Below are 72,089 nucleotides of genomic sequence, written 5' to 3'. Positions count from 1 at the left end.
TAAAGGAATAGAGCCAGATATGGAAAAAGTAAACACCATACTCAAAATGCCCCGACCCACTGACAAAAAAGGAGTGCTACGCATCATGGGGATGATAAACTTCATTGGAAAGTTCATTCCTAACTTGTCAGCCAAGACAGCCTGTCTGCGAGACCTGCTACATAAAACAAATGAGTTCGCATGGACAGAAAGACATGGAATTCCCAGGATTGCCGTTAGCGACAATGGTCCTTGCTTCAACTGTAAGGAGTGGCAACAGTTTGCAGCACATTATGACTTTCAGCACATCACATCCAGTCCTTTGTATGCTCAGTCAAATGGCAAGGCAGAGAAAGGTGTTCAAGTTCTCAAGCAGCTACTGAAGAAAGCGACAGAAAGCAAGTCTGATCCTTATCTCGCCCTGCTGAGCTACCGAGCCTCACCTTTAGACTGTGGTTCTTCACCTGCTGAACTACTAATGGGTCGCAAGTTGCGCACCACGCTACCCTGCTGTGCAAAAGAACAGCAAAGTGAGGAACTGAGACAGAGACTTCAACTGTTAAAGCTGAAACAGAAATCATACTATGACAAGTCATCCAAAACTCTAAAACCATTGACAAAGGATGATGTTGTCAGGATTGAGGATCCAGATGCATGGAACAGGAAAGCTACAGTTCTTGAGGAAGTAGGACCAAGGTCATACACTGTGAGAACTGAGGAAGGACAGATTCTCAGGAGGAACCGCCGTTCCCTCCTAAAAACACAAGAGACTATTCAAGACCAGATTGATGACAATGCTGCAACTGCATCTTGTCATTCACCGCCAGAACAATCTCATGAAGACCCATCAGACTTACCCGTGTTGAGAAGATCCACACGTGAAGTAAAAGAGCCTGATAGACTTAATCTTTGAGTACAATGTAAAGCTTTGAAAATGTGTTGACTGTTTTGAAAATGTTTATGTTTATAGAGCACTAACAAAAGTGTTACTGATATTATCTTTATTGTTTTCCTGAAAGTTGATTGATATTGATTTTGTTAAACCTCAAAGAAAGGAGGATGTAGTGATCAATAACATGTCATTCTGTGGTGGACACTAGGTGGAGCAGTAGAGCTGTATATAGCTGTATGTATAAGACTACACTACCCAGCTATATATTATATTAAGACTACATTACCCATGAGGCTAGGCTACCCACAAGGCAGCAGTCAAGATGGAAGCCTCTACAAGATGCTGTACAAGTCCACATGTGCTCAATAAAAGTAGCTAGCAAAAGCTAGCTGTGTTCATAATAAGAATGTCTATTTATTAATGAACATAACACTGCCAGGTCACTAGCTCCATTATTTTTAAGTCTAAGACTCGGCAGTGTGAAAACTGGCATGAATGCAGGAAAATCGTGATTGCCATTGATTTTAATGGGGGGGAGGGCTATGATAATTACCTTCTAACTTATCAGCGAGGGTAATGGCAGAGCAACGCAAAAGTCCAAGGAAACTATGGACTGACATAATAGCGTAAATCACTTACTCCATAATTTCCTCGTTCTTTTGCATCGTTCAAGAGTTCCTACGACATAAATGCGTCATTACAATGGTACACGGCCCCAGGAAAATATGGACCATTATATTTCCTTGGAGTTTCTATCATTGCGCCATGAAGTTGTGGCGGCAGAAAGTCTGAGGAAATTCAGAGCCTATATTTCGTTAAAGAGGAATTTTCTTAATCACTGGGGGAGGACAATGGCTGGAACACCTGCGTGACAATTTTATCACAATGACTCATTTGGTGCGAATTGGAATATCATATCACAGCACCTGGCAAACAATGATGAGCTTTGTCAAGCACTTTTCACAAAGTCCTTAATTGGCAGGCTGCTGGTGGTAACATTACAGTATTCATGATTCTATTACCAACAATGCAATATGCACTAAACTGCTGGTATTTTATGTATACCACTTCCTGCAGAACAATTTTAGTACAAAATTATCATTTTATAATGTAATTTACTAAAGGTATTCAGTCAATGCAAAGTTATCAACAAGGCTGGTCATATATTAAGATGTATCTCAAGGGGTATTTGACTGTAAAGTCAAAACAAATTATTTTACCATATCAGTGGTGAGATCACACAGGAATAATATATGTCATTTTAGGAACCTTACCTTGAAAGGTATTTTTATTGCTTTGGAAATTACTCAGAGAATAGTGACAAGGATAATATGGGCATTTAAAATTCCAAATTATGAAGAGAAACTTAAAGAATTCCGCTTTTAATTCAATTGAGGAAAGAGTAAATAGAATTGCATGGAATCTACAGCATAGAAACAGGCCATTCAACCCATGGTGTTTATACTCTGCGCGAGCCTCCTCCCACTCTAATTACCTCTTCCCACCCATCCCTGTATTCCTCTATTCCCTTCTCCCTGATGTATGCACCAAGCCTCCCTTAAATGCATCAATGTTTTATGTTTTGATGTGACAGTGAGTTCACCACCCTCTTTTTAAAGAATTTTCTCCTAAATTCTTTATTTAATCTGGTAGTGGCTATCTTATATTTATGGGGGGGGGAGGGGGTATAATACAGATTTTCAAAATGTTGAAGAGATTTGTTTGAAAAAGCCTAGGTGAATTGTATGCAACTTTGGCTATATTCACATTCAAAAAGCCACAGTGCAACACACTATCAAGGTTAAAAAGAGCAAAAGAAAAGATAAGATAAATCAAGAACTGATGTTGAAGCAATGCCAAGCCTGTTGTGGAAGAGGGAAGACTGGGCGAAGTAAGGAGTTCCACAGTTTAAAGCTCCTAGGAAACATTGTTAGATTAGCAGATTGTGCAATAAGTTTTGAATTCAGCACAGGAGTCAGGAATGAAGATGAATGTGTAGAATGGAATATTCAGAGCTTAGTAAAACAAGAGAACAATGTTCAGTGGACCATAGTCATATTGATAAATTACACAAAAGAGTGAATTATTGCAAAGGGAAAATAGAAAGAGATAGGAGGCTATAGGTGAGAAAGGATCATCTCTCATTTGACAGGCTTGCTTTGTTTCTTTTTCAGGATTGTAAGGGAGGTTCTATAAGAGAATCCCCAGATATTGGAGCTGTATTCACTTTATTAAATTAGGCTTTGCTGAGCATTAGCCTGGCACAAAAGAGAAAACTGAGAAAAGGGTAGACAGGCAGACAAAAAGGATTAGGTAATGGAGCTCAAGCAGAGTCGGTGTTCTGGAAAGGCAAATCAAAGCGCATTCTTCAACCTAACCTTTAAACAAAAGTGTTGGATTAACATCTGATTAGGAACTGGATTGGGGACTAAAAGTATAAGTACAGATAGAAATTATTGTATGCAGTTTGTAACATGATAGTCCAAACTTTCTGATTGGTATTATTTTAATGCTGAAATTACCAATTTATTTTAAACAGTTAATGTGAGTTCAAATCGTACAATGGCAAGTTGTGAAATTGAATTCAATAAATCTGGTAATTTATAGGCTGGCACTGGATAAAATGACCATGAAAGCTGCTGGATTGTCATTTTTTTAAAAACAGCTGGTTCGCTAATATCTTTCAGGGAAGGGAACGTGCCACCCCTGGCCGGTCAGGCTTACATGTGACTCCAGTACCATGCTATGCCCTCAAGGCAACTAGGGATGGGCAATAAATACTGTCTTTCCATGTTGCCTATATCCCAATAACAAATATTTTTTTTAAATTGAAAAATCTAGGCTGATGCTTCCTGAACCACTGGCAGCATGATAGTGTCACTGCCAAGACATATAAAGTAGAATGTAATGTTAGCTACGTATCTGAATTTTTGCTGGATCTATTTGATGGGGCGGCGTGGAAAGATGGCACAGAGAAAAACATGCAGAGCCTTCTCTCTGGAGATTACATGAGTGGATTAATATGCTCTATAGCCTTTTCTTCCTCTGTGCCTTCTGTTCTTTTGATGCCATTTGCACACATTCAGTTGTCGACAAAATAGAAGGCCTGCCATTGTAATAAGTGGTGCTGTGTACTGAATTATTTCCTGGCATTTGTTCTAAATTTACCCTTCACAATCCTACCCTCTTGTCTTGCTGCCTTGACATATCTGGGTTTACTTTCTCTGTCCTGTTAAATATCTTATTAATATAGTTTGCCACTGGAAAAGACCATCTCACATAGTACATATCCACTTCCAAGTCAGCAACCACACAGAAGAATCAGCTGTGCATGCTATTACCCAAGAATCAGGGAATGCTATCTCAGTATTAGCAAAATCAAATTTGTTTGTTTTGGTGGCGGTGTTTTCTATAGGTTTACTGATTATTGTCTTCATCTTGTAAGGATGTGTAACATATAATTACACAATAAGAGGTACAGGTAAATGAAATCCAATCAGTACATATCACCTATTAATGATCCTAGGTTCACTATTGAGAAACACTTATAATTGCTGATCAAGGTTCATCCTGATGAACTGTGGTCCATATCCACATCTACTGACCCTAGCCTTTGGCATATTAGTCCAGGGTTAATGAAAGTATTAATATGGTCAACAGATCTGTTCATGCAAGGTCAGTGAGAAAGAAGGCCTGAGACTAGCACCAACCCACACAATGAGGATTAGTAAAAAGGGTAAAATAAAAACTGGAAAGGTTACAAACATTGAAAACAAGTAGTGTGAAAAATTGTAAGACTTATTAACCACTGCAGAGCTGGATTATGTTTCCAGGAAAGCCCACTGTGAGAACCATAGTTTATTAAAAAAAACTTCACCTCAGCCTCAGTCCGCGAGAGTCGGCGGGAGTCGCGAGCGGGAGGCTTTAATAGGCGGCTCCGAGTCCAGGTAGGCCTCAGTCCACGAGAGTCGGCGGGAGGCGCGAGCGGGAGGCTTTAAAAGGCGGCTCCGAGTCCAGGTGGGCCTCAGTCTGTGAGAGTCGGCGGGAGGCGCGAGCGGGAGGCTTTAAAAGGCGGCTCCAAGTCCAGGTAGGCCTCAGTCCGCGAGAGTCGGCGGGAGGCGCGAGCGGGAGGCTTCAAAAGGCGGCTCCGAGGCCAGGTAGGCCTCAGTCTGTGAGAGTCTCCGAAGTCCGAGGGAAGGAGAGAAGTAAAAAGTAATCCAAGTGTGACGTCACCAGAAAGCGGGTAAGTGATTGGTTGGTAAGTATTTACTCTTTCTCCTTCTTTACAAAATTTAAATTCTGTGGTTTATAGTTTCTCGGGTCTCTGTGGTGTAGCGGGGACTGCTGGCAGGCAAGCACCCTTGAGTATATCATTTAATTGGTGGTATTGATTTAATTTTAATTAATTAAAGGGTAAGTCATGTCAGGACAGCCCAGCCCTGTGTTATGCTCCTCTTGCTCTATGTGGCAATTAAGGGATGCGGCCTGTGTCCCTGACAACCATGTGTGCCAGAAATGTATCCAGCTGCAGCTAATAGTAGACCGCATTGCGGCGCTGGAGCTGCGGATGGATGAGTTTTGGAGCATTCGCGATGCTGAGAGGGTCGTGGATAACACATTTAGTGAGTTGGTCACACAACAGGTAAGGGCTGCACAGGCAGAAGGGAAATGGGTGACCATCAGGCAGAGCAGTAGAAATAGGTAGGTAGTGCAGGGGACCCCTGTGGCCATCCCCCTCTCAAACAGGTATACCGATTTGGATACTGTTGAGGGGGATGACTTACCAGGGGAAGGCAGCAGCAGCCAACTTCCTGGCATGAGGGGTGCTTCTGCTGCTCAGGAAGGGAGGAAAAAAAGTGGGAGAGCAATAGTGATAGGGAATTCTATCGTAAGGGGAACAGATAAGCGTTTCTGTGGCCATAGACATGACTCCAGGATGGTTTGTTGCCTCCCTGGTGCCAGGGTCAAGGATGTCACTGAACGGCTGCAGGGCATTCTGAAGGGGGAGGGTTAACAGTCTGAGGTCGTGGTTCACATTTGGACCAATGACATGGGTAGGAAGAGGGATGAGGTCCTGCAGCAAGAATTTAGGGAGCTAGGTAGCAGATTAAAGAGCAGGAGCTCAAAGATTGTAATCTCTGGATTACTCCTGGTGCCACGTGCTAGTGAGTATAGGAATAGGAGGATAGAGCAGATGAATGCGTGGCTAAAGAGTTGGTGCAGGAGGGAGGGCTTTAGTTTCCTGGATCACTGGGTCTGCTTCTGGGGAAGGTGGGACTTGTACAAGTCGGACGGGTTGCACCTGAACCAGAACAGGACAAATATCCTTGCGGGGAGGTTTGCTAGCACTGTTGGGGGGGGTTTAAACTAACTTGGCAGGGGGATGGGATACAGAGTGGAGCTATAATAGGGGGTGATGTACAGCCAAATATAGAGGAAAAAACAAGTCAGCTTGGAAGGCAGAGCAAATATGTAACGGCACAAGGGAGTAGGGCAAGGCTGAATGGCATTTATTTTAATGCAAGGAGTCTTGCGAATAAGGTGGATGAACTGAAGTTGTTGATGAACACATGGGAGTATGATATTGTTGCTATCACGGAGACATGGTTGAGGGAGGGGCAAGACTGGCAGCTCAATATTCCGGGGTATAGAATCTTCAGGCGAGACAGAGAGGGGGGGTAAAAGAGGAGGGGGTGTCGCAATATTAATTAAGGAGTCAATTACTGCTGTAAGGAGGGATGATATATTAACAGGTTCCTCTAATGAGGCCATATGGGTTGAACTTAAAAACAAAAAGGGGGCAAGCACTTTGCTGGGAGTGTACTATAGGCCCCCAAACAGTCAGGGGGAGATAGAGGAACAGATATGTAGGCAAATCTCAGAGAAGTGTGCAAATAATAGGGTAATAATAGTGGGGGATTTCAACTTCCCCAATATTAACTGGGATAGTCAGAGTGTGAAAGACTTAGAGGGTGCAGAATTCTTAAAGTGCATCCAGGAGAGCTTTTTAAACCAGCATGTAGAAAGTCCTACAAGAGAGGGGGCGGTACTGGACCTAATTCTGGGGAATGTGGCCGGGCAAGTGGCAGAAGTGTTAGTAGGTGAGCACTTTGGTGACAGTGACCATAATTCGGTGAGAGTTAAGGTAGTCATGGAAAAGGACAAGGATGGACTGGAAATAAAGGTTCTAAATTGGGGGAAGGCCGATTTTAATATGGTAAGGCAGGATCTGGCCAATGTGGACTGGGATCAGCTACTTGTAGGAAAATCCACATCGGAGCAATGGGAGTCTTTCAGAAAGGAAATTGAGAGAGTACAATGGCAACATGTTCCCGCAAAGGTCAAGGGTGGGACCAACAAGCCCAGGGAACCTTGGATGTCAAGGGATATACGAGAATGGATTTGGAAAAAAAAGGGGGGCTTTTGGCAGATACAAAGGACTAAAGACAGAGGAAGCCCTAGAGGAGTATAAAAAGTGCAGGGGGATACTTAAAAAAGAAATTAGGAGAGCGAGGGGGGGCCATGAAATAACACTGGCGAGCAAAATAAAGGAAAATCCTAAGGTGTTTTATAAGTATATTAAGGGCAAGAGGATAATTAGGGAAAGAGTAGAGCCCATTAGGGACCAAAGTGGCAAGCTGTGTGTAGAGCCAGAAGATGTAGGTGAGGTTTTAAATGAATTTTTTGCATCTGTGTTCACTATGGAGAAGGACGATGTGGACATAGAAATCGGGCAGGGGGACTGTGATATACTTGAACATATTAGCATCGAGAGGGAGGAGGTACTAGCGGTTTTAGCAGGCTTAAAAGTGGATAAATCCCCAGGCCCGGACGAGATGTATCCCAGGCTGCTATGTGAGGCAAAGGAGGAGATTGCAGGGGCTCTGACACAAATTTTCAGAACCTCTCTGGCCACAGGGGATGTGCCAGAGGACTGGAGAACAGCTAACGTAGTACCATTATTCAAGAAGGGTAGTAGGGATAAACCAGGGAATTACAGGCCAGTGAGCCTAACATCAGTGGTAGGGAAATTATTGGAAAAAATTCTGAGGGACAGAATTAGTCTCCACTTGGAGGGGCAAGGATTAATTAGGGATAGCCAGCATGGCTTTGTCAAGGGAAGATCATGTCTGACCAATTTGATTGAATTTTTCGAGGGGTTGACTAGGTGTGTGGATGAGGGTAGTGCAGTGGATGTGGTTTACGTGGATTTCAGTAAGGCTTTTGATAAAGTCCCGCATAGGAGACTGGTCAGGAAGGTAAGAGCCCATGGGATCCAGGGTGCCTTGGCACATTGGATCCAAAACTGGCTTAGTGGCAGAAGGCAGAGGGTGATGGTCGAAGGTTGTTTTTGTGACTGGAAGCCTGTGTCCAGTGGGGTACCGCAGGGATTGGTGCTGGGTCCCTTGCTGTTTGTGGTCTACATTAATGATTTGGATGTGAATGTAAAAGGTATGATCAGTACGTTCGCAGATGACACGAAAATTGGTGGGGTGGTAAATAGCGATGAGGGAAGCCTCAGGCTACAGGACGATATAGATGGGCGGAACAGTGGCAAATGGAATTTAACCCTGAAAAGTGTGAGGTGATGCATTTTGGAGGGACTAACAAGGCAAGGGAATACACAATGAATGGTAAGACCCTAGGAAAGACAGGATCAGAGGGACCTTGGTGTGCATGTACATAGATCCCTGAAGGCAGCAGAACAGGTGGTTAAAAAGGCATATGGGATACTTGCCTTCATTAGCCGAGGCATAGAATATAAGAGCAGGGAGGTTATGATGGAGCTGTACAAAACGCTGGTAAGGCCACAGCTGGAGTACTGTGTGCAGTTCTGGTCGCCACACTATAGGAAGGATGTGATTGCTTTGGAGAGGGTGCAGAGGAGATTTACCAGGATGTTACCTGGGCTGGAGCGCTCCAGCAATGAAGAAAGACTGGACAGGCTGGGGTTGTTTTCCTTGGAGCAGAGAAGGCTGAGGGGGGGCCTGATTGAGGTGTACAAAATTATGAGGGGCATAGATAGATTAGATAGAAAGGAACTTTTCCCCTTAGTAGAGGGGTCAATAACCAGGGGGCATAGTTTCAAGATAAGGAGTAGGAGGTTTAGAGGGGATTTGAGGAAAAACGTTTTCACCCAGAGGGTGGTTGAAATCTGGAACTCACTACCTGAAAGGGTGGTAGAGGCAGGAACACTCACAACATTCAAGAAGCATTTGGATGAGCACTTGAAATGCCATAGCATACAAGGCTACGGACCAAATGCTGGAAAATGGGATTAGATTAGACAGGGCTTGATGGCCGGCGTGGACGCGATGGGCCGAAGGGCCTCTTTCTGTGCTGTATAACTCTATGACTATATACAAAAGAAGTAGGTAACCTTTTTTGCTACTGTACCCGCTATAGTGACTTAAGTCATATAGTGTTAGCAAGTGGGCTCTTTGATGCTTTTGAGAAGGAGATGCAATACTGAGTTACCATCATGAGCACTTGGTGATAAACTGCTCCAGGGAAAATGCCTCCTCACGGAACTTCCACCAGAATGATTAAGAGAAGTATCATTTTTTAAATTGTTGATAACTTAATGTTGGGTAGAATGTCACTGTCAAGAATATATAAAGTATATATATATATAAATAGACCATTGAGTGACTTCAGATTTCTGACTATCATCGAATTATATAGAATTTACAACATAGAAGCAGGCCATTCTGCTCAACTGCTCTATGCTTGTGTTTATGTTCCACATGGGCCACCCTACTTCATCGAACCCTATCAGCATAACCTATTCCTTTCTCCCTCATGTACTTATGTAAATGCATCTGTGTTATTCGCCACAACTACTCCATGTGGTAGCAAATTCCACATTCTAACCACTCTCTGAGTAAAGAAATTTCTCCTGAATTCCTTATTGGATTTATTCATGACTATCTTATATTTAAGGCCTTTATTGTGGCGGGGGCAGGGGTAATCCAAATCTAGGGGGCACAAGTGGCGTATTTTCCATACACCATGAGCTACTCAACTAAGTTTCCATACTATATTTGAATTTAACATTTTTAGTGCAATTTTTATATATATATGTTAAATATTTAGCACACTGATTCCATCTAGTGGCCATTGCGTGTGCAATGTAAACTCTTGCATAATATTGCATATGATGACATTAACAAAAATCTATTTAAAGTGGTGCACTACCACTGAAACACTTCAAGTACACAACATATAAAAAGAAACCCCTCAAATCTAACAGCATAATCCATTGGTAGAAACAGGTTAATGCGATGCCCATTTTCACAAAGGGTGACAAAACACACAGGCAACTATAGACCCATTAATCTTACCTTTATCCTGTGTAAAATAATGAAATCAATTATCATAGGGCTATAGAATTTACACCACAGAAGGAGGTCATTCAGTCTATCTTGTCTATGCCAGCTCTTTACCAGAGCAATCTAAAACTAATCCCACCGCACTCTTACTCTTTATAACCTTGTATCTTTCTCTGCTTCAGATATTTATCCATTTTTTCCTTAGAAGAAATAATGATCTCTGCCTCAGTCACTCCCTGCGGCAAAGTATTTCATGCTCCAACAACCCTCTGTGCAAAGACATTTCTAATCTCTCTCCTCGCTCTCAGTGGAAATTTGAAATTGATGACCCCTGGTCATTGCCTCTCCAACTAAAGGAAATAGTCTTTCTCTATTCAGATATCCAATCCCTTCTTAATTTTAAAAAGCTCTATTAAATCTCAATTTAACCTTCTAAGCTCCAGTGGAAATAGTCCCAATATCTCAAGTCTCTCTTCATAACTATAGTTGCCATTCTTGGCACCATCCTGGTGAATCTACACTGTATGTGCTCTATGTCTTTAATGTCCTGTATGTAATAGGGTGCCCAAAACTGCATGTAGTACTCTAATTTTGACCTAACCATTCCCCTATACAAATTCATCATCACCTCTTTAGTCTTGAATCTATGCCCCTATTTATGAAATCTAAAATGCTATTGGTATTCTTTTATGACCTTATCTACCTGCACTCATTTTCAGCAAATTTTACATAGAAACATAGAAGATAGGAGCAGGAGTAGGCCATTCGGCCCCTCGAGCCTGCTCCGCCATTCAATGAGATCATGGCTGATCATCCAAATTCAGTACCCTGTCCCTGCTTTCTCCCCATATCCCTTGATCCCTTTAGCCTTAAGAAATATATCTAACTCCTTCTTGAATATATTTAATGAATTGGCCTCAACTGCCTTCTGTGGTAGAGAATTCCACAGGGGTATTTGGGTAAAGCTGTGCGAGAGATTTAGAAGGCTTGTTGTAAAAATGTGTCCTGCAAATATCATGCAAGCAGATTGTACAATGGCACTACCAATATGTAAACCAATGAAAAAAATGTGAAAAAGAGGTGTAGTTAAAAGGGGAAAGTAACTATAGAGAAGTCATGTTAATATAAAACCAAAGTTTTTTGTCTCCTAACGTGGCAAAATATAATGTCAAAATTTCAACTTGTCAAATTGGACACTGAATTTGTCAGAATCACTCAGATGATATCAGTGTCATCTTTTGAGTCATGGATATTGAAGGGTGTTATATTCTCAAGAGGTTAATAACCTTGCTTGTATAACAATTAAAAGAGTACACAGAAGACAGAGTTCAGTTAACAGCCATCTTTACTTCCAGAAGAATCTCTCACTTAATGCACTCTATTTCCCATAGTGCATTGCACATCACAACTACGGTAAGCTATGTGGGACAATTCAAATATAACATTCAAAATACACAACATCTCCCCTCTTACATTAGATGTCCCAATAGAACCACAACATTTTAAAAACACAATAACCTGTTATACCCATGGGGATTATTCTGCCCCAGATAAAGGGTAAGTCTCTGAACTATAAGTTCATACGTATAGGGGCCCGCCGCTCTCTGGTAGGATACCGGCGGTCAACCTGGCTCTCCAGTTCATTGTCTCTCACAGGTGACGTCACCACAGGTGTAGGCGGTTGGGGTGCCTGTATACAGGTCTCCCTTGCTGCAGAGATAGGGGCTGAAGTGGCTGCTTCCTCAGAAGGTGAGCCTCTCGGTGTAGAAGGCGGATGACCCACAGCATCACCCAATGGCAGATAAACTGCTGTTGGTGGTTCAGTGGGTGTTGCTGCACTTCGTAGAAGTTGATCGGTGTGTCTCTTCCAGACAATGTCCTCGGGGGTCTGTACAGTGTAGGATACTGGACCAGTCTGTGCAATGACAGTAGCAGGAACCCACTTAGGTCCACCACTGTAGTTCCGTGCCAACACATGTTCACCTGGACTGAAGACTCTGTCTTTGGAGCGTCGTTCACGTTGCTTGATCTGCTTGTCCTGCTGATACTGTACCACATCTTTCACCTTTGGCGGCTGCAGCCGGTCGAAGTTGGTTCGTAGCTCTCTTTTGAGCAGTAGAATGGCAGGTGATGCTTTTGTGGTCACATGTGGTGTGTTCCTGTAACTCAACAGGAAACTAGTCAGGCACTGATGAAGTGTTCCCTGGCCTTGCGATGCCTTTAGAAGTGTTTCATGGTCTGAACGAACCTCTCAGCTAGACCATTGGTCACAGGGTGGTATGGTGCAGCCCTGATATGTTGTATGCCATTCACCTGCAGGAATGTAGCCATTTCTTGTGACACCCACTGTGGACCGTTGTCTGAGACAAGTTGCATCGGAGATCCAAATCGGCTGAACACCTCACCTAACTTCGATGGTCTTCTCCGCGGTGGTGGACCTCATTATAACAACCTCTGGCCACTTACTGTGCACGTCAACAGCCACCAGGAACATTCTCTCCTCGAATGGACCTGCAAAGTCTACATGAATGCGGTGCCATGCTTCCTCCAGAAAGTCCCAGGGGTGAAGAGGTGCAAGCTATGGCACATTACGAATTCTCTGACATGAGGAACAGGTTTTAGCTTTGTCCTCAATCAGTCCATCCATACCCGGCCACCAGAAGTAGCTCCTCGCTATTTCTTTCATACGAACCATTCCGCAGTGTCCGGAGTGAAGTTGCTGTAACACTGGTTTCCGTAGCGATGGTGGAATAACCACTCTCCTCCCCCACAGCAAACATCCAGACTGTACCGACAGTTCGTTTCTCCTTAAGAGATATGGTTTCAGGTTTGGGTCATCACTGTCAAGCTTGCCCCTGATGATAATGTCCATCACGGCAGACAACACTGGGTCATTTCTGGTGTTTCGTCGGACCTGTGTCAAAGTAACAGGCGTGTTCTCCACCTGCCTAAAATAGCAGATGTCCATGCTATGCGTCATAGGCTTGGTGACAAGCAGCGGCAACCTGGAAAGACCGTCGGCGTTGCCGTGCAGGTCAGACTTGCGATATCTAATGTCAAAGGTGTGTGCAGACAACAGCAGCGCCCACCTTTGCATTCTGCTCGCAGCAAGTGACGGAATCCCTGTATGTGGCCCGAAGATGGTCATGAGAGGGCGGTGATCTGTTAGTAGGGTGAACTGTCTCCCGTACAAATATTGGTGAAACTTGCGAACGCCAAAAACAATGCTCAGTGCTTCTCGTTCTATTTGGGCGTAGTTAGTTTCAGCTCTGTTCAAAGTCCTAGATGCGAATGCTTCTCTTCTCCGTTTGGCATGATATGAGAAACGACCGCTCCCACACCATATAACGATGTATCACAAGCTAACTGTATTGGTAATGAAGGGTTAAAATGCGTCAAAGCCTCTGACTTCAGGAGCGTGTCCTTTGCTGTCATGAATGCCTCCTGGCACTTGTTAGTCCATTCCCACTTCTTGTCTTTACATAGCAACCAATGCAGCGGCCTCAGCATCGAGGCTAGGTTTGGTATGAACCGTCCATAGTAGTTCAGTAACCCTAGAAAAGAATGCAGCTGGCTGATATTTTCAGGTGCTGGGGCATCCACGATTGCCTTGGTCTTGGACGGTGCCTTGTGAAGGCCTGTGGCATCGATCACATGACCGAGGTACTCAACTGATGCCTGAAAAAAATCGCATTTATCCCTGCGAACTCTGAGTCCACAATCCCTCAGTCTCTTGTAGCGTTGCGTCCAAGTTACGCAGATGGTCTTGGTCATCACACCCAGTAACTAAGATATCATCTAAGTAGCACTGGACTCCAGGCAATCCACTAAGGATCTGGTCCATAGCACGTTGGAAAAGCGCTGGAGCTGATGTAATTCCGAAAGGAAGTCGACGATACCTAAATAGGCCCTTGTGCGTCACAATAGTCAGCATTTCTCGTGACTGTTCATCCACGTGCATTTGCAGGTAGGCTTGACAGAGGTCGATTGTGCTAAACTTCTGGCCCCCAGCAAGTCCCGCAAACAAATCAACAATATGGGGAAGCGGCTATTGCTCCACTGACAATACAGGGTTAACAGTTACTTTAAAATCTCCACATATCCTAACTCCACCCCCTTTCTTGAGCACTGGTATGATGGGTGTTGCCCATTCACTCACACTGACTGATTCTAGAACTCCGCATTCAACTAGGGCTTCTAAGTCAGCCTCGACTTTTGGTCTGATGGCATAAGGTACAAGTCGTGCCTTCATGAACTTGGTTTTGCTATCCTGCTTAATACGAAGCTTCACAGTAATATCTTTCATGCTACCCAGTTCTCCATTAAAGACTTCTGCATGTTTCTTTAAGATGGCGGGTAAGCCTGGATCATTGTGTGACATCATATAGACTGATAACCAGTCTAATTTTATTCTCTCCATTCAACTGAACTGTGACCTCAGTGATACCTCTTACGGTTACTCTTTCACCGGTATATGCCTTTAACGCTAGGTTAGCTGGCTGAAGTGAAAGGTGCTTTAATGTCTTTTTGTAGACTGTCTCTGACATAAGAGATACTGCTGCCCCAGTATCGATCTGCATTCGCACAGGCTGCCCCTCTAGCAAGGGTGAGACCCAGTAGCCATGTGAATCCCCAGCTACAGTCAGCACGTTCAGTGATAGTTCCTCCTCTGAAGTGTCACTTGCCTCTTTTTTATCCTGCTCTACAGAGTGGATATGCTTCTTTGTCTTTTGTCTGAATGCTTTTTTTCTTCCTTCCGTCTTTGACATTTTCTCTGTGTCCCTTTTATTTCTGCATGCGCGCTGAATATGTCACTTTTTACCACAGCTGTGGCAATCCATGTCCCCACACCAGCCTGCAGACGCAAGATGCCCCGTTTTGCCCCAACGGAAACATGGCCCTTGACTCTCTGTTCTTACTTTGTGCACTTTCTCTGTTGCACCCAACTGTTCAGCTTCCTTAGCTGCCAATTCCATGGAAATACTGATTTCAATGGCCTTTTGTAGAGTCAGATTGCTCTCCAATTGCTATGTGGGACAATTCAAATGCAACATTCAAAATACACAACAAAGGGGATGCATCAAAGTTGGAAATTCTGTACTGGTTGAATGCTGTGTTTGGGAAGGGAAGTACTAGCATAAATGTGGTGTGATGATGAAGTAATTAAAGTTGGTGTATAGGATGGCATGTGGAATTTACCGAACAGCAAAAGGATGTTAATAGCCCTGCATTTCAATTACCCCATCCTCACTTGACTGCATTGGCTCCTTGTGCCCCTACAAATTAATTTCAAGATCCTAATCCTTACCTTCCAATATCACCACAATCTTTCTCCACACTACCCCAACATTAGTAGGCTTTGAAGTTGACACAGAAGAGTGTGTCCCTTCAACTTGTGAGGAGGATTTGAAAGTTTCTTAGCTTTTTCCAATAGACTTTGAACCAAACTGGAGGTTGAATTCGCTGAAGATTTATTTCAAATATATTAAAATATTATGTTCTATTTTGAAGTGCCTCATTACAGCCTTGGTCCAAACATGGACAAAGGAGCTGAATTCCAGAGGTGAGCGTGACTGCCTTTGACATCAAGCAGCATTTGACCGAGTCAATGGAAATCAGGGGGAAAACGCTCCACTGGCTGGAGTCATACCCAGCACAAAGGAAGATGGTTGTGGTGGTTGAAGGTCAATCATCACAGCCCCAGGACACCGCTGCAGGAGTTCTTCAGGGCAATGTCCTAGGCCCAACCATCTTCAGCTGCTTCATCAATGACCTTCCCTCCAACATAAAGGTCAGAAATGGGGATGTTTGCTGATGACTGCAGTGTTCAGTGCCATTCACAACTCCACAGATAACGAAGCAGTCCATGCCCGCATGCAACAAGACCTGGATGACGTTCAGGCTTGGGCTGATAAGTGACAAGTAACATTCACACCACAGAAGTGCCAGGCAATGACTATCTCCAACAAGCAAGAGTCTAACCACCTCCCCTTGACATTCAATGGCATTACCATCACTGAATCCCCCACTATCAACATCCTGGGGGGTCACCATTAACCAGAAACTTAACTGGACCAGCCACATAAATACTGTGGCACCAAGAGCAGGTCAGAGGCTAGGTATTCTGCGGCGAGTGTCTCACCTCCTGACTCCCCAAAGCCTTTCCATCATCTACAAGGTACAAGTAAGGAGTGTGATGGAATACTCTGCACTTGCCTGGATGAGTGCAGCTCCAACAACACTCAAGAAGCTCGACACCATCCAGGACAAAGCAGCCCGCTTGATTAGCACCTCATCCACCACCTTAAACATTCACTCCCTCCACCACCGGCGTACCGTGGCTGCAGTGTGTACCATCTACAAGTTGCACTGCAGCAACTCGCCAAGGCTTCTTCGGCAGCACCTCCCAAACCCACGACCTCTACTACCTAGAAGGACAAGGGCAGCAGGCGCATGGGAACACCACCACCTCCAAGTTCCCCTCCATGTCACACACCATCCTGACTTAGAAGTATATCGCCGTTCCTTCAGCGTCACTGGGTCAAAATCCTGGAACTCCCTACCTAACAGCACTGTGGGAGTACCATCACCACACAGACTGCAACATATCAAGGCGGTGGCTCACCACCACCTTCTCAAGGGCAACTAGAGCTGGGCAATAAATGCTGGCATTGCCAGCGACGCCCTGATCCCATAAACAAATAAAAAAAATACAAGGCCTGTAATTAACATAGCTGTGATTATCAGATGTGGTTTTTTATTTCCCTTTTTAAGATTAAAGATTTTTTTTAAATCAGGAAAGGATTTTTTTTTTCTCAATACAAAGGTTGAAAATTCAGTTTAAAACATTTTTGTGGAGGAGGGACATTAATTGATATTTTTATTTCTGGAAAACTATAGAGTGCTTTGAGGTGATCTTTGTTTTTATGGACATTTGTTTATTGAAGACTAATGGTGCACTAATTGCTTTAAGACAATGTTTGGTAAGGAACCAGCTGAGGACGGGGAAAGCAGTATGTAGGGTTCGTAATGGCACTGAAGGGTCTACAGCTGGGTTGGAGGAGGAGGCTGATTGATGGGACTGCAGTGGGAATTTTGATCTGATGTAGTTTAAAGGGGACCAGGGCTCTTTGGGTGCCAATATCTTGGCCTTCTTCCCCACAAGATAGCAAAATCTTGTCCCCCAATATTAACAGATCCCAGGAATCCTCCAATTGTATCAGACTCTGGGCCTCAAGCCTCACAAACTCTCTCCCCAGTCCACCTCGATCATAGGACTTGGAAAGTCCTTTCCAAGGACTTTGCGACCTGGTCCCAGTTCATGGAACCCCCTCACTAACTGCATTCCCAGTGCTTCATCATCACAGAACAGCCCCCAATGCAAGGACTTACCTCCCTGATGCTCCCAGATCCCACCCCAGCATTCCCAGAACCACAGATCCCCTCTCAGTGCTCCCAGGCCTTGGGAATCCCTCAAAGTACTTTCAGATCCTCGACTGCTTTTAATATTGATAAACAAATACCCTGTTCCTTGGCAGAATACCCCTGTTCTTTAAAAAACTTTGAGAGCAACATGACAAGGCCCCAATTTTAACTCTGGGCAGCTGGGAGGCAGGGAAAGTATTTTAACTCCTGGGCCTCATTATAATCTCATGGCCAGTTTCTCACTAGATTGACAACAGAAAACCCGTCCACTTTAGCAGCACAATTTCCAGGTCAGCCAGAGTCCTATTTAAAGCAGCAATATACCTCAAAGCGATGTTGGATTGTCTTCTGGCTCAGGTAAATTTTGCTGAACAGAGAAGGGGTTCATAAGAGAGGTCGAGACAACAAGCCCCAGCTTCTCTGAAGCCACTCTGGAGGTCTTGCTGGAAAGGGGGAGGGAAAGGGAGGTCCTTTACTCCAGCACTGCAAGGAGGCTGCCTAAGCATCGGATCCGCAGGTCTAGAGTGAGGTGGCAAAGGTGGTCAGCTCCAGGAGTCTCCCCTGCAGGACATGGATTCAATGTCAGTAAAGGTTCAGTGAGCTCACTTGAAGTAGCAAGACTAAGTATAGCTTTGCATTGTCAATTTCTCTCAGGAGCACCGGCCCAAAGTCCTTCACACCTCATTCTCTAGTATCTGATCTATTTTCTCTCTATCACTTCCCTCACCACCCCTTATTCTCAGCCCAAACACACTCACCTCTTTCTTCCTTCACAACATCCAATAGCAGTATTCTCTTCTCACTTCATCGAATCGTAGAAACTTACAGCACAGGCCATTCGGCCCATCATGCCCGTGCTGGCTCTTTGAAAGAGCAGTCGTACTTAGTCCCACATCTCCGCCTCATGTCCATAACCCTGTACGTTTCTCATCAAGTACCTATCGGACTCCCTTTTAAAATTATTTTATGGTATCAGTTTCCGCCACCTTTACATGTAGAACGTTCCAGATCTCAACAACTCTGAAAAAATTTCTCCTCTCCCCTCTAGATCTTTTGCCAATGATTTTAAATCTATGACCTCTGGTTATTAATCCACTCACCAGAGGGAATAGATTTTCCCCATCTACTCTATAAAAACCTCTCATCATTTTGAAAACCTCTATTAGGTCACCTCTTAACCTTCTCTGTTCCAAGGAGAACAGTCCCAACTTTTCCAACCTCTTCTCATAACTGAAATCCCTCATCCCTGGTAAAACACAATGAACCAGCTTGACTACATCATCAATTTGCATTATGATGCACGTCTTCTGCTACTGTGCAGCCTCTCCGTGCTATCCTAATTATTGTCATTTTTCTTGTCCACAGGAGGCACCATTAAGCACTTTGTCACACCCAAGCACCAGCACAGAGATTGAACCACAGGTGGGTTAGAGAGTGAGTTAGTGGGTTCTGCACATAGTGGTGTACCCAGCCCGTGAGAGCAGGAGCAGGTACTGGTGGAAGGGAGGGCCCAGGAGATAAGTCGCTGGAGGGTGAGGTCCTCTCCGAGCTCTGCTGAGCAAGACAGAGTTGAAAACTGCTTGCATCACTCATGCAGTTATATCAAGTACTGGAAGGCCTGCCAAGAAGTTCAGCACCATGGCTGAAAATATGGAGTCCACTCCCAGCCAGTGTAGTTTCATCTCGCATGGCAGCAGCACTCTGCAGTCGACCTTGGATAATGTGGCCACATTCAGGAGTTGGCAGCCAGCTCCTCACAACAGGAGTGCATGTTAACAGGCTTTGCAGCTTTTGTGGAAGCTCAAACATCTGCCATGTAGACACTGGGCTCAAACCTGTGGTCTGCCTTTGCAGAGAGATTTCCATCTCAGAGCAATTGGTGGAGTAAATGGAATGGGGCTTTTAAGGCATCACTCATCTTCATACACCACCACCCACCCCCCAGATCTTCTGACTCAGCTGATTACTATTCGAAGATGGCATCATTGGTTTAGCTAAATCTATGATGACACACAGAGAGTTATGGGATATAACTTATCATATCCCACAGTTGGGCTAACATGAGCAACAATTCAAGTTATGGTCATTCCCATGAATGAGCCAGAATAACATATCCCATGACTTGATCAAATATCCTATTTATGCAACGTGTCAATTAAAGAATTAAAATGAAGTCCACAAGAATTAGAGATTACTATTTTAAATGGGAACTATATGGTTGTGCAGATGAGACTCGTGCCACTGAATTTTTTCTTCATGCCATTATTAAGTGCAGATGAAATTTTGAAACCCTAATTTTGAAACCAGAGATCAAAGAAATCCACACAATTTTCAGGACAAACTATGGACGGGTTAAGAACTATCTTATCTGTATGCTAAACAAGACATAGCCACTTCACCACCAACGTAGATGGTAAGTTTCATGTCTAAATACCAACCACAAAAGAAAGCTTTATGTACAAGAAAGTTTGCAGCATGGAAACACATGGTCTTAACTTGCATTTATATAGTGCCTTTAACATAGTAAAACATCCCAAGGCGCTTCATAGCTTAGACAAAAAATTGACACGGAGCCAAAGGAGCCATTAAGACAGGTGACCAAAAGCTTGTTCAAAGATGTCATGCTAGAAATTCGGTGCATTTACGCCTCTCGTTAGCGCCCCCGCTTGCTGAGAATTAGACTCAAAACGCAAATGGGAGGCTTGTCTTGTCAGGTACCCATCATAAATCTAGAAAATTAACCACTTCCACCAAAACAATCTCATCAAGCTAGATGAGAATTTTTGGTCAAGTAACACATGCAAGACAAAATTGTCATATCGATGACTCAATGTTCTAGTTTTGGTCATCAGTGGATAAATCTCTATTATAAACCTTCAAAACTGATCGTAAAGTGTCAGGTACCATTAACCGCTGGAAATTGTGCTTTGTTACACTGGCCCTCTCAGGGGCCAAGCTGAAAGCTCTGGGTTGCTACGTGGTAACAGGGTTGTAATGCTAGAGGAGGTTGCGTGACACCTAGAGAATATTGAAACTTGCTTATGAGCCATACAAGTTAGTACCAATGCAGTTCAATTTTCTGAAGGCATTCCCTGCCTATTTGACAGAACTACAAACTTGTTTCTTGAGAGAAGCAGATCCCAAAGTGTTTCCCCTTCTGGAGAAATCAAGATGAAATAGGTTTGGTCATCAGGCTAGCCTTACCCTGAACAAGATGGTCACAGTAAGGTCTTTTTCATTTTCTTTGGCATAGTCTAATTATGATTTTTTTTTTAATGTAGTGTTGTTGGTATGAGCACTAGGAATGATTCATAACCACCAATTGGAATGCAATGAAGCGCTGACCACACCAAAGCCACCATACCTAGGCTAATAAGCAGGATACAGCCAGCACAAGCTAATGAAAATAGTGTTCAGAAAGTTGAAATATTTCTTGAATTCTGCATTGATTTACAAAAAGAAAATAAGTCAAAAAGCAAACATTTTCTAGGGTATGGACAACAAGATTGCAGCCAACAACATAAGAAAATCTAACGACATACACCCTTTTCATCAGGGATTCAAGCTTTTGTCTGTATGAGCCGCATGGGTATGTACGAGGGAGCCTCAGAAGTCTACCCCATTAATTTGCACAAGATCACATCACAGCTTGCTGATACTAACGGAGCTTGGATTTATCCATCAACGAGACAACAGCCTAAAAAACAGCAAACATGCTATTATTTCTTGTTTGTCTTGCTTGAACATGAGTGCGTTGTCTTGTGTGAAGTGCCATTCTGTTACATAAAGTATGTTGTTGAGATATTTAAGTGTGGAAATCTAGTTGAAAGTTAAAGTTAATTTATACACTTGCATGTACAAAATTTGGCTTCAAAGAGCATGGGTAAAAAATGAATTTTATCAATTGTGGCCCTACACAAATAATTTATCGTTACATCTACATCGCTGTATCAAAGAATGGAAAACTAGCAACCAACTTTACATCATATCCAAAAAATATAGGTGGTAACTTTCAACTTCAGTGGGGCAAAAAACTGGCAGTATACAATTGGCTGTCCGTTACAGAAGAAGAAACATCCTACCTTCACCACCCTACCAATTTTCTTTTCCAAGGAAAAGAAAATATTGGGCAGGGTGTATAGTGGGCAGCCGATCTGATACAGCTAGTTTACTGCCCCCACCAAAGTTGAGTTACCGCCATAGATTATATAGATACAGATATAGTAGTATAGGAACACACACTGTACATTTCTAGAAATTAAAACAGTTTATACATAGAATGGAAAATAAACCTGTCAAACAATATAAATTTTAAAATGAAGCTATTTACTCCAAACTAAAAGTTTTCTGAAAATAATATTTTACAACTAATCTGATCTCATACAAAAAAGTGGTAGCATTGGTACAGTGCAAGGCATAATAGAAATGTGTGACAAGATCAAGAAATGGGTGTATTTCAAAAGGCATTAACAACCTGGTATATGTTGAAAGAGGTTCAGTAGCAAAGCATAAAAATGTGAAGAATTGGTGCACTAGGGAAGGTGGTCCGTGATTCGCACATGCAGAGAGCCACAGTGGGGCAGCAACATGCCACAAGACAAAGTGAACCATGGCACTTGATAAGAAAGCAAGTGGCTAATCTTTAGGATGGTGAAGGTAGGATGTTTCTTTTCATTTCTGTGCGTGGAAGCGAGGGTTGAGACTAATGAGAGATTCAAAATATCAGGTGTGCACAGTTTAGATTTAAAAGAAAAGAGATTGTCAACTTCATGATAGATCACCATTCTATAGATCACTGATAGAATCTCTTTTTTTAAATACTGTGAAAAGCTCTATGTCTATTACAGACAAATTAGCGCATGCCCAAAAGTTGCCTGCTTTTTAGTTGGTAATTTTTTTCCATTTCACATAATGCTCTGGCACGAAGGTTAGCAGCTTGCAATCTTTTCTTCAGATCCAAGTTCTTTGGTTTATTAAGAAGTCGCTTTGTTGCATCACTTTCCTTGAAGTGAATGTTTTCTTTACTTTCTCCTGCAAAATGAACTTTCTTCTTCCCGGGAGAGGATCCGGTGTCTATATAATCATCTAGCAGAGAAATCAAATGAAAAGAAAATCAGTTTCAGACAGTTTACATGTGGATTCCAGCTTTTTTTTTTAATGTACAAGAGGAGCTAAGCAGTTACCCATGTACAGTCTCAACTGGTCATGATTTTTTTTTTTTTTTTTTTTTAAATAGGGACCAGCTTTTTTTTGGGGTGGTGTGAGAAGGGAAAGAAGATGGAGGATGGGGGGGAAAAAAATAGTACTTGTTACAATTTTCAGCGCTCACCAGATATATCGTGTTTTCACCATTAAAGACCATCAGATAAGGCAGCCCTCAGCCCCTACAACCCAAAATGTTACCCGAGCACCCATAGAAACTTAATTTTCAAACTAGAATTGTCAAACTCTTGTGTCCTCCCAATCTTCAGTTAACAGCAGAATAAATCAGACCACATGGCTTAGGCAATAATCTATGAATTATGTTAATTAAAAAGGGTTAAAAAAAAACCCACCAGTTTTGTAACTTATCAATTTTCAGTTGCAAAACAAAAGATGCAATGCTTTGCTAGCTCTATGCTGAACCTGGACCAGCAGCCGTAGCAAAAACATTATATGGAAGATGGAGCACAGATACTGTTCACTTCCATCTCAAAAGAACAGGAAAAGTTCACTTAGCCAAAAGTTACAGAATACATTTGTGCTAGGGCACGAAAACTCCTTGCCTCAGAGAGACCCTATGGGACCATCCCTGCCGGCCGCCCCCCCTCCCCTCGCACTCTAGCTGGCTCTGCCATTAGCAACCTTCAACTAGATTTTAAAACAATGACAACCTCCTGTCCCAAGTGAATGTCAAAAGCCATCAATATTGTGTGATGATACTTGCATATTCTAACACAACCTCAGAAATGTTATCTATTTGGGACCAGTCTGCTGTCACAGCAGGTGAAGACGACACCTATAACAGTTTAAGCTCCAGTCAGAGGCCAATGTGGATTCCAAGACAGAAACTAAGTCAGCAATAATGAATCTAAAGTCGTACTCAAACTTTAATCATTAAAAAGGTATCTATTATAAGGATTCTTATAACAAACAGGACAGATTTCCAATTAGTCAGCTATCTTGAAGTTGATTTTTTGAATCTTAGTGGAGTTTTTGTGCAGAAGGAGAAAGATGTGAACAGTTTGTTTGGAGATTTCACTACATGCTAGATAAGATGCTTATGCAAGCCCAATTTAAAAGTTTCTACATCTTTCGATAATACTGTACAAAATGAGGCATTCATAAATAGAAGCAGCACAACTGAGTGCTACAGATTAGAAACACCATTATTGATTTTTTACTAATTGACAAGATGCACACAGCATTGTTAGATACAAAGGAAATTCTACAAGTAACCATGCTAACCCACTAACTTCCTCAATTATCACTAGCTAAAGTTTTTGAATATTCTTTTTTGGAGCAAAGGTGTCTTAGTTCACATCTCTCCTCATTCCCCTCAAATTTGTACAGACTTGACAACATTTTGAACAAACTTTACAAAAACTCTCCTCTCCCTTGCTGCCCCCATCTCTATAAGACCCCATTCTGCAGAGCAGAAGTGCTGATGGGGATTCCTTTTCTACTTTCACCCAGTACATTCTCTGCCCATCCAGCTGAACAAAATGGATTCTTGTAAATGAAGATTCAGAAATCTCAGTAAAAACTGGAGATAAAAGAGGAGCTCTATTGATACAGATCTTCATTCCCCTTTAAACTAGTAAATTTGACAAATTTAATGAGCATTTTAGATTTGTGACAAATATTGCAGAACATTTTAGACTGAACCACAAGATTAAATACATTGATGGTAAAAAAACATGACTTCTAATTTACAAAGTGTTTCAGGTCTTCCCAGTTCAAGTTTAGTGTCAATATTTAAATACATCAACATTTGCAGAAATACTGGATATGTACACTACGGTATTATGGCACAGGTATAAATTAATTAAAACAAAACTGTCCTGTAGGCCCCATTATCGGATCAGGATTTCCCCAATGGTGCTGAAGTTTCATGTTTAAATCAGCCATCTAAACAGCAATAGTTATACAACATATGATAATTAATGGGATTTCATACTCCATTATATGCATATACCATATCTACTTCTTTGCTTTCCATCTTTAAAACCCCTTGGAAAAGTAATTAGTAGCCCAATATGAAATGTATCATCACGAAATAGTAGGTTTTACCTTTGACTTAAAAAGCGACTAGTTTTTCTCTTGTTCCCACCTTTTTTCTGATTTCTTATACTCCCCCTCTTCATCCAACCCCTCAAAAAAAAACACAACTATTATCATTCCTACTTGAGTGATCAGGAAAGCAACCTACAGGAAACTTTCGATTTACCGGCACCTAAATAACCGGAAATCTCGGTTAACCGGCAAAATTCAGGAGTAGGTTCAGGTAAGTTATACTTCATATTGTACTTGTCTTCCTCGATCTGTTGCTGTGCAAGGGTGTGGCTGCAGCTGTTGCTAAGCTACAGAGACGCTTGGAACTTGTAGCCATTGTTCTGAACCTGTTGCTAAGCAACAGGGTTTGTTGCTTTATACAGAGCTCTCATCTCTCTGTACCTTTTACTATAGCTTTCGGTTATCCGGAATTTTTGATGAACCGGCACCACGTCGGTCCCGTCGGTGCCGGATAAAAAAAAGTTTCCTGTACTACGATGCTCTACCTTGGCCACTCTAACTTAGATCAGTCACTCGTACCTTTCAGTATTAAAAGTGTTGAACTAAAGCCAGATAACTAGGAACTCACCAATGAACTGTAAGGAAAACTATTCTGGATTCCATTATTCTGTGTTAAGTCACTCTTTGCATCACAGACATGAAAATAGCTAAATCAAAGCATGATTATCATGCAGAATTGAAGGAGTTATTGCGCATTTTCATTGAACATATATCAGACTATTGCTCAAATATTCTTGGGTTATTAAATTAGAGCTAATTTTAATACTACAAATTGGAACATCTCCATGTAATTTTTTAAAAATTAATATAGTGGGTAGAAACCACTCGACTTTCATTTCCACAATGGAAATAAAATAATGCAATTCCTATAATGGGAGCCGATCCACAATGACAATTTTACATCTGGGCGGTGATATACCTATCAATTCGTCCAATAAAAAGCGACGAGTTAGGAACGTAACTAAAGGTTTTTATTGACTAAATAACAGAGCCCACCCTCGTGGGTGATCGGGTCCAACAAGGAGGAATACCAGCCAGTCGACTACCTTTATACCTGGGCAGGTAGGTGGAGCCATGGGCGGAGTCGGAGGTGGTCAGCCCAGGTATAACAGCGCGACAAGAGGCGACCTCGTATAGTGATACAACAGTGAGAACAATACAACAGTGATAACTATAGTGTAACGATAGTGAACGATAAAAGTGGTTTACCACATTCACCCCTTGTTTAGATTTGAGTCCAGCGGGGTGAAGTGTACTACCAGTTCTGGTATGTCAGTCTGTCCGGAGGCCTCGTAAGCCTCTCCGATCGTCGCAGCGGCGGTGCTGCATTATCCGGTGTTAATGCTGGTGTCTGCGTGGTCGGCGAAGGCTCGTGGGGTTCCGGCATGCCGTCTACCTGGGCTGGAATTGGGGGGGGTGGTGGGGGGGGGGGGGGGGTAAAGGTGGTGTCTCCGGAGTGCCCGAGGTCTCGTAAGGAGACAGTGTCCTCCCGCCCGTCTGGGTAAGCCACGTAGGCGTACTGGGGGTTGGCGTGCAGGAGGTTCACCCTCTCGACCAGGGGGTCCGTTTTATGGGCCCTCACGTGCTTTCGCAGCAAGACGGGCCCCGGAGAGGTCAGCCAGGTTGGTAGAGTGGTTCCCGTAGTCGACTTCCTGGGGAAGACAAACATTCGTTCATGGGGGGTGGCGTTAACGGCAGTGCAAAATAGTGACCGGATGGAGTGCAGCGCTGTCGGGAGGACTTCCTGCCAGCGGGAGGTTGGGAGGCCCTTAGACTTTAAGGCTAAGAGGACGGCCTTCCATACCGTCGCGTTCTCTCTTTCCACCTGGCCGTTCCCTCGGGGGTTGTAGCTGGTGGTCCTACTTGCTGCAATACCTCTCGCTAGTAGGAACTGACGGAGTTCCTCGCTCATGAAGGAGGAGCCCCGGTCACTATGTATATAGTTCGGGAACCCGAACAAGGCGAAGAGGTCGTTCAGGCACTTGATGACCGTGGTACTGGTCATGTCTGGGCAGGGGAAGGCAAAAGGGAAACGGGAGTACTCATCAACGATGTTGAGGAAGTACACATTGCGGTCAGATGACGGTAGAGGCCCCTTAAAGTCGATGCTCAGGCGCTCGAAGGGGCGGGTGGCCTTGATCAGGCTTGCTCTGTCCGGCCTATAGAAGTGCGGTTTGCACTCGGCGCAGGTCTGGCAGTTCCTGGTCATGGTCCTGACCTCCTCGACGGAGTAGGTCAGGTTGCGGGCCTTAATGAAATGGTAAAGTCTGGTGACCCTGGGGTGGCAGAGGTCGTTGTGGAGGGTCTGAAGTCTATCAATATGCGCGCTGGCGCATGTAATTCGTGAAAGAGCATCAGGGGGTTCGTTCAGCTTACCTGGCCGGTACAAGATATCATAATCGTAGGTGGAGAGCTCGATTCTCCACCTCAAGATCTTGTCATTCTTGATTTTGCCCCTCAGCTTGTTATTAAACATGAAAGCAACCGAACGTTGGTCGGTGAGGAGGGTAAATCGTTTGCCTGCCAGGTAATGCCTCCAGCGCCGTACCGCCTCCACAATTGCCTGGGCTTCCTTCTCGACCGACGAGTGTCGGATCTCGGGGCCCTGTAGGGTCCTTGAGAAGAAGGCCACCGGCCTCCCCTCCTGGTTAAGGGTAGCGGCTAGGGCGAAGTCGGATGCATCGCTCTCCACTTGGAAGGGGATGGACTCATCCACTGCATGCATTGTGGCCTTGGCTATGTCTCCCTTGATGAGGGAGAAGGCCGCGCACGCTTCCTCCATGAGGGGGAAGGATGTGGACCTCATGAGGGGTCTGGCTTTGTCCGCATAATTGGGCACCCATTGGGCATAGTAGGCGAAGAGCCCCAGGGTTCTCTAAGTGCCTTAGGGCAGTGGGGGAGGGGTAGCTCCATGAGGGGGCGCATTCTTTCGGGGTCGGGGCCGATGAGTCCGTTCTCTACTACACAGCCAAGGATGGCAAGGCGCGAGGTGTTAAACACACATTTCTCCTTATTGTAGGTGAGGTTCAGCCGTTGGGCCGTACGGAGGAATTTCTCCAGATTCACGTCATGGTCCTGCCGGTCGCGGCCGCAGATGGTGACGTTATCTAGATAGGGGAATGTGGCCTGCAGTCCGTTCTGGTCAACCATCCGGTCCATCTCCCTTTGGAAGACCGAGACCCCGTTGGTGACACCGAAGGGGACCCTAAGGAAGTGGTATAGGCGCCCATTCGCCTCGAAGGCGGTGTACTGGCGGTCCTCGGGGTGGATAGGGAGTTGGTGGTAGGCCGACTTAAGGTCGATGGTCGAGAATACGCGGTATTGTGCAATCTGATTGACCATGTCAGATATGCGGGGAAGGGGGTATGCGTCCAGCTGGGTGTATCTGTTTATGGTCTGGCTGTAGTCGATGACCAGGCGATTTTTATCGCCGGTCTTAACGACCACGACCTGGGCACGCCAGGGGCTGTTGCTCCCCTCGATAATGCCCTCTTTCAGGAGGCGCTGCACCTCAGAGCTAATGAAGGCTCTGTCCCCAGCGCTGTACCACCTGCTCTTGGTAGCGACGGGTTTGCAGTCGGGGGTGAGGTTAGCGAACAGGGAAGGTGGCGGCACCTTGAGGGTGGATAGGCTGCAGGTGTTACGCGGTGGGCGGTTTAACATTCGCTGGTTGTCGACTGTGAGTGGGGGGGAGGGGTCCACCGTATGCTAGGGTTACACTGGAGGTGGGATTGGAAGTCCAGCCCTAGTAGGACGGCAGCGCAGAGCTGGGGGAGGACGAGGAGTTTAAAATTTTTATACTCCGTACCCTTAACCGACAAGGTCACAACACAGTAGCCACTGATGTCCGTGGCGTGGGACCTCGATGCCATCGAGATTCGGTTGCGCGTTGGCAGGACAGGGAGGGAGTAGTGGCTCACCGTGTCTGGGTGGATGAAGCTCTCCGTGCTTCCGCTGTCGAACAGGCAGGTCGTGGCGTGGCCGTTTACTTTGATGTCCATCATCGACTTGGACAGGTGGTGCGGGCGGGCTTGATCCAGAGTGACGGAGGCTAGTGTGTAGGTAAGCGAGTTGTTGTCGTCTGCGGGCGAGGCGGTCGTCGGGTCCGGAGGCCCGGTGGCAGTCGGGCGTGGTGGGTAAAATGGCGTCTCCCACGAGGTAGGACAAAATGGCGGAGAAGATGGCTGCCCCCATAACTCACATGAGGCACTATTGGGGTCGGTTGCCTTGATCAAAGATGGCCGCCCCCATGACTCACGTGTGGGGATGCTGGCCTCAGTTGCCTTGAAAGAAGATGGCCGCCCCCACAGTTCGCATGAGGCACTGCTGGCCTCTGAAGATCCGCTCCTGCAGGCCTTAGAGAAGTGGCCTTTCTTCCTGCAGGTTGAGCAGGTAGAGTTCCTGGCTGGGCAGCGCGACCTCGGGTGCTTCTCCTGGCCGCAAAAGAAGCAGCCGGCGGCCCGATCGCGGGTGCCCAATGTCGGAGCCGGTACCGGGGGTGGCGGTCCCGGGACGCCGACGCGGAGGTAGGTCCCGGGGGCGGCGCTGCGAAGGGTATTGCGGTAGGGGTCGGGCCCGAGTCCCAGGGTCGCGAGCAGTACCTGGAAAACGCCTCCTGGTCCTGATGGGCCACCTCTAGGGAGAGAGCGAGGGCTTCAGCTTTGTCCAGGTCGAGGTCTTTAGCTTCAAGCAGTCTTTGCCGTGAGTAGTCGGACCGTAGGCCTTTCACAAAGGCATCGCGGATATTATCTTCCGTATTTTCAACAGCCGTCGCCCCGTAAAAATTCAGCTACAGACTCTGCTGGCTGTTGCGGGCGGGATCTTAGGAGGTGCCTGGTGTACATGTAATTTACCGGGCTCCGGTACTGCTGTTTCAGTAGGTTGATAGCGGCCTCGTATGTAGTCGTGTCCTGGATGAGTTCGTATACTCTCGGGCTCGCTTGGGCGTTCAGAACTCTTAGTTTGGATCTCTGAGGGACGCCGGATTCTTCCAGGTAGGATTCGAAGCAGTCCAGCCAGTGTTTGAAGTTGAGGGCTGAGTTTGCTGCCTGTGGGTTTAGATCCAGGTACGGTGGTTTGAGGGCTTGCAGCCAAGCCGGCTGGTGTAGCCCGGTGTCTGAAAGCTGCTGTGGCTGTGCTTCTGGGAGGGCTTCTGGCTGGCCAGTAGTAGACATCTTTAAAATTTAGTCAATAAAATTGATATACCTATCAATTCGTCCAATAAAAAGCGACGAGTTAGGAACGTAACTAAAGGTTTTTATTGACTAAATAACAGAGCCCACCCTCGTGGGTGATCGGGTCCAACAAGGAGGAATACCAGCCAGTCGACTACCTTTATACCTGGGCAGGTAGGTGGAGCCATGGGCGGAGTCGGAGGTGGTCAGCCCAGGTATAACAGCGCGACAAGAGATGACCTCGTATAGTGATACAACAGTGAGAACAGTGATAACAATACAACAGTGATAACTATAGTGTAACGATAGTGAACGATAAAAGTGGTTTACCACAGGCGGCAAGTTGAAAATCTACCCTAGTAGCATTAGTGACACCACCACTTTATGCAGTTTAATCTCCATTTAACATTGGGCCAGTAATTCCGGTCCCAACGCGAGTACGGACGGTGTACTCACGCGTGGGCCCGTTGGAAGTGCCGGATTTCAGCATGCACAGCGCATGCGCGGGAAACCGGCATTTCCTCTCCATCGAACCAAGGGGTTAAGAGGTCCAACGCGTGCGCACAGGACTCTGCGCGCACGCGTTGAACTTCCTTCTTTTTGACAGGTTTGCGCGTGTGCAAGGGCCTGAACTTTTTAGAAATGAAAAAAGGAGGCGTAAGGAGTGGATTCTTGAAGGTAAGTGGTCTATTATTTAAAATTATTACATTTTTTCCACAGCTTCATTGTTTATAAGGACTTTACAGTAAGGTAAGTTTATTTTTAGACCAGATTTCATAAAAAGTGATTTTTTTCAAAAATTTTATTAATTGTTTTAAATAGTTTTTTAAAGTTATTTATAGCTTATTTAATTATTGGGATGTTTTTAAAAATTTTAATTAAAGTTAAACTAGTCTTTTGGGCGCCCGTACTTTTCAGGAGTTTGACAGTCTTTACTATCAAACTCATGAATGAGTTTCCCCTCCCCTGATTGGCTGCAGAGTGCTCACCTGATCCCAGCCGGCACATCGCACTAACTACGCCGCTGGATCAGGCAAGCACATCGCGCCGACAGCTGAACCGGGCCAGTGACAGGAAATGCAAGCAGGCCCGGGCTTCAGATGTCGGCGCGCAGGGTGAGTGCACATCGGGGGCTTGCACGCGTGGCAAGCACCCGATCCTAATTTCTGGCCCAAGTTACTTACCTAAAAGTGCATTAGAAAAACAAAGCAAGCAGCTGTAGGATACAATCTATAAACCTATTTGTGATGGCAATTCAGGAGTCAAAGTCACAAGTAACAGATGAACCCATTATATATTTCCAGAGCTTATATGCAAAAGTAGTTCCATGAAATGGCCTCCCACCTTTCACACTCCGTAAACTTCAGCTCATTCAAAACTCTCGCACCAGGTTTAGTTCATCCATCACCTCTGCGCGCTGAGCTACATTGGCTCCTGGTCTGGCAACACCTCAAATTAAAAATTCTCATCCTTGTGTTTAAATCCTTCCATGGCCTCACCCCTCCCTATCTCTGTAATAACCTCCAGCCCTACAATCCTCAGAGATATTTGCACTCCTCCAATTCTGGCCAAATATGCATCCCCGATTTCAACTGCCCCACCACTGGTGCCTTCAGCTGCCTAGCCCTCAAGTTCTGAAATTCCTTCCCTAAACCCCTCTCCTCCTTTAAGACACTCCTTAAAACCAACCTTTGGCCAACCTGTCCTAATCTCTGTGGCTCGGTGTCAAAGTTTGTTCGATAATGCTCGGGTGGGGGAGGGGGTGGGAAAGGAGAAGCCTGTGGCAGGAATGGGAAGCGGGGGAGGGGGTGGAGTAAATGCCTCTGGCAGAGATTGGGACGGGGGTAGCCGCCTGTGGCAGAGATTGGGACAGGATAGCTTCACGAGACCTGGAGGTGCACTCCTGAGTCACAAGGAAACTTAAAATAAAACTTTTAAACTTACTTTCTGGGGCTCTTCTGACCCAAACAGTTTGTCTGACAAGGGAGCCTTCACTCCCTCCACCCCCCTGCACAGGCCTTCAACTAAAATTGCAGATTGGGTCCTGATGACATCATCGGACCGGATCTACACATTTAAAGTAGTACCCTGCTTCCTTCCTGTGGGTGTCCTGCTCACCTGCCCAGTTTCCGCCAGGCAGGGTTAGCTAAAAATCAGGGCCAATGTCTTTTGGAGAAGCAGTGCAGCAAGTTCAGTTTACTCCACAAAGTAATTTTCAAGATGTAATCCTCACTTCGGAGAGGTTAATCACATGCCTACTGGAAATTTTAAGTGCCAGAGCTTGCAAATGTCTTTATTACACATACATAGTAATTAATCTGTTTGTAATATAAAAAGCATGTTTACTCCACTTGAGAAAATCACTTCAATTACTGCATCATTCTTATTTGTGAAGTTAGTTTTGTATTCCACAGTTCCTTAAACAATCTATAGTCAGTCTCAGTCAAGGTTGACCAAGTCATGAACAAGCAGTTGCATGCCCACATACCATCATCCTCCTGTTGTTGAGGATACTGAACTCTTAGTTTGCAGCAGTACAATCAACAAAAGTACAAATCAAAACATGGAATCTGATGGATTCAAACACTAGATTTGATTATTTGTTTTGACAAACCTACTATTTGGTGTAACAGATCATGGGAAAAGTAAAAATGGGGTCCTCTAGTATATGTATATCCAAGATAAATAAACAAAAAACTCATCAGAAAAATCAGAAATTCAGACATTTCATTAACAATTAAAATACCAGATTCATCCACCATTAGTAGTAATCATTTAAGGGCTAAACAGGTAGGAGTGCCAGGTGTTTTGCCAATATCACATACCTAATCTATGGACTGCTGTCTTCAGTATTTGCTGTTCCTTCATCAAGGTGCAGTTCTTTATTAAGCTCTCTGCCCTGTTCAGAAAAGATAAAAATTGTATGCTTTGTTTTACCAATAGCAACTGAATAGTAAAGATCTCATTCAGCTTAAACAGAAACATTATTTAATAAAACAAACTTGGAGATGACCAAGGAAATGACAGAGGGTAGGAAGAAACGAGAAAAAAAGAAAATGAAACTCCATTAGTAGCTAACTGGTGCCAAAGTTCCAATAACTTGGGCGACTGTCTGTGTGGAGTTTGCACATTCTCCCCGTGTTTGCGTGGGTTTTCTCCGGGTGCTCCGGTTTCCTCCCACAGTCCAAAGATGTGCGGGTTAGGTTGATTGGCTATGATAAATTGACCCTTAGTGTTAGGGGGGTTACAGGGATAGGGTGGGATATGTGTTGTGTAGGGGTTGCAGTGATCGGGTGGGATATGTGTCGGTGCAGGCTCGATGGGCTGAAATGACCTCTATCTGCACTGTGGGGTTTCTGTGATTCTGTGAACAACTGCTGTTAAGAGTTCAGCTTCCAATCCCAAATTACACAATTCCAAAAAAAAAGTTTTGATGAGATTTTGTTAAAACAAAAGCATTTAAATCTTTATTTGTGCTTTGAGAACTAATTCGAATGGCCTTCTGATTCTGAAATAAAATTTGACTAAAAATAATAGCTTAGATTCTACTTTTTAAAAAATTGTATATATACTAATTATAATTAGTGTTGGTGATGTGTGTTTTTAAAAAAAAAATTCGTTCATGGGATGTGGGCATCACTGGCATGGCCAGCATTTATTGACCATGGCGGTGGTGGTGTTCCCATGCGCCTGCTGCCCTTGTCCTTCTAGGTGGCAGAGGTCGCAGGTTTGGGAGGTACTGTCGAAGAAGCCTTGGCAAGTTGCTGCAGTGCATCTTGTAGATGGTACACACTGCAGCCACGAACGCTGGTGGTGGTGGAGTGAATGTTTATGGTGGTGGATGGGGTGCCAATCAAGCAGGTTGCTTTGTCCTGGATGGTGTCAAGCTTGAGTGTTGTTGGAGCTACATTCATCCAGGCAAGGGGAGAGTATTCAATCACACTCCTTACTTGTGCCTTGTAGATGGTGGAAAGGCTTTGGGAAGTCAGGAGGTGAGAAACTTGTGGCAGAATACCCAGCCTCTGACCTGCTCTTGCAGCCACAGTATGTACGATGGAGGGAAGGTCATTGATGAAGCAGCTGAAGATGGTTGGGCCTAAGACCAGAGGAACTCCTGCAGCGATGTCCTGGAGCAGAGATGAATGGCCTCCAACAACCACCTTCCTTTGTGCTAGGTACGACTCCAGCCAGTGGAGAGTTTTCTTCTGGATTCTCATGAACTTCAATTTTACTAGGTCTCCATGATACTCCTTGATGCCATTCTGTCAAATGCTGCCTTAATATCAAGGACAGTCACTCTCACCTCTGGAATTCAGCTCTTCTGTCCATGTTTGGACCAAGGCTGTGCTGAAGTCGAGCAGAGTGGCGGAACCCAAACTGAGCATCGGTGAGCAGGTTATTGGTGAGTAAGTGCTGCTTGATAGCACTGTCAACGACACCTTCCATCACTTTGCTGATAATTGAGAGTAGACGGATGGGGCGGTAATTGGCCAGATTGGATTTGTCCTGCTTTTTGTGGACAGGGCATACCTGGGTAATTTTCCACATTGTCAGGTGTGTGTGTAACATAATATATATAGTAAGAATTTGGGAGCAGAAAGGGTATCATGTGCTCTTTAAATTGACAAGCTAACTGGTGCGGTGAACATTCCCGTTTCTGTGTCAGGATACACAGTACATTGGACTGCACTCTGGGCCTAATTTCCTACAGATTTACTCATTTATCTAGCAGGGCAAACACTGCAATAATAAAAAAAAAAGACTACAAATCACAGATGGTGAAATCCCACCTCCTAGGTTTTGCCATCTCAGACTTGCATTATTATGTGTAATACATCAGAAGCAGGTATGAAGTACTGGGCATCGGCAACATGGAGGAGTCGGAGAACACACTATTTGTTCATACTATACCTGGTGAATATTATCTGTACAATAAAAAAGTTTTGACACTTCTGTTTTGCACCTTTAGTACTCTCAATCTTCTCAGCAAAACCTTCATCCATACTTTTTATTAACAGTTCACTCCGGAACAAAAAAACCAGACGAGATGTCAGCAAGACTCTACTGACTATCTGGTTTACAAGATAGTGTCCTCTGGAAGCCATTACATTTCTGTTGCATGCAAATCACAAGCAAGACTTCAAAGTCAGCATGCGCACAGATGGCGGCACATGACATTGTGCCTGCTGTATTCAAGGAGCAGGCAAAATTTTTTTTTTTAATTTTTATATAAAGGAGTTCGACTTGAGTTCGAGGCACATAATGAGCAAACACACTCCTTCCAGTAGCTGAATGGTCAGTGGGGGCTGAAAAGACATGGACACGTGTTGAGTGGGGCCTTAGTTTCATTAGTCACCCCATTCACCTCCATTACATCTGTTACTTTACTGGTCCAGACCTCCATCAGCCATACTAGATGTATTATGGGAGCTTTACATATTAAATATAAACTGAGTAAAATTCAGAAACATTTGAATCAGTAATCTGTCTCCCGTGGTGTTGCACATGGGGAGTCTAGACCAAATGTATTCTTCAGGTGAAGCAGGGTTAGAGGAATTAATTGGACCAGGAAATGCAGATGCAATTTAGTGTCCTACATTCCAACCTTATTTTTATATAACACTTTCATTTCATAATTTTTGGTGAAATAGCATTTATTTTTAAAATGCTAATGAGAAAATTGGTTTTAAACATGAAGACTTACAGATATTACTAGAAATTATCATCCCCAGCAGAACTAAAATTACTCTACCTACTGTAGCTTTTACCAGTGCTATTCCAGGAAGGAGACAACAACTTTTCCAAGATCATTTAAACAAAAAGTGCTCCAATAATGGTATTCATACAGGGTGGAGGAGTTTGGGGGGGGGGGGGGGGGGGGGGAAATTAGAGGAGCAAGATTAGCATGGGCAAAGTAACAGCTTTGGCAGAGGCCCAGAAATAGAATACTGTACACTCCAGCTGTCAGAAAAAACTGTAACATGGATAACCTACAAGGGTGGGAGAATAAAAAAGGCAACTATTTCTCAATGATGGGAGGTAGCTGCTGCCGACAACTGTACGTTGAAGTCCCATCAAAATAGTACTGTACTCAAATTTATGAAAAAGTTATTAGGTTGCAAACTAAGTGAAAATGCACAAATGCTAGATCAACTTAAAAGGTATGTAATCTACAATTTTCTCGTGAGAAGATTAAACATGCAGCAAAACTTGTAAAGAATCAGTCTTAAATTAATTTCAAGTAATGGTGACTGACAGTTGTTTTCCAAATAGGTTCATATCGGAATCATTAATATATTGTTGGTAAACTTTAATCATTATATAGGAAAATAGCCATTGATTTAGAATTGAATTTAGATAGATGTTACTGTACAAGTCTGCTGCCTCACCTCCCTTAACCAAAAGAAGATAGTACTAAGCTGGGCTGTTACCTAGAAAACTTTTCCTCTGCTAGTCTCTCTCGAATGCAAAGCTCCCGCTCACGTTCTGAAGAAAAATTAAATAGAAAGCAATGTTAACAGTACCAGTACAGGTTCCACATACATTTTTTTTTACAATATAATGGATTCAAAATTGACTTTTTGCATACAGTGTAGTAAACTGATAAACGGTCATGTAAACAGTTTGTTGCACAAAGTTTTGCACAGATCAAACCTTCAGTGGTGGGAAGTTCAAAGTTTCCTTCTCAATAAACATAATGCTCATGTATTACAATCTCAACAACGCTTCCTTTTCCTATAATGCAACTGAATACAATTTCAATTTTGTGACAGACACAATAAGCTAGGAAACCAAGGCAATAGGTAGAACTTAGTCAGCTAGAAGCTGATGCTATGGAAATAGGAAAAAGTATATGCATAATATATTGGAATGGTTTTAGATTGAAACACATTCTGTGACCTGTGTTCACGATATCCTACCTCAACAAAAAAAAAACCATGACATGCAGATCAATTTACTTTACTTGCAATCAACCTAGGTAACTAATTTATAGTATTATAGGAAACTCTCCTTTTACCGGCACCTAAATAACTGGAAATCTCTCTTAACCGGCAAAATTCAGGAGTAGGTTCAGATAAGTTTTACTTCATATTAGTGGCCGTGTAACCGGGGTTCCTGGATCTGTGGCCGTGTAAACGGGGTTCCTGCACCTGTTGCCATGCAACAGGGATGCCTGGATATGTGGCCGTGTATGGGGCTCTCGTACCTTAGTAAGTATACCTCTCTGTAATCCGGACTTTTTGATCAACCAGCAGCACGCCGGTCCCGTCGGTGCCGGATAAAAAAGTTTCCCGTATATGCACTTTCAACCAGCTGCTGATCTAATTCATATCCCCATAACAACTAATAGAGGAAGAAAACCCAAAGAACTGAAACCCCAAATAAAGTTGCTTTTCTGTGAAGTATTTGAATTCACCAATTGCGAGAGGCGGGCTTCAAACCCATGTTATGCTTGAACTGTATAAAACATTAGTTAGGCCACAGCTAGAGTACTGCACGCAGTTCTGGTCACCACATTACAGGAAAGATACGATTGCACGAGAGAGGGTACAGAGGAGATTTACGAGGATGTTGCCTGAACTGGAGAATTTAAGCTACGAGGAAAGATTGGATAGGCTGGGTATGTTTTCTTTGGAACAGAGGAGGCTAAGGGGAGATCTTATTGGAGGTGTATAAAATTATGAGGGGCCAAGATAGAGTGGACATGAAGGACCTATTTCCCTTAGCAGAGGGGTCAACAACCAGGGGGCATAGATTTAAAGTAATTGGTAGAAGGTTTGAGGGGAAATTTCTTCACCCAGAGGGTTGTTGGGGTCTGGAACTCACTACCTGAAAGGATGGTAGAGGCAGGAACACTCACCACATTTAAAAAGTACTTGGATGTGCACTTGAAGTGCCGTAACCTACAGGGCTATGGACCAAGAGCTGGAAAGTAGGATTAGGCTAGATACCTCTGTCGACCAGCGCAGACACGATGGGCCGAAATGGCCTCCTTCCGCCTGTAAATTTCTATGATTCTATGATAAAATACAATAGGAACATAGACCCTTCCATTTTGTTCTAGTATGCTATAAATAAATAAAATAAAAATCAAACAAGTATAATTACGTTCGAGAAGCTCTTCTCTTTCTTTCAAGGCCTTCTCCCTGTTATGAAGCTGTTCCTCTTTAAGTTTCAGCTCAGTCACCAGTGGGTCACTGTCGTGGAGATGTTCATTCTCCAGAGATCTTCTCCCTCGTCTTTCAGCTGATATTTTTCGCTGCTCTTCAGCCACCAAATTAGCAATCAAGAGATGCTGCATTAGTTCATCCACAGAAGGCCTCAGATAATCCTGGTATATAAAAGACAATCATAGTTACACTGAAAGAATAAACCACAAGTCAACTATATAAAAACAAATGAATCATTTTGGTGTGTCTGACTTCCCCTGCCCCCTTATCCCACCACCACTGGAAAATTTCACTTCATTTAAGCAGTGTACAGCAGTACTGATTTTTCATATTGGGTGGATCCAGGAGTAGAAACCCAAAACAGCACAGGTTGATGGAATCAACACAGTTGTATTTTGCAAGTAGACTTTATCATGTTCCTTAAAAGTTGCTTTATCGCATTAGCCGTTCCTTCTTTAAGCAACAACCGCCAGTCAGTTTGGGGACTCAGACCTAGTGTTTGCTTAGTTCAGTGCTTGAGATCCCTCAATACCAGCTCATAACATTGATTATGATTATGGTACGGTAATAGCAACCCAGAGTTCAAATCCCACCGTGGTAAGTTAGGAAATAGAATTCAACAGGTCTGGTAATTTGTGGGCTGGTCACAGATAAAATGACCATGAAAACTGCTGGCTTGTCGTAAAAACTAACCAGTTCACTAATGTCCTTCAGGGAAGAGACCCTGTCTGGCATGAACACAATTCCAGTCCCCGACTATGTGGTTGATTCTAAATACCCTCAGGGAGGCTAGGGATGGGCAAAAAGTACTGCCTTGCTAGTGTCCACCCCACATCCCAAGAGCAAACGTATATTTTTAAAAATCCAACTGAATGGATTGGTGTGGCGATAACGTGTGTATTCACCAAAAGTGTAATGGTGTATTCACCAACTGCGACTCTGTCTTCGACACGAGTGTCCTCAACTCCATCCCACAGCACGATACCCACCACCATCTCAACACAACCCCAGCCCAGCAGGAGGTTGAAAAGGCCATCCGACAACTGAACAACAAGGCCTCAGGAGCAGATGGAATCCCCACCGAGGCACTAAAGCATGGCGGAGAAGCACTACTGGTGCGAATTCATGAACTAATTTCTCTTATCTGGAAGGAGGAGAGCATGCCAGGGGATCTCAGGGATGCCGTAATTGTGACCATCTTCAAGAAAGGGGACAAGTCCAATTGCGGTAATTACAGGGGAGTTTCCCTGCTGTCTGCTACGGGGAAAGTCATTGCAAGAATCCTCCTCAATCGCCTTCTCCCAGTGGCCAAAGAGCTCCTCCCAGAGTCACAATGCGGATTCCGCCCACTAACGGGCACAATGGACATGATCTTCACCGCACGTCAATTACAAAAGAAATGCAGGGAACAGCACCAACCGCCGTACATGGCCTTCTTTGATCTCACAAAGGCCTTCGACATGGTCAATCGTGAGGGATTATGGAGTGTCCTCCTCAAATTCGTCTGCCCTTAAAAGTTTGTCACCATCCTCCGCCTGCTTCACTACGACATGCAAGCCGAGATCCTGACCAACGATTCCACCACAGACCCAATTCACGTATGAACCGGGGTCAAACAAGGTTGTGTCATCACACCAACGCTCTTCTCGATCTTCCTTGCTGCAATGCTCCATCTCGCCCTCCGTAAGCTCCCCACTGGAGTGGAGCTAACTTACAGAACAAACGGGAAACTGTTCAACCGCCGTCGCCTCCAGTCCAGATCCAAGGTCGTCCCTTCCTCTGTTGTCGAATTACAGTATGCAGACGACGCTTGCGTCTGCGCTCACTCGGAGGTTGAACTCCAAACCATCATCAACACCTTCACCGAAGCGTACGAGAGCATGGGCCTTACACTAAACATCCGTAAGACAAAGGTCCTCTACCAACCTGCCCCCGCCACACAGTACTGCCCCCCGATTATCAAAAGCCACAAGGCCTTTGACAACGTAGACCACTTTCCATACCTCGGGAGCCCACTGTCAACAAGGGCAGACGTCGACGACGAAGTCCAACACTGCCTTCAATGTGCCAGTGCAGCCTTCGGTCGCCTGAGGAAGAGTGTTTGAAGACCAGGACCTCAAACCCGGCACTAAGCTCATGGTCTACAGAGCAGCAGTCATACCCGCCCTGCTGTATGCCTCAGAGACATGGACCATGTACAGCAGGCACCTCAAAGCACTGGAGAGGTACCACCAACACTGCTTCCGCAAGATCCTGCAAATCCATTGGCAGGATAGGCGCACCAACGTCAGTGTTCTTGCTCAGGCCAACATCCACAGCATCGAAGCTTTGACCACGCGCAATCAGCTCCGATGGACGGGTCACATTGTCCGCATGCCTGATACGAGGCTCCCAAAACAAGCGCTCTACTCGGAGCTCCGGCACGGCAAGAGAGCCCCAGGTGGGCAGAGGAAACGCTTCAAGGACACCCTCAAAGCCTCCTTGAAAAAGTGTAACATCCCCACCGACACCTGGGAATCCCTGGCCCAAGACCACACAAAGTGGAGGAGAAGCATCCAGGAAGACGCCGAACACCTAGAGTCTCTTCGCCGGGAGCAAGCGGAAGCCAAGCGCAGGCAGCGCATGTCAATCCAAGCGCCCCACCCACCCACCCCTTCAACTACCGTCTGCCCCATCTGTGACAGAGACTGTAGGTCCCGCATTGGACTCATTAGTCACCTGCGAACTCATTTTTAATGTGGAAACAAGTCATCCTCAGTTCCGAGGGACTGCCTAAGCAGAAGAACGAACATACTGGGTTATACTTGTATGACCTGAACTGAATTTTATTCATTTAGAATTGTTCTTGAAAATGTTAAATGCAGCAAGTGTTAGATAGCTACCTAAAAGGTGCCAATAAAACCTGTCATTTATACAAGTTCCTATAGCTTTGAGACAATTCACCTAGAATATCAGTAGTTGCAGCTTTATGGTTTTCCACAGAAACAAGGAGTGGTACAAAATGGACAGAAAACTTAAGTGTATTTTATATGAAATAAGCCAGTTTGGTGGTTTGCAACTGCATCTACCCTTGCCGGAATGCCTTTCAGACCATCTTCCATAAAGAAAGGAGAACACACATGTTAGCACATGCGAGATTTCAGTAGCAGATATATGGAGCAAGGATTCTATGCTAGGATCCCCAATTCATGCTATTGTTTAATAGATATTGGGCAGTAAAAGGTGCACTCAATCATGAGAGACATGGGGCTAAACTTGTAAGAGTGAAAATAAGGATAGCATAAGATCCAAGGAGAGGACATATAAATTGGCCAGAAAAAGCAGCAAACCTGAGGATTGGGAGCAGTTTAGGATGCAGCAAAGGAGGACAAAGGGATTAATTAAGAGGGGGAAAATAGAGTATGAGAGTAAGCTTGCAGGGAACATAAAAACTGACTGTAAAAGCTGCTATAGATATGTAAAGAGAAAAAGATTGGTGAAGTCAAGCGTAGGTCCCTTGCAGTCAGAATCAGGGGAATTTATAATGGGGAACAAAGAAATGGCAGACCAATTAAATACATACTTTGGTTCTGTCTTCACAAAGGAGGACACAAATAACCTCCCAGAGATGTCGGGGAACATAGGGTCTAATGAGAGGGAGGAACTGAAAGAAATCAGTATTTGTAGGGAAATGGCGTTAGGGAAATTGATGGGATTGAAGGCCGATAAATCCCCAGGGCCTGATAATCTACATCCTAGGGTACTTAAGGAAGTGGCCCTAGAAATAGTAGATGCATTGCTGGTCATCTTCAAAAATTCTATAGATTCTGGAACATTTCCCATGGATTGGAGGGTAGCTAATGTTACCCCACTATTCAAAAAAGGTGGTAGAGAGAAAACAGGGAATTATAGACAGGTAAGCCTGACATCGGTAGTGGGGAAAATGCTAGAGTCCATTATAAAAGATGGAATAGCAGAGCACTTGGAAAACAGTGACAGGATCGGACAAAGTCAACATGGATTTACAAAAGGTAAATCGTGCTTGACTAATCTACTGGAATTTTTTGAGGATGTAACTGGTAGAATAGATAAGGGAGAACCAGTGGATGTGGTGTATTTGGACTTTCAGAAGGCTTTCGATAAGGTCCCGCATTTGAGATTAGCACGCAAAGTTAAAGCGCATAGGATTGGGGGCAATGTACTGACTTGGATAGAGAACTGGCTGGCAGACAGGAAGCAAAGAGTTGGAATAAACGGGTCTTTTTCCGAGTGGCAGGCAGTGACTAGTGGGGTACCGCAGGGATCGGTGCTAGGACCCCAGCTATTCACAATATATATTAACGATCTAGACGAGGGAACTAGATGTAATATCTCCAAGTTTGCAGACGATACAAAGCTGGGCGGGCGTGTGTGCTGTGAGGAGGATGCAGAGAAACTCCAGTATGATTTGGACAGGTTGGGTGATTGGGCAGATGTATGGCAGATGCAGTATAATGTGGATAAATGCGAGGCTATCCACTTTGGTGACAAAAACAGGAAGGCAGATTATTATCTGAACGGCAATAGATTGGGAGAAGGGGAAGTGCAATGAGACCTGGGTTTCCTTGTGCACCAGTCGCTGAAGGTAAGCACACAGGTGCAGCAGGCGGTTAAGGAGGCAAATAGTATGTTGGCCTTCGTAGCTAGAGGATTCGAGTACAGGAACAAGGATGTCTTGCTGCAGTTGTACAGGCCCTTGGTGAGACCACACCGGGTATTGTGTGCAGTTTTGGTCGCCTTATATGAGGAAGGATGTTCTTGTCATGGAGGGAGTGCAGCGAAGATTCACCAGACTGATACCTGGGATGGCAGGAATGACGTATGAGGAGAGATTGGGTCGATTGGGCTTATACTCGCTGGAGTTTAGAAGAATGAGAGGGGATCTCATTGAAACTTATAAAATTCTAACAGGACTAGACAGACTAGATGCAGGATGTTCCCGATGGCAGGGGAGTCCAGAACCAGGGGTCACAGTCTAAAGATAAGGGGTAACCCATTTAGGACAGAGATGAGGAGGAATTTCTTCACCCAGAGAGTGGTGAACCTGTTGAATTCTCTACCACAAAAGGCAGTTGAGGCCAATTCATTAAATATATTCAAGAAGGAGTTAGATATATTTCTTAAGGTTAAAGGGATCAAGGGATATGGGGAGAAGGCAGGGGCAGGGTACTGAGTTTGGACGATCAGCCATGATCTCATTGAATGGTGGAGCAGGCTCGAGGGGCCGAATGGCCTACTCCTGCTCCTATCTTCTATGTTTCTATGTGACTGGTAACACTGAACCAGAGAGAATATGTAATCTATAACCTGAGAATTTGTAATAGATGGTCATGCCATAGAATCGACTGATATTTCCTAGCAGGTACGAGAAGTTAATATAGTGGTTCCAATAGAAACATAGAAAAATAGGAGCAGGAATAGGCCATTCGGCCCTTCCAGCCATTCAACATGATCATGGCTGATCCTCTATCTCAATACCATATTCCCACTCTCTCCCCATACCCCTTGATGCCTTTTATGTCTAGAAATCTATCTATCTCCTTCTTAAATATATTCAGTGACTTGGCCTCCACAGCCTTCTGTGGTAGAGAATTCCACACGTTCACCACCTTCTGAGTGAAGAAATTTCTCCTCATCTGTCCTAAATGTCCTACCCCGTAACCTGAGACTGTGACCCCTCGTTCTAGATCCCCCAGCCAGGGGAAACATCCTCCCTGCATCCAGTCTGTCTAGCCCTGTCAGAATTTTATACGTTTCAATGAGATCTCCTCTCATTCTTCTAAACTCTAGTGAATACAGGCCTAGTCGACCCAATCTCTCCTCATACGGCAGTCCTGCCATCCCAGGGATCAGTTTGGTGAACCTTCGCTGCACTCCCTCTATGCCAAGTATATCCTTTCTTAGGTAAGGAGACCAAAACTGCACACAATACTGGGTACAATTGCAGATTTCAAAGTGATAGCAAATTAAGCAAACTTATGCAATGAGTTTTCTGTGTACAACTAATATTCAATTTAGGTTAGTTCACTTTTTGGGGGGGGGGGGGGGGGGCAGGGTGTTGTTGGGATAGAGTCTGCAGCTTTTGTGGCCAATACAGGGTAGCAAATGGTACAGAAGATGGAGAGAGAAATAGTATGGAGAGCAGGAAGGATAAAAAGAAAATAAAACGATTCATAAAAACTACATAGGACAAACAAACTGATACTAACCTTGAGGTTTAACATCCTGCCAAGGAGTTCATGCAGTTCATCGGAATAGCGATAAGGGATTCGTCTAAACTTGCCCTCTCTTATTTTCTCTGCTAATTCCTTCTGATTATATGCAGTGAAAGGTGGGCTTTAAAATAAAATTATAAATTGAATCAACTATTCTTCTGCAAAAGATCTGTATATTTTGTATATGTTATAATACCGATACAAACATGGTTGGTATAAGCTTAAACTGGATATTACAGCAGCATAGAGTGTCATTTGATAGCAAGTAAAAGCTTGAAAAAGAGATGCAATTCAGAATCTAGGCAGATCAAGGCTTTCTAGTTCCAAAATTATCCACTCATCGATATGTGCAAGCTGAAGAAATGCTATACATAGATTTGAACTTTACCCCTAACCATCTTTCGGTTGTGCGTCTTCAGTACCAGAGTACGGCCACTAGATGTCATTACCCCACACATTAACAGCTCCACTCGACACCCACGGCATGTATTCATACAATCCAACAGCTGTGATACACACTGGGGGAGAGCTTCAGTCTGGGGCGCAACTGGAACATTGCGCAAAAAAATGCGCTTGTTAGGTCACATTTCAAGTTTTCACTAAGATTCATCTACATAATCAGAAACTTAAAATCTTCCATGAACGAGCGCAATCGGGCAGAGTGATAGAAAGTAATTATGTCCTGCCCCCACCCCTCCAATTGTAAAGAATTCCTTGATGTAGTTAAGAGTGGTAACCTGGTGTAGTTTTAATAATACAGCTAAAAATGGGTTTATCACCAAAAATAAGCATTTTTAATAAGGGTGTCCAATCCTCCACCTGTGCGCAACCCGATTTAAAAAATCACTGAAAATGACTTTGAAAATCTATAATGAACCATTTAATAGCTTCAGTGGTGTACACTAGTCAGTTTTAGTAAATTACATTTTTTTAAATATGAAAGAACTTTTAAAAACATGCCTACTAATGCAAGTGTTCCTAAGAAAATAAGCACAATTTGAAGAACCTTCCCAAACCAGCGCAAATTGGCAGAATCTCACAATTTCAACTGGAGGTGTGGCCTGTTTTGTGGGCGGAGCCTGATCTGGGCAATCTTGAACCAGCGCAAGTGGTTTTGGGCATAAATCACTTACGTTTAAAATTCCCCGGTCTTTTGCGCTGGTTTGGCCGATTCTGCCGAGATTGCGCTGATATTACCAGGGAAACAAGTGGAAACTTGACCCCATTAAAATTTATTTTTTTAACAGAAGTTTAGAAATTATCTATAAAATTGTATTTGTCTTAACGCGATTAGATTGCAAGCTGTTTTAAACATTTTAGAATTAGCACTCATTTTCAGTGATTTTTATTCAATTTAAAAATCAAATGCTATTTCTACATATGGCAGAGAGGGATATAATAAACTAAGTCTCCAGAGACTCAAAACATCAAGGAAATTTCATGGGATTAGCAAGTTTGCCAATTTTTTCAGGTGAAAATTCAGACCAATAAAAATGAACTTGAATCAAGTGATTTGGGAAAAAAAAGGTAAACACTGAAAACAAAATGACCAATTGAAAATCGAGGTGTGCAAAACAGGCTGCCAAGTTGCTATCACCTGTTTTTCGCCTGGCGATAAAAGTTAGAAATATCCCCTCATAATCCATCTTTTATAATGTCACCCAACACATTGTCAATAGAGATTGAATAAGATTGCCTCACTCCTCCTTCAAGAGACATGTTCAGTGACTCTCATCCACCCTTGTATGGATCTTGAACAGGAGTACACATCCCAGATATAATCCAAAATTTGGCCACATACTCTCACACTTCTAGCTTCTTCAGTGAAGGCTGAATAAAGCAACAGGTCAAAAGCCTCATGGAAATTGATGCTAACAACACACCTGGGTCCCCACCCCAACCTTTATGATGCTCTGATCAAATAAAGCAACAACTTGTCCTACAAATTTCTGCCAAGTGGAATCAGCCAGTTCTTTTCTAATTTCTCAACAGGTCTCCAGAGCATCCAATGTACCCAAAAGAACCACCTCAACAGCAACTGATATTGACGAGATTCCTCAGTAGTGTTTGAGCTCATTAGGCTTTCTTGTGGGTAGAAACCAAAATTGCCTCAAACAGAATCCCATTCAACAAGGGATGTTTCAAGATCAGTTACTGTTCACCAACAGCAATGCTTCTCATCTAGAGCAGTTTTGGGCATGAATACGGTGAATACCTTTTCTGCCTCATCATTAATTAGGTGAAGTAGTGAGAGTTTACTTCCTCCCATCAAACTAGTTCATTAAAGCATTATATCCATGCAGCACATTTCAGCAGCTTCTCTGACCATACAAGTGGGTCCTTACTATTGTCTGTTGGGGTCAGGCACAACTCAATATAGTACTCTTTCCAGAACCCTTCAAATTTGTTGGAGAGCACTGGACTGATCAGTCATTGGCACTAGGCCAGAGGAACACTTTTGGTCATGATTCAAAATAGAAAAATTACATTAGCATAATTGCATGTTCTTATGGATGAATACAACCCACTGATCCCACTTCATTGCCCAAATGACCCTCCTGGCCTCGTACCTTTCCAGCATCTTGACACTGGAGGCCGTAAGTACGGTTTTAAAACACCCTTTGATTTTACCCAGTAGTTGTTCTTCATTTTGCAATTACCTTTACAGAGTGCTGAGTAAACAAATGGCTATCATCAGTTTGACTTCAGCCACAGAGGGAAGGAAATCATTGGCTACACAGTGGTAGCTCTCTCGCCTCGGAGTCAGAAAGTTGTAGATTCAAGTTCCACTTCAGAGACTGGAGCATAAAATCTAGGCCAACACCCCATTACAGGGAATGCTGCACTATCGGAGGTGCTGTCTTTCGGATGAGACATTAAACAGAGTCTGCCCTATTAGGTGGACATAAAAGATCCCAATATTTATCGCTCAGCCAACATCAATAAATAAAACCGATAATCTAGTCATTATCTCATTGCTTGCTGTGCGTAAAATTCTTTATTTTCTTTCAGTACCACTCTGAACCCCATGCTATTGTGGCAGAGACACTGAGAGACTCTGAACAAGTGTACATAATTCCTTTTAACGATGTGTTAGCTACAGACTAAATCTGTACCATTGTATATACTGTTTGCATGTACAGGGCGCGGGCCCTTTAAGAGCGTGGGCAAACGCAATGACTTCATGCCGCCGATCACGTGATCACCCTAAACGCAGGAAGAACGTGATGAAATCCTGACGCCATCCACAGGACCGTCCAGGCAGTCCTCGTGGAGCCTCCAGCCAGTTAAGACCTGTATTCATAGTTCTCTTGCATCAATCTGCTTAAGCTCGTTAGTTTGACATTAAAAACCTTTTTGATTGATTGCCTGTGTCGAACTCAATTTCTAGATAGGAATTTGACCATTCCGACATTGGTGACCCCGACTTTTGTGAACGGTATTCGCAAAAGGAACACAGCATGGAGAACAACGCTGTCTCGGTGAAGCTGCCGCAGTTCTGGGAGCAACAGGCGATCTCCTGGTTTATCCAAGCTGAAGCCCAGTTCGCCCTGAGGCATCGTTGAGGAGCAGACCCAATACTTCTATGTGGTCTCCGCACTCGATAGCTCCACTGCCTCACGGATCGTCAGTCTTCTGGAAAACCCCCCGACGGACCGCAAGTATGAGACCCTCAAAGCGCGGTTGCTGCAGGTCTTTGGGCTCACAAAATCAGAGCGCGCCCGTCGACTGCTCGCTATGCCCGGGATCGGGGACTCCAAACCTTCCGAGCTGATGAGCCACACGCTCACTCTCCTCAGCTCCGAACTGCAATGCTTTCTCTTCAGAAAGTTATTCCTCAGCCAATTGCCGGAGCAGGTGCAAGCGGCCTTGGCCAGGTCCGAGGTTGAAGACTGCGCAGCACTCGCTGCCGAGGCAGATAAAATATTCGCAGTTACGCAGCAGTACTGCGCTGCCACAAGGCGCCCATCCCCCCCAGACGCCGCCCCAGCTACTCAGCCTGCGGGGCTGTGCTTCTATCACGCCCGATTTGGCGCGAAGGCGAGATGTTGCCTCCCTCCCTGCAGCATCTAAAAAAAAGACGACAACTCCGTCCAATGAAGAGCGGGTCGAACGGGTGCCCCGCGGCCGCGATGGCAGTCGGCAACGCAGGCAAGCTGCTCTTTATCACGGATACCCTCTCCGGTTGTCGGTTCCTCTGCGACACCGGAGCGCAGTGCAGCATCCTACCCGTGTCAGCTCTTAATGTACAGGCTGGGAGGCACGGCCTTCCCCTCGAAGCGGCTAATGGCGGCGCTATTTGGACCATCGGCAGACGGCGGGTCCAGGTGTACTTCGGCGGCCAGCGATTTGTTTGGGAATGTGTTACGGCCAAGGTTGCACACGCCATTCTCGGTGCGGATTTCCTGTGCGCCAACGGCCTCCTGGTCGATGTGCGGAACCGGCAGCTGATCAACGCCGCCACGTTTCACTATTCCTTGCCACCGTAGTAACACCATGTCGCGCGCCGTCTCCTGCGCTTTCCCAACTCCGGATGAGTTCGCTCGCCTGCTAGGTGAATTTCCAGACCTGACCAGACCTACGTTCTCCTCTACAACCACGAAACATGGTGTGGAACACCACATCACCACCACCACCACCACCACCACCGGCCCCCCGTTCCACGCGCGGGCCTGGCGCCTCGAACCCGGCAAGCTGGCGGTCGCGAAGGCGGAGTTTGCAACGATGGAACGCCTGGGGATTATTCGCCGATCGAATTGTCCCTGGTCTTCGCCTCTCCACATAGTACCAAAACCTGGCGGCGGATGGCGGCCATGCAGCGACTAAACGACGCCACCACTCCTGATCGATACCCGATCCCCCATATGCAGGATTTCTCTGCCCATTTGGCAGGAAGCACCGTGTTTTCCAAGGTTGATCTTGTCCGAGGTTACCACCAGGTCCCGGTACACCCGCAGGACGTTCAGAAGACCGCAGTCATCACCCCATTCGGCCTTTTCGAATTTTTGAAGATGCCTTTTGGGTTGAAGAACGCCGCCCAAGCCTTCCAGCGCCTCATGGACTCCGTGCTGCGGGACCTCAAGTTCCTTTTCGTCTACTTAGACGATATCCTCGTTGCCAGTTGGTCTGCCCCACATTGATTTCCTGGGACATCGCATTACCTCGGAGGGAGCAGTGCCTTTGCAAGCGAAGGTAGAGGCGGTGACATCCTTTCCGCGCCCGCAGAACATCAAGGCCCTGCAGGAGTTCCTCGGAATGGTAAATTTTTACCACTGTTTCGTGCCTAAGGCAGCTCTGCTCATGCAGCCCCTGTACGAGGCCCTCAAGGGCAAGTCTGGCAAGGATCCGGTAAGCTGGACAGTTGACATGGGTCGGGCATTCACCGACACTAAGAGCGCCTTGGCCAATGCGACCATGCTGGCGCACCCGCTTCCAGGAGCCACCATTGCTCTCACCACCGACGCGTCAGATTACGCAATCGGCGCTGTACAGGAGCAGTGGGTGAACGGGACGTGGCAGCCGTTGGCATTCTTCAGCCGTCAATTACGGTGCAACGAGCGGGCATACAGTACTTTCGACAGGGAGTTACTAGCCGTTTTTCTGGCCATCCACCATTTCCGATTCTTGTTGGAAGGACGCCCTTTCACTGCCTTCTTCGACCATAAGCCACTGACTTTCGCCATGGCCAAGACCGCTGAACCGTGGTCATCCCGGCAACAACGCCAGCTGACATATCTCCGAATTTACTACAGATATTCAGCACGTGGCCGGTAAAGACAACCTGGTGGCAGACCGCCTCTCCCGCGCGACTGTGCATGCAGTCCAGCTGGGCATCGACTACGCCCTCATGGCAGCGGACCAAGTCCCAGACCCTGAAGTGCAGGCTTACCGCACCAACACCACTAGCCTCCAAGTGGGCGACGTCCGGTTTCATTCGGCTGGTACCACGCTGCTTTGTGACATCTCCGTTCGGGACCCTTGTCCTATCGTGCCGGTCGCCGCAAGGTGTTTGACACTGTACATGGGTTGTCACACCCAGGTATGAAGGCTTCTCAGAAGCTAATGTCATCCAAGTTCGTTTGGCGGGGCATGCATAAAGATGTCCGTGACTGGGCCAACACCTGCGGGGTCTGCCAAAGGTCCAAGGTACAGCGCCACGTCAGGGCTCCATTGACCACCTTTGCAGTTCCGGAGCGACAGTTTGACCACGTCAACGTGGACCTGGTTGGACCACTTCCACCTTCCCACGGTTTTACGCATCTCCTGACCACAGTAGATCGCACCACCAGATGGCCAGAGGCGGTTCCCCTGTCATCTACTACTTCGGCAGACGTGGCCAGGGCATTCATCTCTTCCTGGGTCGCCCGTTTTGGGGTGCCTGATGACATCTCTTCGGACCGGGGACCGCAATTTTCCTCCGAGCTCTGGAATGCGGTAGCTCAGGGACTCGGGGTTAAATTGCACCGCACCACAGCCTACCACCCACAAGCGAACGGTCTGTGCAAACGGTTTCACAAATCGCTTAAAGCCGCACTGAGGGCCAGCTTCCAAGACGCCGGATGGGCAGACAAGCTGCCGTGGGTCCTGTTGGGCCTTCGCACGGCCCCCAAGGAAGATCTTCGCTCTTCCGTGGCAGAGCTCGTTTATGGCCAGCCTCTGCGAGTGCCGGGGGATTTCCTGCCAACACCAACGGAGCCATGGTCCGCCTCAAGCCAGCTCATCAGCCACCAGGAAGCAGCCAGACGTTTCGCGCCGGTTCCCACATCGCATCACGGGTTTCAGGGCTCTCACGTTCCAGCAGAGCTGAAAAACGCCAGCTACGTGTTCATCCGCCATGATGCTCACCGGGATCCGCTCAAGGCCCCATACACTGGTCCTTTCCGCGTGATAGAGGCAGGAGACGAGACCCTCACCGTGGATGTCGGTGGCAAACCGGACCACATTTCGGTTGACCGTTTGAAACCAGCACACCTGGGCCTTGAGCGACCCGTCGAGACCGCACAGCCGCCAAGGCGAGGTCAACCGCCCACCGTCGTCACGCCGGAACAAGTGCAACCGCCCGCCAGACTGCCCGCCGTCCAACAGCTTCCGCTTCGGGAATACAAGACTCGTTCTGACAGGCTCATCAGACCCCCTCACCGTTTGACTTTTTTCGTTAAAGACAATTCTGGGGGTGCGCATGTGGCAGAGCCACTGAGAGACTCTGAACAAGTGTACATAATTCCTTTTAACGATGTGTTAGCTACAGGCTAAATCTGTACCATATATACTGTTTGCATGTACAGGGCGCGGGCCCTTTAAGAGCGTGGGCAAACGCGATGACGTCATGCCGCCGATCACGTGATCACCCTAAACACGGGAAGAACGTGATGACGCCATCCACGGGACCGCCCAGGCAGTCCTCGTGGAGCCTCCAGCCAGTTAAGACCTGTATTCATAGTTCTCTTGCATCAATCTGTTTAAACTCGTTAGTTTGACATTAAAAAACTTTTTGATTGATTGCCTGCGTTGAACTCAATCTCTGGATAGGAATTTGACCATTCCTACACTATCACATAATTGATAAACCTTGGAAAAGCAGAGAACACTGCTGGGGACTTGCACCACTTTTGAAACTCCAAGACTGACACACAGACAGACAGTGACATCTACCCCCCCCCCCCACAATCAATTTGTTGGCACATTCCAAAGTCACTTGATTTTTCCTACTTGAACTATCCAGCGTTACGCAACTTCTTTACAGCATAATGGAGGCTAGATGTTCAAGTCTGTCAACTGTTAAAAAGCCTATCTGCATTTGGAGGAACTAAAGGAAACACTGTTTTTATCTAGTTAAGCAGGAAAGCTTCCTAGTTAGACATCTTAAATCAATTATAACAACAGAAAATGCTGGAAAAACTCAGCAGGCCAGGCAACATCCGCGGAGAGAGAAACAGAGTCAACGTTTCGGGTCGAAACCCTTCTACAGAATTGAGAGAAAAGGCAGGAAATGAAACAAAAGGCAGTTTGGGGGCTGGAAAATGTGGGAGGGGATGAAAGAAGAGACATTAAGAGATATTCAAGGTGAGACGAGATAGTAATAGGATAGGTAAAGAAACAGACAATGGCTCTAAATGAAGTGTGAAATGCGCTGGCAGATTGAAAGGCAGCTGCCATGTGGGAGAGAGAAAAAAAGGAAGTCACAAACCAAAAGTGCGGATAGAAAATAATAGGGGCCGAGGTTATGATCTGAAGTTGTTGAACTCGATATTGAATCCGGAAGGCTGTAAAGTGCCTAATCGGATGATGAGGTGCTGTTCCTCGAGTTTACGGTGAGCTTCCGTGGAACAATGCAAGAGGCCGCAGATGGTGAGGTCCGAGTGGGAATGGAACGGTGAATTGAAATGACAGGCCACCGGGAGCTCGGGGGTCACCTTTACGGACTGAACGGATGTGTTCCGCAAAGCGGTCACCCAATCTGCCAGCACATTTCACACTTCATCTAGAGCCATTGTCTGTTTCTTCACTTGTCCTATTACTATCACGTCTCACCTTGAATATCTCAATGTCTCTTCTTTCATCCCCTCCCCCATTTCCCAGCCCCCAAACTGCCTTTTGTTTCATTTCCTGCCTTTTCTCAGTTCAGCAGCAGCGGCAGTGCGGACCTGGGAGAAGCGGCGCGGTGGTGATAAAAGTCGAGCCCGAGGCGCAGGTAGACCCCACAGCAGCAGCAGTGCGGACCTGGGAGAAGCGGCGCGGTGGTGATAAAAGTCGAGCCCGAGGCGCAGGTAGACCCCACAGCAGCAGCAGCGGCAGTGCGGACCTGGGAGAAGCGGCGCGGTGGTGATAAAAGTCGAGCCCGAGGCGCAGGTAGACCCCGCAGCAGCAGCGGCAGTGCGGACCTGGGAGAAGCGGCGCGGTGGTGATAAAAGGCGAGCCCGAGGCGCAGGTAGGCTTACCAATCTCAGAGCTCCGAGAGCGTGAGAGAGAAGTAAAAAGTAATCGAAGTGTGATGTCACCAGAAAGCAGGTAAGTGATTGGTTGGTGAGTTTTTCCTCTCTTTCTCATTTTTTCCAAACTAAAATTTTGTGGTTTACAGTTTCTAGGGTCTCTGTTGTGTAGCAGGGACTGCTGTTAAACAAGGGCCCTTGAGTATATCATTAAACTGTAGTGTAATTGGTGGGATTGATTAGATTTAATTTAATTTGAATTAATTAAAGGGTAAGTCATGGCAGGACAGCCTGGCCCTGTGGTATGCTCCTCCTGCGCTATGTGGGAACTCGGACACTTCCTGTGTCCCTGACAACCACGTGTGCAGGAAGTGTATCCAGCTGCAGCTACTGACAGACCGCATTGTGGCGCTGCAGCTGCGATTGGATACATACTGGACCATCCGCGATGCTGAGGACGTCGTGAATAGCACGTTTAATCAGTTGGTCACACCGCAGGTAAAGGTTGCACACCAGAAAGGGAACGGGTGACCAACAGGCAGAGTAGTAGGCGCAGGCAGGTAGTGCAGGGGTCCCCTGTGGCCATTCCCCCCCCCCCCCCAACAGTACTCAAAGTGGTGTATCAGAGGAAGGCAGCAGCAGCCAACTTCCTGGCACCAGGGGTGGTTCTGCTGCACAGGACGGGAGGAAAGAGGGGTAGAGCTATAGTAATAGGGGATTCTATTGCAAGGGGAATAGATAGGCGTTTCTGTGGCCGCAAACGAGACTCCAGGATAGTATGTTGCCTCCCTGGTGCAAGGGTCAAGGATGTCTCAGAACGGCTGCAGAACATTTTGGAAGGGGAGGGTGAACAGCCAGTTGTCGTGGTGCATATAGATACCAACGATATAGGTCAAAACCAGGATGAGGTGCTAAAAGCTGAATATAGGGAGTTAGGAGGTAAATTATAAAAATAGGACCTCAAAAAGGTAGTAATCTCAGGATTGCTACCAGTGCCATGTGCTAGTCAAAGTAGAAATAGAAGGATATTTCAGATGAATACATGGCTAGAGGAATGGTGCAAGGGGAGGGATTCAAATTCCTGGGACATTGGAACCGGTTCTGAGGGAGGTGGGACCAGTACAAAACGGACGGTTTGCACCTGGGCAGGGCCGGGACCGATGTCCTAGGGGAAGTGTTTGCTAGTGCTCTGGGGGAGGGTTTAAACTAAAATGGCAGGGGGTTGGGAACCTGAGCAGGGAGACAGAGGAAAGGGAAACAAGGATAAAAGCAAAAGACAGGAAGGAGAAAAACAAAAGTGGCAGGCAGAGAAATCAAGGGTTTAAATCAAACATGGCCACAGTAAATAATAATTCTAAAAGATCTAAGAGCATTAAAAAACAAGCCTGAAGGCTCGGTGTCTTAATGCGAGGAGCATTCGTAATAAGGTGCATGAATTAGCTGCGCAAATAGAGGTAAACGAATATGATGATTGGGATTACGGAAACATGGCTCCAGGGTGGCAAATGCTGGGAACTCAACATCCAGGGGTATTCAATATTCAGGAAAGATAGGCGAAAAGGAGGTGGGGTAGCATTGCTGGTTAAAGAGGGGATTAACACAATTGTAAGGAAGGATATTAGCTCTGATGATGTGGAATCTGTATGGGTAGAACTGAGAAATATCAAGGGGCAGAAAACGTTAGTAGGAGTGGTATATAGACCTCCAAACAGTAATGCGGAGGTCGGGGATGGCATTAAACGGGAAATTAGAGAAGCGTGCAATAAGGGCACAGCAGTTATCATGGGTGACTTTAATCTACATATAGATTGGGCTAACCAAATTAGTAACAGTACTGTGGAGGAGGAATTCCTGGAGTGTATGCGGGATGGTTTCCTGGACCAATATGTCGAGGAACCAACTAGGGATCAGGCCATCTTAGACTGGGTATTATGTAATGAGAAAGGATTAATTAGCAATCTTGTTGTGCGAGGCCCCTTGGGTCGGAGCGATCATAATATGATCAAATTCTTCATTAAGATGGAGAGTGAAGTAGTTGACTCAAAGACTAGGGTCCTGAATTTAAATAAAGAAGACTACGATGGTATGAGGTGCGAGTTGGGTAGGATTGATTGGGGAATGTCACTCAAAGAGTTGACTGTGGATAGGCAATGGCAAACATTCAAAGATCGCATGGTTGAACTACAGAATTTGTTCATCCCAGTTTGGCATAAAAATAAAACAAAAAAGGTGACTCAACCGTGGCTAACAAGGGAAATTAGGGATAGCATAAGATCCAAGGAGAGGACATATAAATTGGCCAGAAAAAGCAGTAAGACTGAGGATTGGGAGCAGTTTAGGATTCAACAAAGGAGGACAAAGGGATTAATTAAGGAGGGGGAAAATAAAGTATGAGTGTAAGCTTGCAGGGAACATAAAACTGACTGTAAAAGCTTTTATAGATATGTGAAGAGAAAAAGTTTGGTGAAGTCAAGCGTAGGTCCCTTGCAGTCAGAATCAGGGGAATTTATAATGTGGAACAAAGAAATGGCAGACCAATTATATATATATATATATATATATATATACTTTGGTTCTGTCTTCACAAAGGAGGACACAAATAACCTCCCAAAGATGTCGGGGGACATAGGGTCTAATGAAAGGGAGGAACTGATAGAAATCAGTATTTGTAGGGAAATGGTGTTAGGGAAATTGATGGGATTGAAGGCCGATAAATCCCCAAGGCCTGATAATCTACATCCTAGGGTACTTAAGGAAGTGGCCCTTGAAATAGTAGATGCATTGATGATCATCTTCCAAAAGTCAATAGACTCTGAAACAGTACCCATGGATTGGAGGGTAGCTAATGTTACCCCACTGTTCAAAAAAGGTGGTAGAGAAAAAACGAGGAATTACAGACCGGCAAGCCTGACATCGGTAGTGGGGAAAATGCTAGAGTCCATTATAAAGAATGTAATAGCAGAGCACTTGGAAAAAAGTGACAGGATCGGACAAAGTCAACATGGATTTACAAAAGGTAAATCGTGCTTGACTAATCTACTGGAATTTTTTGAGGATGTAACTGGTAAAATAGATAAGAGAGAACCAGTGGATGTGGTGTATTTGGACTTTCAAAAGGCTTTCGATAAGGTCCCGCATAAGAGATTAGCGTGTAAAGTTAAGGCACATGGGATTGAGGGCAAGGTATTGACTTGGATAGAGAACTGGTTAGCAGACAGAAAGCAAAGAGTTGGAATAAACAGCTCTTTTTCCGAGTGGCAGGCAGTGACTAGTGGAGTACCGCAGGGATCGGTCCTTGGACCCCAGCTATTCACAATATATATTAATGATCTGGACGAGGGAACTCGATGTAATATCTCCAAGTTTGCAGATGACACAAAGCTGGGTGTGTGTGTGTGCTGTGAGGAGGATGCAGAGAAACTCCAGTATGATTTGGACAGGTTGGGTGATTGGGCAGAAGCATGGCAGATGCAATATAATGTGGATAAATGCAAGGTTATCCACTTTGGTGTCAAAAACAGGAAGGCAGATTATTATCTGAATGGCAATAGATTGGGAGAAGGGGAAGTGCAACGAGACCTGGGTGTCCTTGTGCACCAGTCGCTGAAGGTAAGCATGCAGGTGCAGCAGGCAGTTAAGAAGGCAAATGGTATGTTGGCCTTCATAACGAGAGGATTAGAGTACAGGAGCAAGGATGTCTTGCTGCAGTTGTACAGGGCCTTGGTGAGACCACATCTGAGTATTATGTGCAGTTTTGGTCGCCTTATCTGAGGAAGGATGTTCTTGCCATGGAAGGAGTGCAGCGAAGATTCACCAGGCTGATACCTGGGATGGCAGGAATAACGTATGAGGAGAGGTTGGGTCGATTGGGCTTGTATTCGCTGGAGTTTAGAAGAATGAATGAGAGGGGATCTCATTGAAACTTATAAAATTCTAACAGGACTAGACAGACTAGATGCAGGAAGGATGTTCCCGATGGTCGGGGAGTCCAGAACCAGGGGTCACAGTCTAAGGATAAGGGGTAAGCCATTTAGGACAGAGATGAGGAGGAATTTTTTCACCCAGAGAGTGGTGAACTTGTGGAATTCTCTACCAAAGAAGGTAGTAGAGGCCAATTCATTAAATGTATTCAAGAAGGAGTTGGATATATTTCTTAAGGCTAATGGGATATGGAGAGAAGGCAGGAGCAGGCTACTGAAATTTGGATGATCAGCCATGATCTCATTGAATGGCGGAGCAGGATTGAGGGGCCGAATGGCCTACTCCTCTCTTCTATGTTTCTAGGTTTCTGTACAAGGGTTTTGACCCGAAACGTTGACTCTATTTCTCTCTCCACGGATGTTGCCCGAGTTTTTCCAGCATTTTCTGTTTTTATTTTCGGATTTCCAGCACCCGCAGTATTTTGCTATCATCTTAAATCAATTTGCTCCTTCTTCCAGCAGAGGTGCGACATGCCAAGTAGAGCTGTATGTTTTGCAGTGAGCACCACACCCGCTCCCCCCCACCACCACATAATCTCCAAGCTTCAGAGACACAAGAATACAAAATAATGGGTTTCTCCCCCACCCCCTTGACTTTGAAAAGCTTCAGGAGAATCAGACTACACAAAACATACCACTCTTAAGAAAATTGTCCATCGAAAGCAAAAACTGGAGGGGGAAGACATGAAAATAAAATCCGAAGCATATGTCAATTAGAATGCAGGCTCACAATCAAAACAGAAGATACTATAATTAGAACGGTCTTAGTACAGTACTTACGAAAGTGCACAAAGTTCATACAGCAAACACCCCAAGGACCATATGTCAGACTTCTCATTGTAGGACATGTGATTAATTTGTTCCTGCAAATCAAAACATACAAATGGTTTCTGTTTCAATTTACATGACCAGTAATACAATAATTGTAATCCTTAATCCACCTACTCTAGTTAGTGGAAATACTTTAATGCAAGTTAGAGAACATCTCAAAGTAATGACAAGTATAGTAATGTAATATTTAATTAAGAATTACATAAATTAGATTGAATAATTAACAACCCTTAGATTTTTAAAAATTTGTTGCTGGGATGTGGGCGTCGCTGGCAAGGCCAGCATTTATTGCCCATCCCTAATTGCCCTCGAGAGAAGGTAGTGGTGAGCCGCCGCCTGGAACCGCTGCAGTCCGTGTGGTGAAGGTACTCCCACAGTGCTGATGAAAGATCGGCGGTATACTTCCAAGTCAGGATGGTGTGTGACTTGGAGGGGAACTTGGAGGTGGTGGCGTTCCCATGCGCCTGCTGCCCTTGGGAGAGGTTGCAGGTTTGGGAGGTGCTGCCGAAGAAGCCTTGGCGAGTTGCTGCAGTGCATCTTGTAGCTGGTACACACTGAAGCCACAGTATGCCAGTGGTGGAGGGAGTGAATGTTTAAGGTGGTGGTTGGTGTGCCAACCAAGCGGGCTGCTTTGTCCTGGATGGTGTGGAGCTTCTTGAGTGTTGCTGGAGCTGCACTCATCCAGGCAAGTGGAGAGTATTCCATCACACTCCTTACTTGTGCCTTGTAGATGGTGGAAAGGCTTTGGGGAGTCAGGTGGTGAGACACTCGTCGCAGAACACCTAGCCTCTGACCTGCTCTTGTTGTCACAGTATTTATGTGGCTGGTCCAGTTAAGTTTCTGGTCAATGGTGACCCCCCAGGATGTTGATGGTGGGGGATTTGGCGATGGTAATGCCGTTGAATGTCAAGGGGCAGTGGTTAGATTCTCACTTGTTGGAAATAGTTATTGCCTGGCACTTGTGTGGCACGAATGTTACCTGCCACGTTACAGCCCACGCCTGAACATCGTCCAGGTCTTTTTGCATGTGGGCATGGACTGCTTCATTATCTGAGGAGTTGTGAATGACACTGAACACTGTACAGTCATTAGCGAACAGCCCCATTTTTGACCTTATGTTGGAGGAAAGGTCATTGATGAAGCAGCTGAAGATGGTTGGGCCTAGGACACTGCCCGGAGGAACTCCTGCAGCGATGTCCTGGGGCTGTGATGATTGACCTTCAACCACCACAACCAACTTTCTTGGTGCTAGGTAGGACTCCAGCCAGTGGAGTGTTCCCCCCCCCCCAATTCCCACTGACTTCAGTTTTACGAGGGCTCCTTGATGCCACACTCAGTCAAATGCAGTTACTCTCACCTCACCTCTGCAATTCAGCTGCTTTGTCTATGTTTGGACAAAGGCTGTAATGAGGTTGGGAGCCAAGTGGTCCTGGCAGAACCCAAACTGGGCATCAGTGAGCAGGTTATTGGTGAGTAAGTGCCGCTTGATAGCACCGTCGATGACACCTTCCATCACTTTGCTGATGGTCGAGAGTATACTGATGGGGCGGTAATTGGCCGGGTTGGATTTGTCCTGCTTTTTGTGGACAGGACATACCTGGGTAGTTTTCCACATTGTCAGATAGCTACCAGTGTTGTAGCTGTACTGGAACAGCTTGGCTAGAGGCGCAGCTAGTTCTGGAGCACAAGTCTTCAGCACGACAGCCGGGATGTTGTTGGGGCCCATAGCCTTTGCTGTATCCAGTGCGCTCAGCCGTTTCTCGCTATCACATGGGGTGAATCGAATTGGCTGAAGACTGGCTTCTGTGATGGTGGAAACCTCAGGAGTAGGCCAATGCGGATCATCCACTCGGCACTTCTGGCTGAAGATGGTTCAGCCTTGTCTTTTGCACTCACGTGCTGGGCTCCACCATCATTGAGGATGGGGATATTCATGAAGCCTCCTCCTCCCGTCAGTTGTTTAATGATCCACCACCATTCACGACTGGATGTGGCAGGACTGCGGAGCTTTGATCTGATCCGTTGATTGTGGGATCGCTTAGCCCTGTCTATAGCATGCTGCTTCCGCTTTGTAGCATGCATGTAGTCCTGTGTTGCAGCTTCCCCAGGTTAGCACCTCATTTCTAGGTACGCCTGTTGCTGCTCTTGGCATGCTCTTCTACACTCCTTATTGAACCAGGGTTGGTCCCCTAGCTTGATAGTAATGGTAGAGTGAGCGATATGCCAGGCCATGAGGTTAGATTGTGGTGGAATACAATTCTGCTGCTGCTGATGGCCCACAGCGCCTCGTGGATGCCCAGTTTTGAGCTGCTAGGTCTGTTCTGAATCTATCCCATTTAGCACGGTGGTAGTGCCACACAACACGATGGAGGGTGTCCTCAGTGTGAAGACGGGACTTCGTCTCCACAATGACTGTGCGGTGGTCACTGCTACCAATACGGTCATGGACAGATGCATCTGCGACAGGTAGATTGGTGAGGGCGAGGTCAAGTAGGTTTTTCCCTCGTATTGGTTCTTCACTACCTGTCGCAGGCCCAGACTGGCAGCTATGTCCTTCAGGACTCGGCCAGCTCGGTCGATGGTGGTGCTACTGAGCCACTCTTGGTGATGGACATTGAAGTCCCCCACCCAGAGTACATTCTGTGCCCTTGCTACGCTCAGTGCTTCTTCCAAGTGGTGTTCAACATGGAGGAGTACTGATTCATCAGCTGAGGGAGGACCGTAGGTGGTAATCAGCAGGCGGTTTCCTTGCCCATGCTTGACCTGAAGCCATGTGACTTCATGGGGCTATATTCAGAAAACTTCCCTATTCAAAAAGGGTAATGTAATTTTTTTGCAGCTAAGTAACAAAGCATCATGCCCCAGGATTACTTAATCATTGAAATTCAAAAATTATTGGTAAAATCAGATATGCAAAAAAAAACTATTTTCAGGATTATTAAAATTGGTCATTGCATCTATCACTATATTATAATCAATAATGTATACTCACTGGAGACATGTAATATGGAGTGCCAACAAATGTTTTGGCAAAACTAGTGTCATGTTGCAAAATCCTAGCCAAACCAAAATCACCTAGTTTGACATTATGCTGCCCATCAAGAAAGACATTAGCAGGTTTCAGGTCTCTGTGTAGCACCGTGCGACCACTTTCACTGCGTCTGTGACATTCTCGTAAGGCCAGAGCTAACTGAGCAAGGACATGCAGGGCAAAATCTTCCTCCAAATACCGCCTGCAAGACAAATACGGATTTGATTTAATTTAAAAAAAAAAGTACTCTTGAAAATACTCAATAAGAAAAAACAAATTCATAATATTTCTACAGTTCAGGAGTTTTAAATAAAATATGCAACTCTGAAACCAAACAACACAGGCAACACTATCCACTCTAAAGGGATTATCCTCATCTATCATTATCTGCTGCAGCACAAGTGTTATCATAATTATTTAGCATATTGGAAATAATGTACCCTAGGATGTTACAGTCCTTTATTCTTAACTTTTTCTAGTGTCAAATTTTCTGCCAGATGGTGTTCATTCTGTTGCGGTACAATTCCACAGGCACGATCTGATAACTCACCCAAATGGCTATTTTTATTCATAAATAAAAAGCAAAACTGCAAATGCTGGAAGACAGTCTACCTGAAATGGCAACTCCTCTGTTCTCTCCACAGATGCTGTCGAACCTGCTGAGTGCGTCCAGCATTTTCTGTTTCTGCTTTTGGCTATTCTTCATGTATGACCTTTGGCGTCAAAACAGCGGAGCCAGATGCTATCCCCACCCAATAGTCATGCTCATTTCCAGCAGAGGAACCCTGGGACCTTCCTGTTTTGTGTTACTCATCTGCTTACTTGATAAACACGGTTAGGCATCAGGACATCCCTTGTATGAAATCTTTCATCACTCAAATTGCTTAGACCATTACCACTAGTGACCAATCTGCAACCACCAGTAAATCACCACAATGTTAAGAATCACTCAAAATGCTCTCAGCCACGTTTGGGGTGGTGGAGGGGTGGGGGGAAATAAATCTAATTGTACCGTTGTGTGCTGACCACAGTTTGGACACTCGCTGCCCACAATTATGCTTTACTGAAATACTAGATACAACATTGGAATCTTGAAATAAAGGCCTGGAATTTGCGGTCGGGTTGATGGTAAACTGGCAACGTTCGCTGTCATTCCGCTTTGTGTGGAAATCTCAAAGTTGCAGTCCGTCATTGACAACTCCTAAACAGAGCCGGTAATCTACGTAATCATCCAAATCAGGGCAACTGATGAAAACGTCAGCTCTTCCACTACAAGTACGCTGTTAAATTCCCCACTAAAAGTTAGACTAGGGTTGCGAAGGGGTGGAACGTTTCCGGTAAATTTCCAGAAATTTTCCACGGGAAGTTTAGCTTAGGAATTTTGCCCAAAAAAGCACATGCTAGCATAATATTTTTTTTTTGTATTTCTTTCATTTTTTTTCCCCCCCACAGGTCCTCTCTTAAAATTACTAACAGAGATGGAATCTTAATTATTAAGGAATTTCTTAATCAATATATGTTTATCTTCTTACTTGGCTTGTTTTAATAATTACAAGTTTTGTGTGTGATTGTGAACAAATGTGTCCTGATTGGTTGGATGAGTGGATGAGCGATTAGCTCCCTCTATTGATGATATAACGTTGTGCGTGCACAGGTCATGCTTCCATCACATGGAGCATCAGAAAAAATGTACTCACCCTGATGCAATCATGCTGATCGACCGCAGTTCGACAGAGACGAATGCCCTTTATTTCTCTGCATAGAACAATGCCACGTTTACCGTCGGATGTGTGGAAGCATTTTACCCCAGGCATTAAAGATGGAAAGACTGTGTACATGTGCAAACACTGTACAAAGCCATATGTAAAGAATGCCACAAAGATGCAGCAGCATTTATCCAAATGCAACAACTTCACTCAAAGCTCACAGCAGTCAGCCCAGAGTTCCTCTGCTTCCATTCAAGAATATGATGGTTCACATTCAGCATCAGGCTCCTGATCATCAGCAACTCCTGGCCCACTTGGAAGGTTCTTTGATACAATGGATAACCATAGCCAGAAGAATGCAGATGAGTGCCTTGCTCGAGCTGTATATGCAACAGGCTCACCCCTCATGCTCACAGCCAATGTGTACTGGAAGAGATTTTTCAATGTTATTCGCCCTGCATACTGTCCTCCCACCAGACATGCTTTGTCTACTTATTTGCTGGAGGCTGAGTATAACAGAGTCCAAGGAAAGCTCAAAGAAATGATAGAGATGGCAGACTGTGTTGCAGATGGGTGATCAAATGTACGAGGGGAGGGCATCATAAACTACATCGTCTCCACTCCTCTCCCAGTGTTCTTCAAGAGCACAGACACGAAGGACAACAGACACACAGGCACATACATTGCTGATGAGCTGAAAGCGGTCATCAACGATCTTGGATCACAAAAGGTCTTTGCAGTAGTTACTGACAATGCTGCGAATATGAAGGCTGCTTGGGCTCAAGTGGAGGAGGCCTACCCTCATATTACGTCTATTGGGTGCGCAGCTCATGGGCTTAACCTGCTCCTCAAGGACATCATGGGTTTGAGAACCATGGAAACACTGTACAAGAGAGCCAAGAAAGTTGTTAAGTATGTCAGGGGAAAACAGGTAGTTGCAGCAACCTACAACTCCAAGCAAACGTCAAAGAACAAGAACACCACACTGAAGCTGCCCAGCAACACTAGATGGGGTGGCGTTGTCATAATGTACAACAGCCTTCTGGAGGGCAAGGAGTCGCTGCAAGAAATGGCAATATCCCAGTCTGGGGATATGGAAACCACCATCAAGAAAATACTGCTGGATGATGTGTTTTGGGAGAGTGGTTAGCAGCCTTAAACTACTCTCACCAGTAGCATCTGCAATTGCTCAGATTGAAGGAGATGATGCTTAGGGGTCAGATGTTCTCAGGCTTTTTGCTGATTTAAAAGAACAAATCAGCATTGCCCTACCAACATCCCTGCTGCTCAGAGGAGAAGGCAATTGTTAAATTCATACAGACGCGCCAAGAATTTTGTGTCAAGCCGATTCATGCTGCAGCACACATGCTGGACCCAAAGCATGTTGGGAGACCAATACTTTCTGGAGAACAGATCAACAACGCTTAGTGTGATTTCTACCCTCTCACGCCACCTCAATCCGGACGTGGGCAAAGTTCTGGGAAGTCTGGCAAAGTTCTCTACCAAGCAAGGTCTTTGGTATGGGGACAGGATATGGGAATCATGCAAGCATATCAGTGCACATACCTGGTGGAAGGGACTTTGTGCATCTGAGGCCCTGTCACCCATTGGCATCAGTGATACTCCAAATCCCACCTTCATCAGGGGCCTCTGAACGAAACTGGTCACTTTTTGGGAATACGCATACAAAGGTGCGCAACAGGCTGACTAACAAGAGAGTGGAGAAACTAGTGGCTATCCGGGCGAACCTACAACTTATTGAGCCAGATACAGAAGTGTCCTCCACACAGCTTGACAGTGACACAGAAGAAGAAATGGACACGTCAGAGCCAGAGAATCAGGAGGAGCAATGATGAGTAGAAGACTCAAAGGGACAAAATAAGGACAAACTACAGGCTAAATAAACTGACGCTCTCTTTATTTTAGATGGGTCTTTTTTGTGGGGGTTCAATAAAGTTCAAAATTATAACCTAAATAAAGTTTTGAAAGCCTGTTTTTATTTGTATGGAACAGTATGTCTATTTTGATGACAAAAACCATCAGTGTGCAAAAAAACTCAAAATTCCCATGGAAAGTTTCCTCTTTTAAAAATTCCCGGAATTTTGCAACCCTAAGTTAGACCCAAAGGGATTAGGTGTAACTGGGGTTCAAACAGCATATTGACTGCTAAACAAAGGTTAAGGGCCTGGAAAACCTCATTTTAATTTTGTGCAGCGTGAACATAAGAAATAGGAGCAGGAGTAGGCCATTTGGCCCTTCAAGCCTGCTCCGCCATTCAGTAAGATCATAGCTGATCTTCGATCTCATCTCCACTTTCCTGCACTATCCCCATATCCCTTGATTCCCTTAATATTCAAAAATCTATCAATTTCTATCTTGATATACTCAACAACTAGAGAATTCCAAAGATTCACCACCCTCTGAGTGAAGAAATTTCTCATCATCTCAGTCCTAAATGGCTGACCCTTTATTCTGAGACTGTAACCCCTGGTTATAGACTCCCCAGCCAGGGGAAACCTCTACCCTGTCAAGCCCTATAAGAATTTTGTATGTTTCAATGAAATCACCTCATTCTTCTAAACTCTAGAGAATATAGGCCTAGTCTACTCAATCTCTCTTCATAGAACAATCCCCCCATCCCAGGAACAATCCCCCCATCCCAGGAACCAGTCTGGTGAACCTTTGTTGCACCCCCTCTATGACAAGTATATCCTTCCTTGTATGGAGACCAAAACTGCACACAATACTCCAGGTGTGGTCTCACCAGGGCCCTATATAATTGCAGTAAGAAGTCTTTACTCTTATATGCAAATCCTCTTGTAATAAAGGCCAACATACCATTTGCTTTCCTAATTGCTTGCTGTACCTGCATGTTAACTTTCAGTGATTCATGTACAAGGGCACCCGGGTCCCTCTGAACACCAACATTTCCCAATTTCTCACCATTTAAAATATACTCTGCTTTTCTACTTTTCCTACCAAAGTGGATAACTTCACACTTCCCCAAATTTTATTCCATTTGCCCAGTTCTTGCCCACTCACTTAGCTTGTCTATATCCTCTTGAAGCCTCCTTGCATCCTCCTCAAAACTTATTCACACCCAGCTTTGTATCATCAGCAAACTTGGATATATTACATTTAGTCCCCTCATCCAAATCATTTATGTAGATTGTGAATGGCTGAGGCCCAAGCACTGATCCTTGCAGTACCCCACTAGTTACAGCCTGTCAACCCAAAATTACCAGTTTATTCCTACACTGTTTTCTGTCCGTTAATGAATCCTCAATCCATGCTAGTATACTACCCCCAATCCCATGAGCCCTAATTTTGTTTAATAACCTCTTGTGTGGCATCTTATCGAACGCCTTCTGAAAATCCAAATACACTACATCCCTTATCTATTCTGCTAGTTACAACCTCAGAAAACTAAACAGATTTGTCAAACACGATTTCCCTTTCATAAATCCGTGTTGACTCTTCCCAATCCTATTATTATTTTCTAAGTGCCCTGTTACTGTAAAGGAAAAGCCATAATTCAGAAAGATACACCATCCTATGAACAGATTTCTGATATTATTAATACATGACATACTGGGTTTAAAAGTTTGAAAAGCCTCAACGACAGGCTGCAAACAGAACACAGGCTTTTGAGATAAGATCAGTTGTTAACACAAGTTGTAAACACCACACAAGCTTTTGAAATGGGAATTGATTGTTAATACTAAGACAATGGCCCTACTGAAACAGCAAGTTGCAGCTTCCAGAATGTCTGCAGTTTGGAACCAACACAATAGCAATGCCCAAGTAAAGTGTTAAAAACTGACACTTCGAACAGGAACACAGAATATTAAAAAACCATGTTCCCTGATAAAAGTAACATCAAACACGATTATATATACAACCAATTGAAGTAGCTAAGAAATGCATGGAACACCCTGGCTGAAGTGGTTTTGATTTACATATTGGAAAAGGTACACAAACAGAAGACTTTGTAGATATGACTTCAATCTACAATATCTGCACCAAACAATCACATTGTGTTTGTGTTGAACTTGGAACACATAGGAGTCACGATGTCTGCTTTCAAACAGCAGAGCTGATTTTAGAATTGAATGGAAGATCTTCGATAAGAATGGCATCAAATAAATACTACTGTCATATTGTTTTTTTTAATAAGTTTTTGAAACACCTAAACAACAGACATCTGCAAGCCAACAGTTGAATTGGCAGTAAGTATAGAAAGATTTCAACAGAGAATGACTAGAGATAATTAGCTTACACCAGCAGAAAACTTCAAAGAATAAACTACTTAAAAAAACACTAAAAAAAGGTATAAAAATAGAGCTTTTCAGATGGAAAGTCAGAAGTCGCTAGAAAGGGCAAGCAATTCTCAACTTCAGAGGCATGCTCTGTGAGTTTTTATTCTTTGAGTCTCAGGGATCAAAAAGGTACTCTTATTTGATTTTGGTGGATATTCTGGATTAAGAATAATAGAAATGTAAAAATGTACGAAGTTAAGATTTGAGAATAAGGATCTCTGAGAATAAGAAATGTAAGCTATTTGTATTTTCAACTGTTAAAGTTGCAATTGACTCAACAGCTGTTAACTGTATGTCGGCTCTTAAATAAATCTATATATTTTCAGAAGTCTCAAATAGTATTTCTGTATCAAACTCGCGAACTCAATTTCTGTACACTCTTTGGTGAGGAGTTGCAGATTCTGGGGGGGGGGGGTGGTTTTACAGACCCTCATAATATCCGGAAGATTACAGTCTAGTTAAACTTATTAAAAGTGCTATCTGGAGGACAGTAACATCTTTACGTCGTTCCTTTCCTTTAGGGAGAGATAGCCTGGACCTTTAGACCCAATTAAGCGTCTTATAGAATTCGGCTATCTCTAACTTTAGTTGAAGGTGAATGTCTGGGGAATACGCCTGATCTGGGGTAGCCCGAAAAAGACTAGGACTAGTAATTATCCCTTCATTACCACGTCCTTAATAATAGATTTTAGCATTTTCCCTACTACTGATGTCAGACTAAATGGTCTGTAGTTCCCCGTTTTCTCTCTCCCTCCTTTCTTAAATAGTGGGGGTTACATTTGCTACCTTCCAATCTGCAGGAACCGTTCTAGAATTTATGGAATTTTGGAAAATGACAACCAATGTATCCATTATCTCGATAGTCACCTCTTTCAAAACCCGAGGATGTAGGTCATCAGGTCATGGGGGATTTCTCGGCTTTTAGTCCCATTGATTTCTCCAGTACAGGAAACTTTGTGCTATCCGGAGGTTGAATGTCCGGCAGCTTCGATCTAACGGCAGAAATCAGCAGCCGTTTTGGTTAGGTTTTTTTTCTTCTCCTAGCATTCTTTTCACAGGCAGGCTCTGGAAAGTGTTTTTGTAGCTTAGCAACAGCTTCAGAGACGCTTCCAAGCTACTGGGCCGAGTGTTTACAAGCGGTTGCTGAGCAACAGTGTGTGTGGTCAGATACGGCAGGCTCTGGAAGGTGCCTCTGTATCTTAGCAACAGCTTCAGAGACGCTTCCAAGCCACGGGCCGAGTGTTGACAAGCTGTTGCTAAGCAACAGTCTTTGTTGTCAGATACGGAGATGAAAAGCTCCTATCTGATAACATTGACGCCGGTCTATCCGGAAGTTTTGAGGCAACGGCAGCAGCTCGGTCCCGTGGGTGCCAGACAGCACAAAGTTTCCTGTACTATTTTTTTTTTTACTAATACTAATTTCTTTCAGTTCCTCATTCTTGCTGAAATTTGTCCATTTTAATCAAAATTAACATTTTTAAGAAACTTTTCAAAAAAATTTTTGAAGGTTGTCCATCTTTATTTCGCATGGGGAAAAAGGCAAACTGAGTCCCAAATCTTTCTTTTGCTCTATTTTAAAGTTAGAATCTCAAGAGCTTACTCACTTCCTTGTTCGCTGTCTGAGAATTCTGCCTTTTGATTGGCTGCTTGGACAGCCTACGTCACAGCAGTTCGAACAAAGGGATTGAATTGAATATCAGAAAGCCCGAAGTTCGCGACACACGAATTGAGAGATCCTTATGCGGAGTGTACTCTGGGGCCAGCAGCGAACGCCTTCACTTCACTGCTGACGGCAAATTCCAGGCCATTGTTTCCCGATAGAGCAGTTAACCCATTAATGGGAAAGTACTTTACTTATAAATGTGGAGTTTCCTTCTCCCTTAAGTTTGAAACAAAGATTAAACAGTCATTCAGCTTAAATAGTTTCTTTAGCATGACATCCAATTTACAGCATTAATGTAATATTCATCCATTATAACCCACTTTACCTTTCTCGTATACACTTGTTAATCAGACTGGCCAAGTCTCCGCCTTCACAGAACTCCATTACTATGTACAATGTTGCATTTGTTCTGTCAATAATACGGTCATAATATCGAACAATGTTTGGGTGTTTAAGTTCACGGAGCAAGTTCACCTCCGATACAAGCATCTGCTTCTCTGCCTCAGACATTGACCCATAGTCCATCTCCTTCCAGACCAGGACCTGCAAACGTTAGGTGAAGAAAACACCCATTTCAGACAGAGCACAGTACTTTGGCATGCAAAGATAGGTTAGTATTTTTCTCTTTTGATGTTGAAATTAGAGGATTGCATTTATAATCTGATTATTCAGGAAGTTTTGCTGCATGATAAATAAGTACTCATTGTTAAATATAAACTTTTCTAGTGCAGGATTCCTTCAACTTGATAACTTGTGCATGAACATGTGCATGAACATTATGCAAGGTAGGTGTTTGATGCAGACCTACTTGTGACATCTATATTTCATTTTTCAATTACTGATGAAAGATCAAAGCCATATAAATCCACACAATCTATATTCCTTCTCAAACAAAGTTATCCTGCAGAAACATAGTATTTTAGGTATGCAAATTCATTATGCCATTCAGTGAAATTGTTAAGCAAAGGCCAGGTCCTGAGAACTGGCAATAGGACAGAGACGTAATTCAACGCAACTCACGTACCTTCCGGCAGACAATTTTAGGGAAGGTCCAGGACTTCCCTTCCTCTTACCCTCTTAAGCAAGAGGAAAGGAATCTCACCCTTTACTTTGAACAGAGACAAATAACATTGGGGAGCTAATAAGTCATACACCATATAATTTTTGATTTTCTAGTAATCAATCAAAATTGACAAATGATTTTTTCTGTAATAATTAAATCAGTCATGAATCATCAATGGGAATTACAGTACATCCTGACACATGTCCACTAAGGTACCCACTGCAACCCAAAATGACATGTGTCCATCATATACCACTATATCTTCTACCTCAATGTTGCCCACCTCCACTTCACCCACCACTTCGGCTGCACCTCCAGATCTAATTACTCAAACTCTCCTGGCTGACGCCTTATTCTCCATAAAATTCAGCTCATTCAAAACTCTGCTGCTAATAACCTATTCCATACCAATACCCCTCACCCAGGTCCCCTCAGAGCAGAAAACCAGCAAGGTTACCAACCTTCCAGGATTGTCCTGGAGCAAGTCTGCTGGGAGATAAATTATAGGGACATTAAAGAAAGCATGTGTTTTCATTTTCTTTACATAGAATGTACAACACAGAAACAGGCCATTTTGCCAAACACACCACACGAGATGCAGAAATCATCCCACCCTACTTCATCTAACCTTATCAGCATCTCCTTTTCTTTTTTCCCTCATGTGTTTACCTAGCATCTATACTATTTGCCTCAGCTTCTCCTGTGATGCCAGGTTCCACATTCTAACCACTCACTGGGTAAAGAAACATCTCCTGAATTCTTTACTGGATCAATAAATACAAGGCTGCCTGACCTGCCGAGTGTTTCCAGCATTTTCTGTTGTTATTTCAGATTTCCAGCATCCACAGTACTTTGCTTATAAATATAATTTACTGGATTATATTTATGGCCCCTAGGTTTGGTCTCCCCCACAAGTGGAAACATCTCTACGTCTACCCTATCAAACCCTTTCTTAATCTTAAAAGGCCTCTATCAGGTCACCTGAGAAAAAGAGCATCAGCCTATTCAATCTTCCCTGATGGGTATAACCTCTCAGTCTGGTGTCATCCCCGTTTAACCATTTCTGCACCTTTGAACGCTTCCATTTATATTAGCTAATATAGAAATATTGGTAGGTAGGTGGGAAAAGGGCTGTTGGACCGACAGTTATCCAATGGGGTAATGAAGAGTTTTATCCCATTGGCCTGGGATTGCGGAGGGGAGGTCATGTGATGAGACCTCCCGGAATGTATGGGACCAGAGGCGGCGGCGATCTTCTCCGTTGAAGTTCAGATGCCACCAGCGAGTGTTTTAAAACTTCTTCATGACCCCGCCTAAAAAAAAACGTCGCTATCTCTCTCTGCGCCCTGCGCCCGTCAGTGTCGATGGAGAACCCGCAGTTTAACTGCTCAGCTGCGCTTAGCCGACGGCCAGGTCGGAGCAGAGCCTCACTCACTTTCCCGTCCGACTTCCTTCTGATCTTCTGGCACCGGCCGTAAGAACCGGAGCCAATGCTCTCCATCAGTTCATAGTCTAACAGGCGAGACGGCATTTTTTCCCCCTATATATACACACAAGGCGAATGACCGCGGGCATCCAAATCCAAAAATGATTTGAAAGACGACACTCCGCATCCAGGTGACTGACGCGGTGAGTCGGGCGGCTGCTGATTCTGTGCCGGAGCCGCGCACCCAACTGCCCAATCAGTGCGAGCCCCGCACCCAACTGCCCAATCAGCGTGAGCCCCGCGCCCAACTTTAAAACCTGGCGTCCGTCCCCCCAGCTACATTCCGATTGGTCGGTCGGCCTCGGCGTTCCGACTTTTAATTGGCACAGAGGGCCACAACAAACAGGTCCCTTGGCAGCGGCTCACGGCGCGGGAGCAGCGCGCGAAATTTAAAAGCGATCGATTTTGAAGAAGGGTTTCGACCCGAAACGTCAACTCAAATTTCTTTCCACGGATGTTGCCTCACCTGCTGAGTTTTTCCAGCATTTTCTGTTGTTATTTAAAAGCGATCAGTGTTTTTATAGCTGGCTTTTCGTGGTTTCGGATTTCGGACCTTGTTTTGGTTACAATTCATACAGGAAATTTTGAAAATGCCCGTT

General features: G+C 44.9%; 1 protein-coding gene across 1 annotated transcript; it reads right to left on the bottom strand.

Annotated features, from left to right (window-relative positions):
* Positions 1–21,507: 21,507 nt before the first annotated feature.
* On the bottom strand, positions 21,508–71,713 carry nek2 (NIMA-related kinase 2). The gene is made up of 9 exons (XM_085981276.1): positions 71,440–71,713; positions 69,267–69,484; positions 61,215–61,455; positions 58,172–58,254; positions 44,476–44,602; positions 38,187–38,409; positions 36,509–36,563; positions 32,903–32,976; positions 21,508–22,713 (listed from the first exon to the last, which is right to left on the bottom strand). The coding sequence occupies exons 1-9, from the start codon at positions 71,533–71,535 to the stop codon at positions 22,481–22,483; spliced, it is 1,350 nt and encodes a 449-aa protein (XP_085837402.1). The 5' UTR covers positions 71,536–71,713; the 3' UTR covers positions 21,508–22,480.
* Positions 71,714–72,089: the final 376 nt, after the last annotated feature.

The sequence above is a fragment of the Somniosus microcephalus genome, chromosome 3, assembly GCF_052327205.1.
Source record: "Somniosus microcephalus isolate GS21.2 chromosome 3, FLI_Smic_1.0, whole genome shotgun sequence".
NCBI lineage: Eukaryota > Metazoa > Chordata > Chondrichthyes > Squaliformes > Somniosidae > Somniosus > Somniosus microcephalus.
Note: the sequence above shows the minus strand (reverse complement) of the source record. Positions and strands in the feature narration are given on the sequence as shown.

Bases quoted from the DNA above. Each gene is read 5' to 3' on its own strand.
- nek2 (XM_085981276.1), bottom strand. From the start codon at position 71,535: ATGCCGTCTCGCCTGTTAGACTATGAACTGATGGAGAGCATTGGCTCC. The intron at 69,485-71,439 runs GTGAGTGAGGCT...TAACGTTTGCAG, and splicing joins GAAGGAAGTCGGACGGGAAA to GTCCTGGTCTGGAAGGAGAT. The intron at 22,714-32,902 runs GTATGTGATATT...TTTCTCTGCTAG, and splicing joins GACAGCAGTCCATAGATTAG to ATGATTATATAGACACCGGA.